At 48.7% G+C, this 72,089-nt stretch overlaps 1 protein-coding gene across 5 annotated transcripts; it reads left to right on the top strand.

The window, feature by feature from the left end:
- The first annotated feature begins 23,200 nt into the window (after positions 1 to 23,200).
- ZYX (zyxin) lies at positions 23,201 to 62,222 on the top strand. 5 transcript variants are annotated; one of them, XM_088479382.1, is made up of 9 exons: positions 23,201 to 23,300; positions 31,096 to 31,347; positions 41,375 to 41,610; positions 43,438 to 44,316; positions 45,727 to 45,844; positions 48,404 to 48,573; positions 56,306 to 56,484; positions 57,124 to 57,244; positions 59,835 to 62,222. In XM_088479382.1, exons 2-9 carry the CDS (start codon positions 31,104 to 31,106, stop codon positions 59,943 to 59,945), a joined length of 2,058 nt encoding a protein of 685 aa, XP_088335508.1. In that variant the 5' UTR covers positions 23,201 to 23,300; positions 31,096 to 31,103; the 3' UTR covers positions 59,946 to 62,222. The 5 variants fall into 5 exon arrangements, with proteins under 5 accessions (XP_088335508.1, XP_088335507.1, XP_088335511.1 ...); XM_088479381.1 differs by having other exon boundaries at positions 23,290 to 23,377; XM_088479385.1 differs by lacking the exon at positions 23,201 to 23,300 and adding an exon at positions 23,430 to 23,543.
- The last annotated feature ends 9,867 nt before the right edge of the window (positions 62,223 to 72,089 follow it).

Below are 72,089 nucleotides of genomic sequence, written 5' to 3'. Positions count from 1 at the left end.
TATGTACTGTATGGGCACATGTATCGCTGCACTTATAGCTGGGCCCTATGTACTGTATGGGCACATGTATCGCTGCACTTATAGCTGGGCCCTATGTACTGTATGAGCACATGTATCGCTGCACTTATAGCTGGGCCCTATGTACTGTATGGGCGCATGTATCGCTGCACTTATAGCTAGGTCCTATGTACTGTATGTGCACATGTATTACTGCACTTATAGCCGGTCCCTATGTACTGTATGGGCACAAGTATCACTGCACTTATAGCTGGTCCCTATGTACTGTATGGGCACATGTATCATTGCACTTATAGCTGGTCCCTATGTACTGTATGGGCACATGTATCGCTGCACTTATAGCCGGGCCCTATGTACTGTATGGGCACATGTATCGCTGCACTTATAGCCTGGCCTTATGTACTGTATGGGCACATGTATCTCTGCACTTATAGCTGGTCCCTATGTACTGTATGGGCACATGTATCACTGCACTTATAGCCGGGCCCTATGTACTGTATGGGTACATGTATCGCTGCACTTATAGCCGGGCCCTATGTACTGTATGGGCACATGTATCGCTGCACTTATAGCCGGGCCCTATGTACTGTATGGGCACATGTATCGCTGGACTTATAGCCGGGCCCTATGTACTGTATGGGCACATGTATCGCTGCACTTATAGCCGGTCCCTATGTACTGTATGGGCACATGTATCGCTGCACTTATAGCCGGGCCCTACGTACTGTATGGGCACATGTAGCGCTGCACTTATAGCCGGGCCCTACGTACTGTATGAGCACATGTATCGCTGCACTTATAGCCGGGCCCTACGTACTGTATGGGCACATGTATCGCTGCACTTATAGCCGGGCCGTACGTACTGTATGGGCACATGTATCGCTGCACTTATAGCCGGGCCCTACGTACTGTATGGGCACATGTATCGCTGCACTTATAGCTGGGCCCTATGTACTGTATGGGCACCTGTATCGCTGCACTTATAGCCGGGCCCTATGTACTGTATGGGCACCTGTATCCCTGCACTTAAAGCCGGGCCCTATGTACTGTATGGGCACCTGTATCCCTGCACTTATAGACGGGCCCTATGTACTGTATGGGCACCTGTATCTCTGCACTTATAGCCGGGCCCTATGTACTGTATGGGCACATGTATCACTGCACTTATAGCCGGGCCCTATGTACTGTATGGGCACATGTATCGCTGCACTTATAGCCGGGCCCTATGTACTGTATGGGCACATGTATCGCTGCACTTATAGCTGGGCCCTATGTACTGTATGGGCACATGTATCGCTGCACTTATAGCTGGGCCCTATGTACTGTATGGGCACATGTATCGCTGCACTTATAGCTGGTCCCTATGTACTGTATGGGCACATGTATCACTACACTTATGGCTGGGTCCTATGTACTGTATGGGCACATGTATCGCTGCACTTATAGCCGGTCCCTATGTACTGTATGGGCACATGTATCGCTGCACTTATAGCTAGGTCCTATGTACTGTAAGGGTACATGTATCGCTGCACTTATAGCTGGGCCCTATGTACTGTATGGGCACATGTATCGCTGCACTTATAGCTAGTCCCTATGTACTGTATGGGCACAAGTATCACTACACTTATGGCTGGGTCCTATGTACTGTATGGGCACATGTATCGCTGCACTTATAGCTAGGTCCTATGTACTGTATGGGCACATGTATCACTGCACTTATAGCCGGGCCCTATGTACTGTATGGGCACATGTATCACTGCACTTATAGCTAGGTCCTATGTACTGTATGGGCACATGTATCACTGTACTTATAGCCGGGCCCTATGTACTGTATGAGCACATGTATCACTGCACTTATAGCCGGGCCCTATGTACTGTATGGGCACATGTATTGCTGCACTTATAGCCGGGCCCTATGTACTGTATGGGCACATGTATCGCTTCCATTATAGCTGGGTCCTATGTACTGTATGGGCACATGTATCGCTGCACTTATAGCCGGGTCCTATGTACTGTATGGGCACATGTATTACTACACTTATAGCCGGGTCCTATGTACTGTATGGTCACATGTATCGCTGCATTTATAGCTAGGTCCTATGTACTGTATGGTCACATGTATCACTGCACTTATAGCCGGACCCTATGTACTGTATGGTCACATGTATCACTGCACTTATAGCCGGACCCTATGTACTGTATGGGCACCTGTATCGCTGCACTTATAGCCGGGCCCTATGTACTGTATGGGCACATGTATCACTGCACTTATAGCCGGGCCCTATGTACTGTATGGGCACCTGTATCCCTGCACTTATAGCTGGACCCTATGTACTGTATGAGCACATGTATTACTGCACTTATAGCTGGGCCTATGTACTGTATGGGCACATGTATCACTGCACTTATAGCTGGGCCCTATGTACTGTATGGGCACATGTATCACTGCACTTATAGCTGGGCCCTATGTACTGTATGGGCACATGTATCGCTGCACTTATAGCTGGGCCCTATGTACTGTATGGGCACATGTATCGCTGCACTTATAGCTGGGCCCTATGTACTGTATGAGCACATGTATCGCTGCACTTATAGCTGGGCCCTATGTACTGTATGGGCGCATGTATCACTGCACTTATAGCTAGGTCCTATGTACTGTAGGTGCACATGTATTACTGCACTTATAGCTGGGCCTATGTACTGTATGGGCACATGTATCACTGCACTTATAGCTGGGCCCTATGTACTGTATGGGCACATGTATCACTGCACTTATAACTGGGCCCTATGTACTGTATGGGCACATGTATCGCTGCACTTATAGCTGGGCCCTATGTACTGTATGGGCACATGTATCGCTGCACTTATAGCTGGGCCCTATGTACTGTATGAGCACATGTATCGCTGCACTTATAGCTGGGCCCTATGTACTGTATGGGCACATGTATCGCTGCACTTATAGCTGGGCCCTATGTACTGTATGAGCACATGTATCGCTGCACTTATAGCCGGGTCCTATGTACTGTATGGGCGCATGTATCACTGCACTTATAGCTAGGTCCTATGTACTGTATGTGCACATGTATCACTGCACTTATAGCTAGGTCCTATGTACTGTATGTGCACATGTATCGCTGCACTTATAGCTAGGTCCTATGTACTGTATGGGCACATGTATTACTGCACTTATAGCTGGGTCCTATGTACTGTATGTGCACATGTATCGCTGCACTTATAGCTGGTCCCTATGTACTGTATGGGCACATGTATCGCTGCACTTATAGCCGGGCCCTATGTACTGTATGGGCACATGTATCGCTGCACTTATAGCCGGTCCCTATGTACTGTATGGGCACATGTATCGCTGCACTTATAGCCGGGCCCTATGTACTGTATGGGCACATGTATCGCTGCACTTATAGCCGGGCCCTATGTACTGTATGGGCACATGTATCTCTGCACTTATAGCCGGTCCCTATGTACTGTATGGGCACATGTATCACTGCACTTATAGCCGGGCCCTATGTACTGTATGGGCACATGTATCTCTGCACTTATAGCTGGTCCCTATGTACTGTATGGGCACATGTATCACTGCACTTATAGCCGGGCCCTATGTACTGTATGGGTACATGTATTGCTGCACTTATAGCCGGGCCCTATGTACTGTATGGGTACATGTATTGCTGCACTTATAGCCGGGCCCTATGTACTGTATGGGCACATGTATCGCTGCACTTATAGCCGGGCCCTATGTACTGTATGGGCACATGTATCGCTGCACTTATAGCCGGTCCCTATGTACTGTATGGGCACATTTATCGCTGCACTTATAGCCGGGCCCTATGTACTGTATGGGCACATTTATCGCTGCACTTATAGCCGGGCCCTACGTACTGTATGGGCACATGTAGCGCTGCACTTATAGCCGGGCCCTACGTACTGTATGGGCACATGTATCGCTGCACTTATAGCCGGGCCCTATGTACTGTATGAGCACATGTATCGCTGCACTTATAGCCGGGCCCTACGTACTGTATGGGCACATGTATCGCTGCACTTATAGCCGGGCCCTATGTACTGTATGGGCACATGTATCGCTGCACTTATAGCCGGGCCCTACGTACTGTATGGGCACATGTATCGCTGCACTTATAGCTGGGCCCTATGTACTGTATGAGCACATGTATCGCTGCACTTATAGCTGGGCCCTATGTACTGTATGGGCGCATGTATCGCTGCACTTATAGCTAGGTCCTATGTACTGTATGTGCACATGTATTACTGCACTTATAGCTGGGTCCTATGTACTGTATGTGCACATGTATTACTGCACTTATAGCCGGTCCCTATGTACTGTATGGGCACATGTATTACTGCACTTATAGCTGGGTCCTATGTACTGTATGTGCACATGTATTACTGCACTTATAGCCGGGCCCTATGTACTGTATGGGCACATGTATCACTGCACTTATAGCCGGGCCCTATGTACTGTATGGGCACCTGTATCCCTGCACTTATAGCTGGACCCTATGTACTGTATGGGCACATGTATTGCTGCACTTATAGCCGGGCCCTATGTACTGTATGGGCACATGTATCGCTTCCATTATAGCTGGGTCCTATGTACTGTATGGGCACATGTATCGCTGCACTTATAGCCGGGTCCTATGTACTGTATGGGCACATGTATTACTACACTTATAGCCGGGTCCTATGTACTGTATGGTCACATGTATCGCTGCATTTATAGCTAGGTCCTATGTACTGTATGGTCACATGTATCACTGCACTTATAGCCGGACCCTATGTACTGTATGGTCACATGTATCACTGCACTTATAGCCGGACCCTATGTACTGTATGGGCACATGTATCACTGCACTTATAGCCGGGCCCTATGTACTGTATGGGCACCTGTATCCCTGCACTTATAGCTGGACCCTATGTACTGTATGAGCACATGTATTACTGCACTTATAGCTGGGCCTATGTACTGTATGGGCACATGTATCACTGCACTTATAGCTGGGCCCTATGTACTGTATGGGCAGATGTATCACTGCACTTATAGCTGGGCCCTATGTACTGTATGGGCACATGTATCGCTGCACTTATAGCTGGGCCCTATGTACTGTATGGGCACATGTATCGCTGCACTTATAGCTGGGCCCTATGTACTGTATGGGCACATGTATCGCTGCACTTATAGCTGGGCCCTATGTACTGTATGGGTGCATGTATCACTGCACTTATAGCTAGGTCCTATGTACTGTATGTGCACATGTATTACTGCACTTATAGCTGGGTCCTATGTACTGTATGGGCACATGTATCGCTGCACTTATAGCTGGTCCCTATGTACTGTATGGGCACATGTATCGCTGCACTTATAGCCGGGCCCTATGTACTGTATGGGCACATGTATCGCTGCACTTATAGCCGGGCCCTATGTACTGTATGGGCACATGTATCGCTGCACTTATAGCCGGGCCCTATGTACTGTATGGGCACATGTATCACTGCACTTATAGCCGGGCCCTATGTACTGTATGGGCACATGTATCTCTGCAATTATAGCTGGTCCCTATGTACTGTATGGGCACATGTATCACTGCACTTATAGCCGGGCCCTATGTACTGTATGGGTACATGTATTGCTGCACTTATAGCCGGGCCCTATGTACTGTATGGGCACATGTATCGCTGCACTTATAGCCGGGCCCTATGTACTGTATGGGCACATGTATCACTGCACTTATAGCCGGGCCCTATGTACTGTATGGGCACATGTATTGCTGCACTTATAGCCGGGCCCTATGTACTGTATGGGCACATGTATCGCTGCACTTATAGCTGGTCCCTATGTACTGTATGGGCACATGTATCACTACACTTATGGCTGGGTCCTATGTACTGTATGGGCACATGTATCGCTGCACTTATAGCTAGGTCCTATGTACTGTATGGGCACATGTATCACTGCACTTATAGCCGGGCCCTATGTACTGTATGGGCACATGTATCACTGCACTTATAGCTAGGTCCTATGTACTGTATGGGCACATGTATCACTGCACTTATAGCCGGACCCTATGTACTGTATGGTCACATGTATCGCTGCATTTATAGCTAGGTCCTATGTACTGTATGGTCACATGTATCACTGCACTTATAGCTGGGCCCTATGTACTGTATGGGCACATGTATCACTGCACTTATAGCTGGGCCCTATGTACTGTATGGGCACATGTATTACTGCACTTATAGCCGGGTCCTATGTACTGTATGGGCACATGTATCTCTGCACTTATAGCTGGGCCCTATGTACTGTATGGGCACATGTATCACTGCACTTATAGCCGGTCCCTATGTACTGTATGGGCACATGTATTACTGCACTTATAGCTGGGTCCTATGTACTGTATGTGCACATGTATTACTGCACTTATAGCCGGGCCCTATGTACTGTATGGGCACCTGTATCACTGCACTTATAGCCGGGCCCTATGTACTGTATGGGCACCTGTATCCCTGCACTTATAGCTGGACCCTATGTACTGTATGAGCACATGTATTACTGCACTTATAGCTGGGCCTATGTACTGTATGGGCACATGTATCACTGCACTTATAGCTGGGCCCTATGTACTGTATGGGCACATGTATCACTGCACTTATAGCTGGGCCCTATGTACTGTATGGGCACATGTATCGCTGCACTTATAGCTGGGCCCTATGTACTGTATGGGCACATGTATCGCTGCACTTATAGCTGGGCCCTATGTACTGTATGAGCACATGTATCGCTGCACTTATAGCTGGGCCCTATGTACTGTATGGGCGCATGTATCACTGCACTTATAGCTAGGTCCTATGTACTGTATGTGCACATGTATTACTGCACTTATAGCTGGGTCCTATGTACTGTATGTGCACATGTATCGCTGCACTTATAGCTGGTCCCTATGTACTGTATGGGCACATGTATCGCTGCACTTATAGCCGGGCCCTATGTACTGTATGGGCACATGTATCGCTGCACTTATAGCCGGTCCCTATGTACTGTATGGGCACATGTATCGCTGCACTTATAGCCGGGCCCTATGTACTGTATGGGCACATGTATCGCTGCACTTATAGCCGGGCCCTATGTACTGTATGGGCACATGTATCTCTGCACTTATAGCCGGTCCCTATGTACTGTATGGGCACATGTATCACTGCACTTATAGCCGGGCCCTATGTACTGTATGGGCACATGTATCTCTGCACTTATAGCTGGTCCCTATGTACTGTATGGGCACATGTATCACTGCACTTATAGCCGGGCCCTATGTACTGTATGGGTACATGTATTGCTGCACTTATAGCCGGGCCCTATGTACTGTATGGGCACATGTATTACTGCACTTATAGCCGGGTCCTATGTACTGTATGGGCACATGTATCACTGCACTTATAGCCGGGCCCTATGTACTGTATGGGCACATGTATCACTGCACTTATAGCGGGGCCCTATGTACTGTATGGGCACATGTATCACTGCACTTATAGCGGGGCCCTATGTACTGTATGGGCACATGTATCACTGCACTTATAGCTGGGCCCTATGTACTGTATGGGCACATGTATCACTGCACTTATAGCTGGGCCCTATGTACTGTATGAGCACATGTATTGCTGCACTTATAGCCGGGCCCTATGTACTGTATGGGCACATGTATCGCTGCACTTATAGCGGGGCCCTATGTACTGTATGGGCACATGTATCGCTGCACTTATAGCGGGCCCTATGTACTGTATGGGCACATGTATCGCTGCACTTATAGCTGGTCCCTATGTACTGTATGGGCACATGTATCACTACACTTATGGCTGGGTCCTATGTACTGTATGGGCACATGTATCGCTGCACTTATAGCCGGTCCCTATGTACTGTATGGGCACATGTATCGCTGCACTTATAGCTAGGTCCTATGTACTGTAAGGGCACATGTATCGCTGCACTTATAGCTGGGCCCTATGTACTGTATGGGCACATGTATCGCTGCACTTATAGCTGGTCCCTATGTACTGTATGGGCACATGTATCACTACACTTATGGCTGGGTCCTATGTACTGTATGGGCACATGTATCGCTGCACTTATAGCTAGGTCCTATGTACTGTATGGGCACATGTATCACTGCACTTATAGCCGGGCCCTATGTACTGTATGGGCACATGTATCACTGCACTTATAGCTAGGTCCTATGTACTGTATGGGCACATGTATCACTGCACTTATAGCCGGGCCCTATGTACTGTATGGGCACATGTATTGCTGCACTTATAGCCGGGCCCTATGTACTGTATGGGCACATATATCGCTTCCTTTATAGCTGGGTCCTATGTACTGTATGGGCACATGTATCCCTGCACTTATAGCTGGGTCCTATGTACTGTATGGGCACATGTATCGCTGCACTTATAGCCGGGTCCTATGTACTGTATGGGCACATGTATCACTACACTTATAGCCGGGTCCTATGTACTGTATGGGCACCTGTATCGCTGCACTTATAGCTGGGCCCTATGTACTGTATGGGCACCTGTATCGCTGCACTTATAGCCGGGCCCTATGTACTGTATGGGCACATGTATCACTGCACTTATAGCCGGGCCCTATGTACTGTATGGGCACCTGTATCCCTGCACTTATAGCTGGACCCTATGTACTGTATGAGCACATTTATTACTGCACTTATAGCTGGGCCTATGTACTGTATGGGCACATGTATCACTGCACTTATAGCTGGGCCCTATGTACTGTATGGGCACATGTATCACTGCACTTATAGCTTGGCCCTATGTACTGTATGGGCACATGTATCACTGCACTTATAGCTGGGCCCTATGTACTGTAAGGGCACATGTATCACTGCACTTATAGCTGGGCCTATGTTCTGTATGGGCACATGTATCACTGCACTTATAGCTGGGTCCTATGTACTGTATGGGCACATGTATTACTGCACTTATAGCTGGTTCCTATGCACTGTATGGGCAGATGTATCATTGCACTTATAGCTGGGCCCTATGTACTGTATGGGTACATGTATCACTGCACTTATAGCTGGGCCCTATGTACTGTATGGGCGCATGTATCACTGCACTTATAGCTAGGACCTATGTACTGTATGTGCACATGTATTACTGCACTTATAGCTGGTCCCTATGTACTGTATGGGCACATGTATCGCTGCACTTATAGCCGGGCCCTATGTACTGTATGGGCACATGTATCGCTGCACTTATAGCCGGGCCCTATGTACTGTATGGGCACATGTATCTCTGCACTTATAGCTGGTCCCTATGTACTGTATGGGCACATGTATCACTGCACTTATAGCCGGGCCCTATGTACTGTATGGGTACATGTATTGCTGCACTTATAGCCGGGCCCTATGTACTGTATGGGCACATGTATCGCTGCACTTATAGCCGGGCCCTATGTACTGTATGGGCACATGTATCGCTGCACTTATAGCCGGGCCCTATGTACTGTATGGGCACATGTATCGCTGCACTTATAGCCGGGCCCTATGTACTGTATGGGCACATTTATCGCTGCACTTATAGCCGGGCCCTACGTACTGTATGGGCACATGTAGCGCTGCACTTATAGCCGGGCCCTACGTACTGTATGAGCACATGTATCGCTGCACTTATAGCCGGGCCCTACGTACTGTATGGGCACATGTAGCGCTGCACTTATAGCCGGGCCCTACGTACTGTATGAGCACATGTATCGCTGCACTTATAGCCGGGCCCTACGTACTGTATGGGCACATGTATCGCTGCACTTATAGCCGGGCCCTATGTACTGTATGGGCACATGTATCGCTGCACTTATAGCTGGGCCCTATGTACTGTATGGGCACATGTATCGCTGCACTTATAGCTGGGCCCTATGTACTGTATGAGCACATGTATCGCTGCACTTATAGCTGGGCCCTATGTACTGTATGGGCGCATGTATCGCTGCACTTATAGCTAGGTCCTATGTACTGTATGTGCACATGTATTACTGCACTTATAGCCGGTCCCTATGTACTGTATGGGCACAAGTATCACTGCACTTATAGCTGGTCCCTATGTACTGTATGGGCACATGTATCATTGCACTTATAGCTGGTCCCTATGTACTGTATGGGCACATGTATCGCTGCACTTATAGCCGGGCCCTATGTACTGTATGGGCACATGTATCGCTGCACTTATAGCCTGGCCTTATGTACTGTATGGGCACATGTATCTCTGCACTTATAGCTGGTCCCTATGTACTGTATGGGCACATGTATCACTGCACTTATAGCCGGGCCCTATGTACTGTATGGGTACATGTATCGCTGCACTTATAGCCGGGCCCTATGTACTGTATGGGCACATGTATCGCTGCACTTATAGCCGGGCCCTATGTACTGTATGGGCACATGTATCGCTGGACTTATAGCCGGGCCCTATGTACTGTATGGGCACATGTATCGCTGCACTTATAGCCGGTCCCTATGTACTGTATGGGCACATGTATCGCTGCACTTATAGCCGGGCCCTACGTACTGTATGGGCACATGTAGCGCTGCACTTATAGCCGGGCCCTACGTACTGTATGAGCACATGTATCGCTGCACTTATAGCCGGGCCCTACGTACTGTATGGGCACATGTATCGCTGCACTTATAGCCGGGCCGTACGTACTGTATGGGCACATGTATCGCTGCACTTATAGCCGGGCCCTACGTACTGTATGGGCACATGTATCGCTGCACTTATAGCTGGGCCCTATGTACTGTATGGGCACCTGTATCGCTGCACTTATAGCCGGGCCCTATGTACTGTATGGGCACCTGTATCCCTGCACTTAAAGCCGGGCCCTATGTACTGTATGGGCACCTGTATCCCTGCACTTATAGACGGGCCCTATGTACTGTATGGGCACCTGTATCTCTGCACTTATAGCCGGGCCCTATGTACTGTATGGGCACATGTATCACTGCACTTATAGCCGGGCCCTATGTACTGTATGGGCACATGTATCGCTGCACTTATAGCCGGGCCCTATGTACTGTATGGGCACATGTATCGCTGCACTTATAGCTGGGCCCTATGTACTGTATGGGCACATGTATCGCTGCACTTATAGCTGGGCCCTATGTACTGTATGGGCACATGTATCGCTGCACTTATAGCTGGTCCCTATGTACTGTATGGGCACATGTATCACTACACTTATGGCTGGGTCCTATGTACTGTATGGGCACATGTATCGCTGCACTTATAGCCGGTCCCTATGTACTGTATGGGCACATGTATCGCTGCACTTATAGCTAGGTCCTATGTACTGTAAGGGTACATGTATCGCTGCACTTATAGCTGGGCCCTATGTACTGTATGGGCACATGTATCGCTGCACTTATAGCTAGTCCCTATGTACTGTATGGGCACAAGTATCACTACACTTATGGCTGGGTCCTATGTACTGTATGGGCACATGTATCGCTGCACTTATAGCTAGGTCCTATGTACTGTATGGGCACATGTATCACTGCACTTATAGCCGGGCCCTATGTACTGTATGGGCACATGTATCACTGCACTTATAGCTAGGTCCTATGTACTGTATGGGCACATGTATCACTGTACTTATAGCCGGGCCCTATGTACTGTATGAGCACATGTATCACTGCACTTATAGCCGGGCCCTATGTACTGTATGGGCACATGTATTGCTGCACTTATAGCCGGGCCCTATGTACTGTATGGGCACATGTATCGCTTCCATTATAGCTGGGTCCTATGTACTGTATGGGCACATGTATCGCTGCACTTATAGCCGGGTCCTATGTACTGTATGGGCACATGTATTACTACACTTATAGCCGGGTCCTATGTACTGTATGGTCACATGTATCGCTGCATTTATAGCTAGGTCCTATGTACTGTATGGTCACATGTATCACTGCACTTATAGCCGGACCCTATGTACTGTATGGTCACATGTATCACTGCACTTATAGCCGGACCCTATGTACTGTATGGGCACCTGTATCGCTGCACTTATAGCCGGGCCCTATGTACTGTATGGGCACATGTATCACTGCACTTATAGCCGGGCCCTATGTACTGTATGGGCACCTGTATCCCTGCACTTATAGCTGGACCCTATGTACTGTATGAGCACATGTATTACTGCACTTATAGCTGGGCCTATGTACTGTATGGGCACATGTATCACTGCACTTATAGCTGGGCCCTATGTACTGTATGGGCACATGTATCACTGCACTTATAGCTGGGCCCTATGTACTGTATGGGCACATGTATCGCTGCACTTATAGCTGGGCCCTATGTACTGTATGGGCACATGTATCGCTGCACTTATAGCTGGGCCCTATGTACTGTATGAGCACATGTATCGCTGCACTTATAGCTGGGCCCTATGTACTGTATGGGCGCATGTATCACTGCACTTATAGCTAGGTCCTATGTACTGTAGGTGCACATGTATTACTGCACTTATAGCTGGGCCTATGTACTGTATGGGCACATGTATCACTGCACTTATAGCTGGGCCCTATGTACTGTATGGGCACATGTATCACTGCACTTATAACTGGGCCCTATGTACTGTATGGGCACATGTATCGCTGCACTTATAGCTGGGCCCTATGTACTGTATGGGCACATGTATCGCTGCACTTATAGCTGGGCCCTATGTACTGTATGAGCACATGTATCGCTGCACTTATAGCTGGGCCCTATGTACTGTATGGGCACATGTATCGCTGCACTTATAGCTGGGCCCTATGTACTGTATGAGCACATGTATCGCTGCACTTATAGCCGGGTCCTATGTACTGTATGGGCGCATGTATCACTGCACTTATAGCTAGGTCCTATGTACTGTATGTGCACATGTATCACTGCACTTATAGCTAGGTCCTATGTACTGTATGTGCACATGTATCGCTGCACTTATAGCTAGGTCCTATGTACTGTATGGGCACATGTATTACTGCACTTATAGCTGGGTCCTATGTACTGTATGTGCACATGTATCGCTGCACTTATAGCTGGTCCCTATGTACTGTATGGGCACATGTATCGCTGCACTTATAGCCGGGCCCTATGTACTGTATGGGCACATGTATCGCTGCACTTATAGCCGGTCCCTATGTACTGTATGGGCACATGTATCGCTGCACTTATAGCCGGGCCCTATGTACTGTATGGGCACATGTATCGCTGCACTTATAGCCGGGCCCTATGTACTGTATGGGCACATGTATCTCTGCACTTATAGCCGGTCCCTATGTACTGTATGGGCACATGTATCACTGCACTTATAGCCGGGCCCTATGTACTGTATGGGCACATGTATCTCTGCACTTATAGCTGGTCCCTATGTACTGTATGGGCACATGTATCACTGCACTTATAGCCGGGCCCTATGTACTGTATGGGTACATGTATTGCTGCACTTATAGCCGGGCCCTATGTACTGTATGGGTACATGTATTGCTGCACTTATAGCCGGGCCCTATGTACTGTATGGGCACATGTATCGCTGCACTTATAGCCGGGCCCTATGTACTGTATGGGCACATGTATCGCTGCACTTATAGCCGGTCCCTATGTACTGTATGGGCACATTTATCGCTGCACTTATAGCCGGGCCCTATGTACTGTATGGGCACATTTATCGCTGCACTTATAGCCGGGCCCTACGTACTGTATGGGCACATGTAGCGCTGCACTTATAGCCGGGCCCTACGTACTGTATGGGCACATGTATCGCTGCACTTATAGCCGGGCCCTATGTACTGTATGAGCACATGTATCGCTGCACTTATAGCCGGGCCCTACGTACTGTATGGGCACATGTATCGCTGCACTTATAGCCGGGCCCTATGTACTGTATGGGCACATGTATCGCTGCACTTATAGCCGGGCCCTACGTACTGTATGGGCACATGTATCGCTGCACTTATAGCTGGGCCCTATGTACTGTATGAGCACATGTATCGCTGCACTTATAGCTGGGCCCTATGTACTGTATGGGCGCATGTATCGCTGCACTTATAGCTAGGTCCTATGTACTGTATGTGCACATGTATTACTGCACTTATAGCTGGGTCCTATGTACTGTATGTGCACATGTATTACTGCACTTATAGCCGGTCCCTATGTACTGTATGGGCACATGTATTACTGCACTTATAGCTGGGTCCTATGTACTGTATGTGCACATGTATTACTGCACTTATAGCCGGGCCCTATGTACTGTATGGGCACATGTATCACTGCACTTATAGCCGGGCCCTATGTACTGTATGGGCACCTGTATCCCTGCACTTATAGCTGGACCCTATGTACTGTATGGGCACATGTATTGCTGCACTTATAGCCGGGCCCTATGTACTGTATGGGCACATGTATCGCTTCCATTATAGCTGGGTCCTATGTACTGTATGGGCACATGTATCGCTGCACTTATAGCCGGGTCCTATGTACTGTATGGGCACATGTATTACTACACTTATAGCCGGGTCCTATGTACTGTATGGTCACATGTATCGCTGCATTTATAGCTAGGTCCTATGTACTGTATGGTCACATGTATCACTGCACTTATAGCCGGACCCTATGTACTGTATGGTCACATGTATCACTGCACTTATAGCCGGACCCTATGTACTGTATGGGCACATGTATCACTGCACTTATAGCCGGGCCCTATGTACTGTATGGGCACCTGTATCCCTGCACTTATAGCTGGACCCTATGTACTGTATGAGCACATGTATTACTGCACTTATAGCTGGGCCTATGTACTGTATGGGCACATGTATCACTGCACTTATAGCTGGGCCCTATGTACTGTATGGGCAGATGTATCACTGCACTTATAGCTGGGCCCTATGTACTGTATGGGCACATGTATCGCTGCACTTATAGCTGGGCCCTATGTACTGTATGGGCACATGTATCGCTGCACTTATAGCTGGGCCCTATGTACTGTATGGGCACATGTATCGCTGCACTTATAGCTGGGCCCTATGTACTGTATGGGTGCATGTATCACTGCACTTATAGCTAGGTCCTATGTACTGTATGTGCACATGTATTACTGCACTTATAGCTGGGTCCTATGTACTGTATGGGCACATGTATCGCTGCACTTATAGCTGGTCCCTATGTACTGTATGGGCACATGTATCGCTGCACTTATAGCCGGGCCCTATGTACTGTATGGGCACATGTATCGCTGCACTTATAGCCGGGCCCTATGTACTGTATGGGCACATGTATCGCTGCACTTATAGCCGGGCCCTATGTACTGTATGGGCACATGTATCACTGCACTTATAGCCGGGCCCTATGTACTGTATGGGCACATGTATCTCTGCAATTATAGCTGGTCCCTATGTACTGTATGGGCACATGTATCACTGCACTTATAGCCGGGCCCTATGTACTGTATGGGTACATGTATTGCTGCACTTATAGCCGGGCCCTATGTACTGTATGGGCACATGTATCGCTGCACTTATAGCCGGGCCCTATGTACTGTATGGGCACATGTATCACTGCACTTATAGCCGGGCCCTATGTACTGTATGGGCACATGTATTGCTGCACTTATAGCCGGGCCCTATGTACTGTATGGGCACATGTATCGCTGCACTTATAGCTGGTCCCTATGTACTGTATGGGCACATGTATCACTACACTTATGGCTGGGTCCTATGTACTGTATGGGCACATGTATCGCTGCACTTATAGCTAGGTCCTATGTACTGTATGGGCACATGTATCACTGCACTTATAGCCGGGCCCTATGTACTGTATGGGCACATGTATCACTGCACTTATAGCTAGGTCCTATGTACTGTATGGGCACATGTATCACTGCACTTATAGCCGGACCCTATGTACTGTATGGTCACATGTATCGCTGCATTTATAGCTAGGTCCTATGTACTGTATGGTCACATGTATCACTGCACTTATAGCTGGGCCCTATGTACTGTATGGGCACATGTATCACTGCACTTATAGCTGGGCCCTATGTACTGTATGGGCACATGTATTACTGCACTTATAGCCGGGTCCTATGTACTGTATGGGCACATGTATCTCTGCACTTATAGCTGGGCCCTATGTACTGTATGGGCACATGTATCACTGCACTTATAGCCGGTCCCTATGTACTGTATGGGCACATGTATTACTGCACTTATAGCTGGGTCCTATGTACTGTATGTGCACATGTATTACTGCACTTATAGCCGGGCCCTATGTACTGTATGGGCACCTGTATCACTGCACTTATAGCCGGGCCCTATGTACTGTATGGGCACCTGTATCCCTGCACTTATAGCTGGACCCTATGTACTGTATGAGCACATGTATTACTGCACTTATAGCTGGGCCTATGTACTGTATGGGCACATGTATCACTGCACTTATAGCTGGGCCCTATGTACTGTATGGGCACATGTATCACTGCACTTATAGCTGGGCCCTATGTACTGTATGGGCACATGTATCGCTGCACTTATAGCTGGGCCCTATGTACTGTATGGGCACATGTATCGCTGCACTTATAGCTGGGCCCTATGTACTGTATGAGCACATGTATCGCTGCACTTATAGCTGGGCCCTATGTACTGTATGGGCGCATGTATCACTGCACTTATAGCTAGGTCCTATGTACTGTATGTGCACATGTATTACTGCACTTATAGCTGGGTCCTATGTACTGTATGTGCACATGTATCGCTGCACTTATAGCTGGTCCCTATGTACTGTATGGGCACATGTATCGCTGCACTTATAGCCGGGCCCTATGTACTGTATGGGCACATGTATCGCTGCACTTATAGCCGGTCCCTATGTACTGTATGGGCACATGTATCGCTGCACTTATAGCCGGGCCCTATGTACTGTATGGGCACATGTATCGCTGCACTTATAGCCGGGCCCTATGTACTGTATGGGCACATGTATCTCTGCACTTATAGCCGGTCCCTATGTACTGTATGGGCACATGTATCACTGCACTTATAGCCGGGCCCTATGTACTGTATGGGCACATGTATCTCTGCACTTATAGCTGGTCCCTATGTACTGTATGGGCACATGTATCACTGCACTTATAGCCGGGCCCTATGTACTGTATGGGTACATGTATTGCTGCACTTATAGCCGGGCCCTATGTACTGTATGGGCACATGTATCACTGCACTTATAGCCGGGCCCTATGTACTGTATGGGCACATGTATTGCTGCACTTATAGCTGGGCCCTATGTACTGTATGGGCACATGTATCGCTGCACTTATAGCCGGGCCCTATGTACTGTATGGGCACATGTATCACTGCACTTATAGCCGGGCCCTATGTACTGTATGGGCACATGTATTGCTGCACTTATAGCCGGGCCCTATGTACTGTATGGGCACATGTATCGCTTCCTTTATAGCTGGGTCCTATGTACTGTATGGGCACATGTATCGCTGCACTTATAGCCGGGTCCTATGTACTGTATGGGCACATGTATTACTACACTTATAGCCGGGTCCTATGTACTGTATGGTCACATGTATCGCTGCATTTATAGCTAGGTCCTATGTACTGTATGGTCACATGTATCACTGCACTTATAGCCGGACCCTATGTACTGTATGGGCACATGTATCACTGCACTTATAGCCGGACCCTATGTACTGTATGGTCACATGTATCGCTGCATTTATAGCTAGGTCCTATGTACTGTATGGTCACATGTATCACTGCACTTATAGCTGGGCCCTATGTACTGTATGGGCACATGTATCACTGCACTTATAGCTGGGCCCTATGTACTGTATGGGCACATGTATTACTGCACTTATAGCCGGGTCCTATGTACTGTATGGGCACATGTATCTCTGCACTTATAGCTGGGCCCTATGTACTGTATGGGCACATGTATCACTGCACTTATAGCCGGTCCCTATGTACTGTATGGGCACATGTATCGCTGCACTTATAGCTAGGTCCTATGTACTGTATGGGCACATGTATCGCTGCACTTATAGCCGGGCCCTATGTACTGTATGGGCACATGTATCACTGCACTTATAGCTGGGCCCTATGTACTGTATGGGCACATGTATCGATGCACTTACAGCTGGGCCCTATGTACTGTATGGGCACATGTATCGCTGCACTTATAGCTGGGCCCTATGTACTGTATGGGCACATGTATCACTACACTTATGGCTGGTCCTATGTACTGTAAGGGCACATGTATCGCTGCACTTATAGCTGGGCCCTATGTACTGTATGGGCACATGTATCGCTGCACTTATAGCTGGTCCCTATGTACTGTATGGGCACATGTATCACTACACTTATGGCTGGGTCCTATGTACTGTATGGGCACATGTATCGCTGCACTTATAGCTAGGTCCTATGTACTGTATGGGCACATGTATCACTGCACTTATAGCCGGGCCCTATGTACTGTATGGGCACATGTATCACTGCACTTATAGCCGGGCCCTATGTACTGTATGGGCACATGTATCGCTTCCTTTATAGCTGGGTCCTATGTACTGTATGGGCACATGTATCGCTGCACTTATAGCCGGGTCCTATGTACTGTATGGGCACATGTATTACTACACTTATAGCCGGGTCCTATGTACTGTATGGTCACATGTATCGCTGCATTTATAGCTAGGTCCTATGTACTGTATGGTCACATGTATCACTGCACTTATAGCCGGACCCTATGTACTGTATGGGCACATGTATCACTGCACTTATAGCCGGACCCTATGTACTGTATGGTCACATGTATCGCTGCATTTATAGCTAGGTCCTATGTACTGTATGGTCACATGTATCACTGCACTTATAGCTGGGCCCTATGTACTGTATGGGCACATGTATCACTGCACTTATAGCTGGGCCCTATGTACTGTATGGGCACATGTATTACTGCACTTATAGCCGGGTCCTATGTACTGTATGGGCACATGTATCTCTGCACTTATAGCTGGGCCCTATGTACTGTATGGGCACATGTATCACTGCACTTATAGCCGGGCCCTATGTACTGTATGGGCACATGTATCACTGCACTTATAGCTGGGCCCTATGTACTGTATGGGCACATGTATCGCTGCACTTATAGCTGGGCCCTATGTACTGTATGGGCACATGTATCACTACACTTATGGCTGGACCCTATGTACTGTATGGGCACATGTATCGCTGCACTTATAGCCGGTCCCTATGTACTGTATGGGCACATGTATCGCTGCACTTATAGCTAGGTCCTATGTACTGTAAGGGCACATGTATCGCTGCACTTATAGCTGGGCCCTATGTACTGTATGGGCACATGTATCGCTGCACTTATAGCTGGTCCCTATGTACTGTATGGGCACATGTATCACTACACTTATGGCTGGGTCCTATGTACTGTATGGGCACATGTATCGCTGCACTTATAGCTAGGTCCTATGTACTGTATGGGCACATGTATCACTGCACTTATAGCCGGGCCCTATGTACTGTATGGGCACATGTATCACTGCACTTATAGCTAGGTCCTATGTACTGTATGGGCACATGTATTACTGCACTTATAGCCGGGCCCTATGTACTGTATGGGCACATGTATTGCTGCACTTATAGCCGGGCCCTATGTACTGTATGGGCACATGTATCGCTTCCTTTATAGCTGGGTCCTATGTACTGTATGGGCACATGTATCGCTGCACTTATAGCCGGGTCCTATGTACTGTATGGGCACATGTATCACTACACTTATAGCTGGGCCCTATGTACTGTATGGGCACATGTATTACTGCACTTATAGCCGGGTCCTATGTACTGTATGGGCACATGTATCTCTGCACTTATAGCTGGGCCCTATGTACTGTATGGGCACATGTATCCCAGCACTTATAGCTGGGCCCTATGTACTGTATGGGCACATGTATCTCTGCACTTATAGCTGGGCCCTATGTACTGTATGGGCACATGTATCCCTGCACTTATAGCTGGGCCCTATGTACTGTATGGGCACATGTATCACTGCACTTATAGCTGGGCCCTATGTACTGTATGGGCACATGTATCACTGCACTTATAGCTGGGCCCTATGTACTGTATGGGCACATGTATCGCTGCACTTATAGCTGGGCCCTATGTACTGTATGGGCACATGTATCCCTGCACTTATAGCTGGTCCCTATGTACTGTATGGGCACATGTATCACTGCACTTATAGCTGGACCCTATGTACTGTATGGGCACCTGTATCACTGCACTTATAGCTGGACCCTATGTACTGTATGGGCACCTGTATCACTGCACTTATAGCTGGGTCCTATGTACTGTATGGGCACCTGTATCCCTGCACTTATAGCTGGGCCCTATGTACTGTATGGGCACATGTATCCCTGCACTTATAGCTGGACCCTATGTACTGTATGGGCACATGTATCGCTGCACTTATAGCCGGTTCCTATGTACTGTATGGGCACATGTATCGCTGCACTTATAGCCGGTTCCTATGTACTGTATGGGCACATGTATCGCTGCACTTATAGCTGGGCCCTATGTACTGTATGGGCACATGTATCGCTGCACTTATAGCTGGGCCCTATGTACTGTATGGGCACATGTATCGCTGCACTTATAGCTGGGCCCTATGTACTGTATGGGCACATGTATCACTGCACTTATAGCTGGGTCCTATGTACTGTATGGGCACATGTATCGCTGCACTTATAGCCGGTCCCTATGTACTGTATGGGCACATGTATCGCTGCACTTATAGCTAGGTCCTATGTACTGTAAGGGCACATGTATCGCTGCACTTATAGCTGGGCCCTATGTACTGTATGGGCACATGTATCACTACACTTATGGCTGGGTCCTATGTACTGTATGGGCACATGTATCGCTGCACTTATAGCTAGGTCCTATGTACTGTATGGGCACATGTATCACTGCACTTATAGCCGGGCCCTATGTACTGTATGGGCACATGTATCACTGCACTTATAGCTGGGCCCTATGTACTGTATGGGCACATGTATCGCTGCACTTATAGCTGGGCCCTATGTACTGTATGGGCACATGTATCGCTGCACTTATAGCTGGGCCCTATGTACTGTATGGGCACATGTATCACTACACTTATGGCTGGGTCCTATGTACTGTATGGGCACATGTATCGCTGCACTTATAGCCGGTCCCTATGTACTGTATGGGCACATGTATCGCTGCACTTATAGCTAGGTCCTATGTACTGTAAGGGCACATGTATCGCTGCACTTATAGCTGGGCCCTATGTACTGTATGGGCACATGTATCGCTGCACTTATAGCTGGTCCCTATGTACTGTATGGGCACATGTATCACTACACTTATGGCTGGGTCCTATGTACTGTATGGGCACATGTATCGCTGCACTTATAGCTAGGTCCTATGTACTGTATGGGCACATGTATCACTGCACTTATAGCCGGGCCCTATGTACTGTATGGGCACATGTATCACTGCACTTATAGCTAGGTCCTATGTACTGTATGGGCACATGTATTACTGCACTTATAGCCGGGCCCTATGTACTGTATGGGCACATGTATTGCTGCACTTATAGCCGGGCCCTATGTACTGTATGGGCACATGTATCGCTTCCTTTATAGCTGGGTCCTATGTACTGTATGGGCACATGTATCGCTGCACTTATAGCCGGGTCCTATGTACTGTATGGGCACATGTATCACTACACTTATAGCTGGGCCCTATGTACTGTATGGGCACATGTATCACTGCACTTATAGCGGGGCCCTATGTATTGTATGGGCACATGTACCCCTGCACTTATAGCGGGGCCCTATGTATTGTATGGGCACATGTATCACTGCACTTATAGCTGGGCCCTATGTACTGTATGGGCACATGTATCACTGCACTTATAGCTGGACCCTATGTACTGTATGGGCACATGTATCGCTTCCTTTATAGCTGGGTCCTATGTACTGTATGGGCACATGTATCGCTGCACTTATAGCCGGGTCCTATGTACTGTATGGGCACATGTATCACTACACTTATAGCTGGGCCCTATGTACTGTATGGGCACATGTATTACTGCACTTATAGCCGGGTCCTATGTACTGTATGGGCACATGTATCTCTGCACTTATAGTTGGGCCCTATGTACTGTATGGGCACATGTATCCCTGCACTTATAGCTGGGCCCTATGTACTGTATGGGCACATGTATCCCTGCACTTATAGCCGGGCCCTATGTACTGTATGGGCACATGTATCCCTGCACTTATAGCTGGGCCCTATGTACTGTATGGGCACATGTATCCCTGCACTTATAGCTGGGCCTATGTACTGTATGGGCACATGTATCCCTGCACTTATAGCTGGGCCCTATGTACTGTATGGGCACATGTATCTCTGCACTTATAGCCGGGTCCTATGAACTGTATGGGCACATGTATCTCTGCACTTATAGCTGGGCCCTATGTACTGTATGGGCACATGTATCTCTGCACTTATAGCTGGGCCCTATGAACTGTATGGGCACATGTATCTCTGCACTTATAGCTGGGCCCTATGAACTGTATGGGCACATGTATCTCTGCACTTATAGCTGGGCCCTATGAACTGTATGGGCACATGTATCTCTGCACTTATAGCTGGACCCTATGTACTGTATCACTGCACACATATAATATACACAATGTTTTGTTCTTGTGCTACAAAATAAGCAGCAGAGACAAAGGAGCTCACACTCTATATTAAATAGACTTTCCCAGACAACAATGCATAGAGACACACAGACTCCAGCAGACAGTCTAATGTAATCATATCACAGGGAAAGTAAATTAGACAGCAAAGATCACTACATCGATGAAAGGAAAGTCTGAGAGATAACCGCACAGTCTAATGGAGAGAGACAGACACTTCGAACAGCCATGCACTGACATTCATTAGGAGACAGCATCAGACAGGTACTCGATCAGTTAGACAGCTATGAGAGAGACAGATTAGAGTGCACCCACACCTAGTAGTGAGTGACCACAGTGCACATACCGATAGAGTGACACACTCCCTGCTAGCCTCGCCCTCTCCACTCCCCCTGGGCTGTCTCAGGCAGTCTCTCAGCCTCTGCTGCTGGCAGTCAGTCTCTGCTACTCAGAGGTAAGAGGCACTCACTGTCTGTCTCTGTGTTTCCTGTGTGTGAATGTCTCTGGGAGGAGAAGGCACAGTGATAGCAGGTAGAGGGGCAGCTCCTGGGGTTAGTGGGTGTGCTGGGGGTCCCTCTCTCCTGCCCCAGTGCAGGGCAGGTTTCTCAGCAGCTCCCCTGTCTTCCTGTAGCCTCTGTCTTATCCTGATGTCTCTGCCACCACTGGAACTCTCTTCTGCTGCCCAGATGTGACAGCAGTATGTCGCTAACACTCTTTTGTTTGCTATATCTCTTACCACCTATCATGTTGCCCTGCATGTCTCTCTCTAGCAATCTAATGTTAGGCTCTGCTGCTGTCTCTTTGTTACAATGCAAGTATATTGATCTTTATGACTGGCTGTCTCTTTCCTCCCTCTCCACACATTACTGCCTGTCTCTTTCCTCCCTCTGCACACATGACTGCCTGTCTCTTTCCTCCCTCTGCACACATGACTGCCTGTCTCTTTCCTCCCTCTGCACACATGACTGCCTGTCTCTTTCCTCCCTCTGCACACATGACTGCCTGTCTCTTTCCTCCCTCTGCACACATGACTGCCTGTCTCTTTCCTCTCTTTCCATTCCTCCTGCTGATGCACAGTGATTGCTGTGGAGGGTAAGGGGTTGTATTTGCTCCATGATGCACACTGCACTGTGTGTCTTTGCTGTCCCCTGTTGCATATTGCAGATGGCTGTCTATTGTATATATGCATATTGTGGGGGACTGTCTCTTTCCTCCATGTTATGTGTGGATGTCTCTGTTACCCCCAGCTCAGTCCTGTAATGTTAGTTAATGACTCCCAGCTGGGGAAGGGGAGGGGGTCAGCCTTACTCCTCCTCCCCCCCCCCTGCAATCCTAAGACATTGCTCACTCACCTCTTCTCCTTCCACATCCTGAGAGAACAAGGAGACCTCCCCCACAGTTACCTCATTCCTGCCCTGCGGCCCAGGCCCTGCTGGTTACCTCATCCTGACCTGCAGGCCACAAACTTTCTGTCCTCTCATCACTCACAGCTGTACAGGGTATTGCTGCACTCTGCCCAGCTCCAGCATGTCTGTGTGGGGGGCTGCACTCTGCCCAGCTCCAGCACGTCTGTGTGGGGGGCTGCACTCTGCCCAGCTCCAGCATGTCTGTGTGGGGGGCTGCACTCTGCCCAGCTCCAGCACGTCTGTGTGGGGGGCTGCACTCTGCCCAGCTCCAGCACGTCTGTGTGGGGGGCTGCACTCTGCCCAGCTCCAGCATGTCTGTGTGGGGGGCTGCACTCTGCCCAGCTCCAGCACGTCTGTGTGGGGGGCTGCAGTCTGCCCAGCTCCAGCACGTCTGTGTGGGGGGGCTGCACTCTGCCCAGCTCCAGCACGTCTGTGTGGGGGGGCTGCACTCTGCCCAGCTCCAGCACGTCTGTGTGGGGGGCTGCACTCTGCCCAGCTCCAGCACGTCTGTGTGGGGGGCTGCACTCTGCCTAGCTCCAGCACGTCTGTGTGGGGGGCTGCACTCTGCCCAGCTCCAGCACGTCTGTGTGGGGGGCTGCACTCTGCCCAGCTCCAGCATGTCTGTGTGGGGGGCTGCACTCTGCCCAGCTCCAGCACGTCTGTGTGGGGGGCTGCAGTCTGCCCAGCTCCAGCACGTCTGTGTGGGGGGGCTGCACTCTGCCCAGCTCCAGCACGTCTGTGTGGGGGGGCTGCACTCTGCCCAGCTCCAGCACGTCTGTGTGGGGGGCTGCACTCTGCCCAGCTCCAGCACGTCTGTGTGGGGGGCTGCACTCTGCCCAGCTCCAGCACGTCTGTGTGGGGGGCTGCACTCTGCCCAGCTCCAGCACGTCTGTGTGGGGGGCTGCACTCTGCCCAGCTCCAGCACGTCTGTGTGGGGGGCTGCACTCTGCCCAGCTCCAGCACGTCTGTGTGGGGGGCTGCACTCTGCCCAGCTCCAGCACGTCTGTGGGGGGGCTGCACCCTGCCCAACTCCAGCACGTCTGTGGGGGGGCTGCACCCTGCCCAGCTCCAGCACATCTGTGGGGGGCTGCACTCTCTGCCCAGCTCCAGCACGTCTGGGGGGGCTGCACTCTCTGCCCAGCTCCAGCACGTCTGGGGGGGCTGCACTCTCTGCCCAGCTCCAGCACGTCTGTGGGGGCTGCACTCTCTGCCCAGCTCCAGCACGTCTGTGGGGGAGGCTGCACCCTGCTCAGGTCCAGCACGTCTGTGGGGGGCTACACTCTGCCCAGCTCCAGCACGTCTGCTCAGATACATTCCTGCTCTAACATATCCAGGCTGCGCTATATTATTGCTTCCCAAAGGTTTATACAGCCATGGCCAAAAGTTGTGAGAATGACACAAGTCACAAAGTTTGCTGCTTCAGTGTTTTTAGACCTTTGTGTCAGATGTTACAATGGTATACTGAAGTAACATTACAGTATTACATAAGTGTCAGATGTTACTATGGTATACTGAGGTAACATTACAGCATTACATAAGTGTCAGATGTTACTATGGTATACTGAGGTAACATTACAGCATTTCATAAGTGTCAAAGGCTTTTATTCACAATTACATTAAGTTTATGCAAAGAGACAATATTTGCAGTGTTTACCCTTCTTTTTCAAGACCTCTGCAATTCGCCCTGGCATGCTGTCACTCACCTTCTGGGCCACATATTGACTGATGGCCGCCCATTCTTGCCTAATCAATGCTTGGAGTTTGTCAGAATCTGTGGGTTTATGTTTGTCCTCCCACCTCGTGAGGACTGACCACACATTCTCTATTGGATTAAGGTCTGGGGAGTTTCCTGGCCATGGGCTCAAAATGTTGATGTTTTGTTCCCCGAGCCACTTATCACTTTTGCCTTATGGCAAGGTGCTCCATCATGCTGGAGAAGGCATTGTTCCTCACCAAACTGTTCTTGGATGGTTGATAGAAGTTGCTCTTGGAGGAGGTTTTGGTACCATTCTTTATTCATGGCTGTGTTCTTAGGCAAAATTGTGAGTAATTCCACTCCCTTGGCTGAGAAGCAACAACACACATGAATGGTCTCAGGATGCTTTACTGTTGGCATGACACAGTACAAAGGCTTTTGGAGGATGGTCTGGTGTCAAGAAGGGCAGCAAAGAAGCCACTTCTCTCCACGAAAAACAGCAGGTACAGACTGATATTCTGCAAAAGGTACAGGGATTGGACTGCAGAGGACTGGGGTAAAGTCATTTTCTCTGATGAATCCTCTTTCAGATTGTTTGGAGCATCTGGAAAAACGCTTGTCCGGAGAAGGAGAGCGCTACCATCAGTCCTGTGTCATGCCAACAGTAAAGCATCCTGAGACCATTCATGTGTGTTGTTGCTTCTCAGCCAAGGGCGTGGGATCACTCACAATTTTGCAAGAACACAGCCATGAATAAAGAATGGTACCAAAACCTTCTCCCAACCATCCAAGAACAGTTTGGTGAGGAACAATGCCTTCTCCAGCATGATGGAGCACCTTGCCAGAAGGCAAAAGTGATAACTAAGTGGCTCGGGGAACAAAACATCGAAATTTTGAGCCCATGGCCAGGAAACTCCCCAGACCTTATTCCCATTGAGAACTTGTAGTCAATCCTCAAGAGGCAGGTGGACAAACAAATACCCACAAATTTTGACAAACTCCAAGCATTGATTAGGTAAGGCCATCAGTCAGTATGTGGCCCAGAAGTTGATTGACAGCATGCCAGGGTGAATTGCAGAGGTCTTGAAAAAGAAGGGTCAACACTGCAAATATTGAATCTTGCATAAACTTAGGGCTTGATCCAATTAGGTGCGATGTACTCACGTGTACGAGTCATCGCGACAGTGGTTGTGCTTGACGGCCTCCCGGATTCGCCAGAAAGTGCTCGCTACCCCATAGGGCAGCAAGCAAATTCAGGCGAATTCAGTGGCGAGTCGGGCTGCGAAGGGTGCGATGTTCCGGGCCGTTGCCAGCGTTTTAACGCCGTTGCCACGGGACATCGCACCTAATTGGATCGAGCCCTTAATGTAATTGTCAATAAAAGCCTTTGACACTTATGAAATGCTTGTAATGTTACCTCAGTATACCATAGTAACATCTCACAAAAAGGTCTAAAAACACTGAAGCAGCAAACTTTGTGAAAACCAATACTTGTGTCATTCTCATAACTTTTGGCCATGGCTGTAACCCACCTGTGCATTCTCCTACAGTACCAGCGGTCTATGGAGCTGCCTCTACGCACTGCGTGTACTCGCAGTACGCATGCCCCCAGAAGCAATAGTACGAAGGTACAAGCTGCGCATAGGTGTACATATTTCTGTCGCATCTCCACTGGTGACAGAAAGGGCATAACTGGACTGTGAGGGGGGATCCCGCGTAGGTCAGGTACATAGAATGTGTGTTGATGGAATTTCCGGCTATGCAAGTTGGTTGGAAGCATAAATACTCCTGTTTCCAGATGTATTATTAGAACCAAGTGTAGACTGGTGTACGTGCGCCCTGAGGGAGGTGACTGCTATCAAACAAAGTGTGCGATTTATGGGTGGTCCGAGTACAACTCTGCGCGTGGTTAATATATGTAACGCGGGAGCCATTAAGGCCGACTTGCATATAACTGCATCAGCCACTGAATTTGAATACATCTAAATCTTGCAGAACCCTCTAATCTCACTGTACAGTACGTCACTGCTTCCTCTGATCTCACTGTACAGTACGTCACTGCTTCCTCTAATCTCACTGTACGGTATGTCACTGCTCCCTCTCTAATCTCACTGTGCGGCGTGTCACTGCTCCCTCTCTAATCTCGCTGTGCGGCGTGTCACTGCTCCCTCTCTAATCTCGCTGTGCGGCGTGTCACTGCTCCCTCTCTAATCTCGCTGTGCGGCGTGTCACTGCTCCCTCTCTAATCTCGCTGTGCGGCGTGTCACTGCTCCCTCTCTAATCTCGCTGTGCGGCGTGTCACTGCGCCCACATTTCTTGCTGTATGATTGTGCTCTCACATCCTTCAGCTCCCCCTATAGTCACTGTAAAGTCCTGCACCCACATCCTGCAGCAGCTTCTAATCTCACTGTGTGTGTATTTATTCTTACTTCTATGTTTCTGCTCCCTCATCTACAGTAACCCCCGTTCTCACTTCTACAGCTGGCTGTGTCCTCATACATCTATCCTCCTAACGCCACGTGGCGCAACATGGCTGGTGAGAGTCGCCAGATCCTGTGCTGCTACTCTAGCGCTGGGCGTCCTTTTTTCCCCCAGAATATGCGATGCAACTAGGACGCACCAGGAGACTGCGCTGATTAATGTGATGCCTGTATATCTGTGTGCGACTGAGTCTATAAACGGAACTTGGCGTGGGGATAAAAGCCGCGGCATCCTGGCGCTTCGCATGCTGATTCATGCACTCAGTCGCACACAGGTATACGAGTGTCGCACATCTAATTAATCAGTCAGTCTCCTGGTGCTATTACATTGTATTATGTCGTATTTTAGGCAAAAAAGACTAACTGTGCTAGAGGGACTGTTTGGCACAACTGTGTCAAAGATGTACGAGGACGCGTCTCTATTTCTCTGTAACTACATATGGCAGCATATACTATTATCCTGGAGATGTCACTGCACCCACATGCTACAGTATCCCATATTCTTATTATTCATCTGCCAGATCACCTCCTACACCTCTCTGTGATCGGCATCCTAATCATCCAGCATCCTCTTCTCACATTACTGTTACTGAGCAATTCTATCCTGCAGCGCCCCCTACTGCCAATTCTCTGTCACTGCACCTACCTCCTGCTCAGTTGTCAGTGTATCCTCATCCTACATGACCCCCTGCTCAGTGCTGTCAGTGCATCCTCATCCTACATGACCCCCTGCTCAGTGCTGTCAGTGTATCCTCATCCTACATGACCCCCTGCTCAGTGCTGTCAGTGCATCCTCATCCTACATGACCTCCTGCTCAGTGCTGTCAGTGCATCCTCATCCTACTTGACCCCCTGCTCAGTGCTGTCAGTGCATGCTCATCCTACATGACCCCCTGCTCAGTGCTGTCAGTGCATCATCATCCTACATGACCCCCTGCTCAGTGCTGTCAGTGCATCCTCGTCCTGCATGACCCCCTGCTCAGTGCTGTCAGTGTATCCTCGTCCTACATGACCCCCTGCTCAGTGCTGTCAGTGTATCCTCATCCTACATGACCCCCTGCTCAGTGCTGTCAGTGTATCCTCATCCTACATGACCCCCTGCTCAGTGCTGTCAGTGCATCCTCATCCTACATGACCCCCTGCTCAGTGCTGTCAGTGCATCCTCCTCCTACATGACCTCTTGCGCAGTGCTGTCAGTGCATCCTCATACTACATGACCCCTTGCTCAGTGCTGTCAGTGCATCCTCCTCCTACATGACCCCCTGCTCAGTGCTGTCAGTGCATCCTCCTCCTACATGACCCCCTGCTCAGTGCTGTCAGTGTATCCTCTTTCTACATGACCACCTGCTCAGTGCTGTCAGTGCATCCTCCTCCTACATGTCCCCCTGCTCAGTGCTGTCAGTGCATCCTCCTCCTACATGACCCCCTGCTCAGTGCTGTCAGTGCATCCTCCTCCTACATGACCCCCTGCTCAGTGCTGTCAGTGTATTCTCCTTCTACATGACCCCCTGCTCAGTGCTGTCAGTGCATCATCATCCTACATGACCCCCTGCTCAGTGCTGTCAGTGCATCATCATCCTACATGACCCCCTGCTCAGTGCTGTCAGTGCATCCTCGTCCTACATGACCCCCTGCTCAGTTGTCAGTGCATCCTCCTCCTACATGTCCCCCTGCTCAGTGCTGTCAGTGCACTCAATGTGTAAGAGCACCTATGCAGTGCTATACCTGAGCGCACACATTAAAGTGCTGCATATCATATCTAACCTACCTCCCTTTACTCACAACAACCTACCTCCACGACACCTACCTCTCCCATTCACAGCTGACTCGGCGCCTACCTCTCCCATTCACAGCTGACTCGGCGCCTACCTCTCCCATTCACAGCTGACTCGGCGCCTACCTCTCCCATTCACAGCTGACTCGGCGCCTACCTCTCCCATTCACAGCTGACTCGGCGCCTACCTCTCCCATTCACAGTGCCTTTGTTTTTCAGCACCTCATGATGGAAGTTGTATTACTCATCTGAAACAATTTATTTTAAGGCCGCAGAGATCCTCCTAATAAAATCTACTTAGAACGTGCTCCGTGTGAGGCCGCAGAAACGTCCCTGCATTCGGGGCCTTTAGCCTTGTCCTAGCAGCCTGTGTTAGGGGACGTTTGCTGTGCTGCTACTACAACCACTGCAGGGCCAGGGCCAGAGCTCTCTCCTCTCTCCAGCCCCCCACCATCAGCCCGTGATAGGAGGCTGCCATGGTGTAAATGCTGAGCTGGGCAGGAACCCTCGGGAGTATTTCCATGGAAACAAAGAGAGACAGACGCAGGGAGAGACGGGCGGAGGATGGCGTTCAACCTTGAGCCGGCAGGGAGCTGTTCTGCAGCATTTCATCATAGTGAGAGTTAAATTACACTTAACTGCTCCGTATTTTAACCCTTCTAATGCCCCTGTAGTTTGCTCCGCTGCAGCGCGCCTGTCACTAGCGGCTGTACTCAGGGAGGCCATTGTGCAAATCCTGTTGTGTTGTATCCTGTGTGTAATAAACAGTCACATCTGATGACTTACCCGGACGTGCTGGTGATTTTATGTGTCTGTAATATATATTATAGTTTTCATATTTTCAATTAACATATTTACCTTTTTTTTTTTTTCCGTTTTATTTTTTTTTAAAGACCCCAAGATGGACCCAGCGACTCCGGCCACCCGGATGACCTCCTCTTTCACTATCAACATATCCACTCCATCTTTTTACAACCAGCCCAAAAAATTTGCTCCGGTGGTGCCCCCCAAGCCCAAAGTGAACCCGTTTAAAGCAGCAGAAGATGCGGGACCTCAGGAAATCACCTCGGCCCCCGGCATCCGGGCGTTCTTGGGGAGAGTAGGAGAGTTTCCCCCCCTGGAACCATCCAGTAGCGAGCCGGAGGGTAATAACATCTGATACTTTGTGTCTTATTGGGCCTGTCCTTGGCACGTTGTATAGCAAGTAGCAGGATAATATTAGGTTGTCTTTATTGCTTGGGTACCTCTGTTCCATCGGCTTTCTCCTGTTTCGCTATAAACGCCAAAGATAGCGACGCTGTAAGTAGCACCTGTCTCACTTGGGGGGGGGGGGGGGTCCGTTTGGTGAAGCTCCGGCATCTTGCTATGTTGGAAGTCAGAAAATTCCCCTCATGTCAGTAGATGAGGTGGGGGCTTAGGACACCTGCGACCATTCTGCTGTTGTTGGATCACAACCCCCAGCATTCTCCGGCCACTGATGGGATTATTGTGTAGATTGCTGACGGATGAATAGTGTGTAACCTATAGTTTGTACAGCTGATGGTGTAACGTTCCTAACAGTGGTTATAAACTTGCAGATAGCAGTTTCCCAAGAAGGTTCCCCTCTGTGCAGCACTTCCCAGGTAACCTCCTCAGTACCTGCAGCCAGGAGCCATTCCTCACTGCGGCTCTCGGTGCTGGTGAGCGTAGACCGTCTTTCCCTCGCACTGTAGTGATCTATGGTGGTGCCTCTGGTGTCCGTACAGCTATAGATCATGAATAAGACAGTAAATTTCCTTGCAGATAATGTGCAGGTTTGCTGTACAGAGGGGTCCCAAACCCAACAGCATTTCGTCAATATCACAGGTAAGGAAAATGTCCAGCACACATTGAGACCATGGTGCAAATATTGCACAATGTAAATAATAAATGAGTAATATATCCCCCCTCCTTTTAGAGCTGGTAAATGCATGCAGGGGGCTGCCGTAGTCCTCTGGTTTAAGTGACTGTCCACAAATCTGGGCTTGTGGCAAGGACGTGTTCTGCTTGTAGCGACCCCTGTAAGCCGGCACTGGCGTGACGATGCCACTGGTGATGATCTAATACGAATGACATAATGATTGCGCATAATTGGGCATGGGACGTAACTGCAGCGGGAAGGTGACCGTGTCTACAGGCGTCTTTCAGCTCAGTAGCAGGCCTCCGTGTGTCTGGATGCGGCCTTGGCACAGAGCAGCCCTGTTTCGTCACTGCTGATAGCGGCCAGAAGGTGACAGTGACGGTCTCCTCGGTACTCCGGGCTCATGGCTGGGTAGAGCTGGGGGCATTTGACCTTCAGACGACTATTTAGGATCTCACAGAATTTGTCTACAACAATTGGGTTAATTGAGCTATAATTGTAGGAGCCTTCCTCTACCAGTCTCAGAGATGAGTAATTATTATATCCGTTACGTCTTTATTTTGTAACTATAATTACTATAATTTTTTTCAAAAAACATTGGCTGTATCAGATGTTTATTATTATTATTATTATTATTACAAAGTGTGTGTGTAAAATATATATATATCTCTATCTATCTATATCATCTGGAAAGTATTCACAACGCTTCACTTTTTCCACAGTTTGTTACGTTACAACCTTATTCCAAAATGGAATAAATTTATTTTTGTCCTCAAAATTCTACACACAATACCCCATAATGACAACGTGAAAAATTTTTTTTTGCAAATTTATAAAATAAAAACCCCTAAGAAATCACATGTACATAAGTAGTCACAGCCTTTGCTCAATACTTTGTTGATGCACCTTTGGCAGCAATTACAGCCTCAAGTCTTTTTGAATATGATGCCACAAGCTTGGCACACCTATCTTTGGGCAGTTTCGCCCATTCCTCTTTGCAGCACCTCTGAAGCTCCATCAGGTTGGATGGGAAGCGTCGGTGCACAGACATTTTCAGATCTCTCCAGAGATGTTCAATCGGATTCAAGTCTGGGCTCTGGCTGGGCCACTCAAGGACATTCACAGAGTTGTCCTGAAGCCACTCCTTTGATATCTTGGCTGTGTGCTTAGGGTCATTGTCCTGCTGAAAGATGAACCGTCGCCCCATTCTGAGGTGAAGAGCGCTCTGGAGCAGGTTTTCATCCAGGATGTCTCTGTACATTGCTGCATTCATCTTTCCCTCTATCCTGACTAGTCTCCCAGTTCCTGCCGCTGAAAAACATCCCCACAGCATGATGCTGCCACCACCATGCTTCACTGTAGGGATGGTATTTGCCTGGTGATGAGTGGTGCCTGGTTTCCTCCAAACATAACGCCTGGCATTCACGCCAAAGAGTTCAATCTTTTGTTTCTCTTGGTCTGAGAGTCCTTCAGGTGCATTTTGGCAAACTCCATGCGGGCTGCCATGTGCTTTTTACTAGGAGTGGCTTCCGTCTGGCCACTAATATACAGGCCTGATTGCTGCAGAGATGGTTGTCCTTCTGGAAGGTTCTCCTCTCTCCACAGAGGAATGCTGTAGCTCTGACAGAGTGACTATTGAGTTCTTGGTCACCTCCCTGACTAGGGCCCTTCTCCCCTGATCACTCAGTTTAGACAGCCGGACAACTCTAGGAAGACTCCTAGTGGTTCGGAACTTCTTCCATTTATGGATGATGGAGGCCATTGGGACCTTCAAAGCAGCAGATATTTTTCTGTACCCTTCCCCAGATTTGTGCCTCGAGCCAATCCTGTCTCGGAGGTTTACAGACAATTCCTTGAACTTCATGCTCTGTTTGTGCTCTGAGACCTTATATAGACAGGTGTATGCCTTTCAAAATCATGTCCAAGCAACTGAATTTACCACAGGTGGGCTACAATTAAGCTGTAGGAACATCTCAAGGATGATCAGTGGAAACAGGATGCACCTGAGCTCAATTTTGAGCTTCATGACAAAGGTCGTGAATACTTATGTACATATGATTTCTTAGTGTGTTGTGTTTTTTTGTTTTTTTTAATTAAATTTGCAAAAATCTCAAACGTTTTACACGTTGTCATTATGGGGTATTGTGTGTAGAATTTTGAGGACAAAAATGAATTTATTCCATTTTGGAATAAGGCTGTAACATAACAAAATGTGGAAAAAGTGAAGCATTGTTAATACTTTCCAGATGCGCTGTGTGTGTGTGTATGTGTATATATCTATCATACATACATACATACATACACACATAGTGGGGTGTGAGATAGCAGTCAGTCTTGTTAAACAATAGCGTGGTGCAGGGTTCCTAAAAAATTAATAAATGCACTCTCCTAATCCCGAAAGAAAAGGTAGAACCAGCACTCACTGAAATCATAGCTGTAGAAACTTTTATTCACCAGTGTACTGTACATGGTATAGCGATGTACAGGGGTTGTAGTCACCAGTGTACTGTACATGGTATAGAGATGTAAAGGGGTTGTAGTCACCAGTGTACTGTACATGGTATAGAGATGTAAAGGGGTTGTAGTCACCAGTGTACTGTACATGGTATAGAGATGTACAGGGGTTGTAGTCACCAGGGCACTGTACATGGTATAGAGATGTACAGGGGTTGTAGTCACCAGTGTACTGTACATGGTATAGAGATGTAAAGGGGTTGTAGTCACCAGTGTACTGTACATGGTATAGAGATGTACAAGGGTTGTAGTCACCAGGGTACTGTACATGGTATAGAGATGTACAGGGGTTGTAGTCACCAGGGTACTGTACATGGTATAGATGTACAGGGGCTGTAGTCACCAGTGTACTGTACATGGTATAGAGATGTACAGGGGTTGTAGTCACCAGTGTACTGTACAGGGGTTGTAGTCACCAGTGTACTGTACATGATATAGAGATGTACAGGGGTTGTAGTCACCAGTGTACTGTACATGGTATAGAGATGTACAGGGGTTGCAGTTACCAGGGTACTGTACATGGTATAGAGATGTACAGGGGTTGTAGTTACCAGGGCACTGTACATGGTATAGATGTACAGGGGTTGTAGTCACCAGTGTACTGTACATGGCATAGAGATGTACAGGGGTTGTAGTCACCAGTGTACTGTACATGGTATAGAGATGTACAGGGGTTGTAGTTACCAAGGTACTGTACATGGTATAGAGATGTACAGGGGTTGTAGTTACCAGGGCACTGTACATGGTGTAGAGATGTACAGGGGTTGTAGTTACCAGGGCACTGTACATGGTGTAGAGATGTACAGGGGTTGTAGTCACCAGTGTACTGTACATGGTGTAGAGATGTACAGGGGTTGTAGTCACCAGGGCACTGTACATGGTATAGAGATGTACAGGGGTTGTAGTCACCAGTGTACTGTACATGGTATAGAGATGTACAAGGGTTGTAGTCACCAGGGCACTGTACATGGTATAGATGTACAGGGGTTGTAGTCACCAGTGTACTGTACATGACATAGAGATGTACAGGGGTTGTAGTCACCAGTGTACTGTACATGGTATAGAGATGTAAAGGGGTTGTAGTCACCAGTGTACTGTACATGGTATAGAGATGTAAAGGGGTTGTAGTCACCAGTGTACTGTACATGGTATAGAGATGTACAGGGGTTGTAGTCACCAGGGCACTGTACATGGTATAGAGATGTACAGGGGTTGTAGTCACCAGTGTACTGTACATGGTATAGAGATGTAAAGGGGTTGTAGTTACCAAGGTACTGTACATGGTATAGAGATGTACAAGGGTTGTAGTCACCAGGGCACTGTACATGGTATAGATGTACAGGGGTTGTAGTCACCAGTGTACTGTACATGACATAGAGATGTACAGGGGTTGTAGTCACCAGTGTACTGTACATGGTATAGAGATGTACAGGGGTTGTAGTCACCAGTGTACTGTACATGGTATAGAGATGTACAGGGGTTGTAGTCACCAGTGTACTGTACATGGTATAGAGATGTACAGGGGTTGTAGTCACCAGGGTACTGTACATGGTATAGATGTACAGGGGCTGTAGTCACCAGTGTACTGTACATGGTATAGAGATGTACAGGGGTTGTAGTCACCAGTGTACTGTACAGGGGTTGTAGTCACCAGTGTACTGTACATGGTATAGAGATGTACAGGGGTTGTAGTCACCAGTGTACTGTACATGGTATAGAGATGTACAGGGGTTGCAGTTACCAGGGTACTGTACATGGTATAGAGATGTACAGGGGTTGTAGTTACCAGGGCACTGTACATGGTATAGATGTACAGGGGTTGTAGTCACCAGTGTACTGTACATGGCATAGAGATGTACAGGGGTTGTAGTCACCAGTGTACTGTACATGGTATAGAGATGTACAGGGGTTGTAGTTACCAAGGTACTGTACATGGTATAGAGATGTACAGGGGTTGTAGTTACCAGGGCACTGTACATGGTGTAGAGATGTACAGGGGTTGTAGTTACCAGGGCACTGTACATGGTGTAGAGATGTACAGGGGTTGTAGTCACCAGTGTACTGTACATGGTGTAGAGATGTACAGGGGTTGTAGTCACCAGGGCACTGTACATGGTATAGAGATGTACAGGGGTTGTAGTCACCAGTGTACTGTACATGGTATAGAGATGTAAAGGGGTTGTAGTCACCAGTGTACTGTACATGGTATAGAGATGTACAAGGTTTGTAGTCACCAGGGTACTGTACATGGTATAGAGATGTACAAGGGTTGTAGTCATCAGGGTACTGTACATGGTATAGAGATGTACAAGGGTTGTAGTCACCAGGGTACTGTACATGGTATAGAGATGTACAAGGGTTGTAGTCACCAGGGTACTGTACATGGTATAGATGTACAGGGGCTGTAGTCACCAGTGTACTGTACATGGTATAGAGATGTACAGGGGTTGTAGTCACCAGTGTATTGTACATGGTATAGAGATGTACAAGGGTTGTAGTCACCAGGGTACTGTACATCGTATAGAGATGTACAAGGGTTGTAGTCACCAGGGTACTGTACATGGTATAGATGTACAGGGGCTGTAGTCACCAGTGTACTGTACATGGTATAGAGATGTACAGGGGTTGTAGTCACCAGTGTACTGTACATGGTATAGATGTACAGGGGTTGTAGTCACCAGTGTACTGTACATGGTATAGAGATGTACAGGGGTTGTAGTCACCAGTGTACTGTACATGGCATAGAGATGTACAGGGGTTGTAGTCACCAGTGTACTGTACATGGTATAGAGATGTACAGGGGTTGTAGTTACCAGGGTACTGTACATGGTATAGAGATGTACAGGGGTTGTAGTTACCAGGGCACTGTACATGGTGTAGAGATGTACAGGGGTTGTAGTCACCAGTGTACTGTACATGGTATAGAGATGTACAGGGGTTGTTGGCAGTGGCTACACGTGTAAATCCTGGCCATGCCGTGTATTGTTGGCAGTTGGCTACACGTGTAAATCCTGCCCATGCCATGTGTTTCGTGCAATTTGACGGCATTATTGCAATCAGACACTTGGTGACCTGTACGATGAGATCATTAAGAGTTATTGTCTTACTGAATACATTTAAAATTAATTAAATTAAAAGTTCTACTAAACCGGAAATGTATGTATGTTATGGAAATGACATCACGTCACCTTTATACATGTGTACATGTTACAGTACTCATACTATACTCTATACTGTGTACTTTATAACAGTAACATGTACAGTATGAATGCCATAAGTGACCGGCATGATGGTGGTGCATGCACAGACGCTATGTAATGACTGTAGGGAGCACCCTCTTTATATCCTGGGATCTGGTACCGGCAGGTCCTCAGGGACACGCTCCTCTCTGGTCTAAGGCTGCTGTCAGACATGGCGGCTTTGTTGGTCTCTTCCCCTTTGAATGTCTTATCTACCTGAATGGGAGACTCATGGAGGACGGGCATCTGCCTGGTCTGCTGACTGCCGGAGCCCTGGATGGACTCGCTGGAGAGCTGGATCCCCAGGTAAGTACAGCTGTGCACTGCAGCAGAGCTTTATAGCAACAGGCACAGCGCCTGATTCAGAGCCGGACGCTATTTGCGCTCGCTCGTTCAGAAAAAGGGGCCGGCTATTTAAATTTAGCGCTCGCTCTTTGCGGTCTGTTGACGCCTCTAAGTCTGAGCGAACGAAACATGCGCTCGCTATTTTGTAAAGACGCCCCCTGGCCGCTCGCATCCTACGTCATCTCCGCTATTTATTTGATTAATCGAGTACATCAAAAGGCATCTGAACTGCTCGCAGTGCTTGTGGTTGGATTTCCTACCGCAATCATGCGAACAGTTCAGGCTAAGAGACAACGAAGTGACGTGGTCGATGACGCTGCTTTGTTAATTATGCACACCCTTAAAACGCCTGTTTTGACCGTTTGGCACGCCTGTGTTCGGATCACCACTCCCCGTTTTCAAGCACCTTCTCGTTACCACCCGCAAATGCCTCATCCTGTCACTCAAATTAGCAGGCCCTCGCTGTTTTGTGAACACACGATTTCCGACCGCACTGACTGGTTGGCGCATGCGCATTACGACCCATACGCATGCGCAGATGTGTGAACATCGCTCTGAGCGAACGAGCGGCCGCTTACGAGTGGCTCTGAATCAGGCCCGGAGATACCGATTCCGTGTATCCAGCTTAGACTTATTACACCATGCTTATTGCCCAGTCTGAATGTGATCTGATGGGTGGGATGTTCACCAGACTGGACAGTGAAACTGGACATACACTCAGCAATGCTCATTCACATCAGCTGATGGAACGTCTGTCCTGAATGTTTATCGTTCACTGTATAGACCCTGAACGATAACTGTTCACAGCGTGAGATTGGCTAAAAGCAAATGGTCTCGGTCGTTTGGTTATCAGTCCTGTGTGTTCCTCCCGACCGTCATTCATCCAACTCAGGCGGTCAGTGGAGGTCGCCTCCGTACGTATTGCAGTGTTTGGAGGCTCTCTCCGATTATAGGCCGGTCGCTCCTCCCCTCGCCAGTCTGTCTGTTGTCTAAAAACCACGCCGACCTTTCTGTGTTGGCTTCGGTAACCTAAAACCTAAAACATTGCGCCAAATGTGACGCATTGATTCATTTATCCTGACACTATTTGGACACAGGTCCGTGTATAAAGCCATCGTGCCAGGTGACCTCAGTGTTTGTGGCCTATCCAAACTCCAATGTGCCTCTGTTTAGCAGTCCAACAGATGGGTCAGCGTGTAGAAAGCGGACTTGGGGGGGGCTTTCTGTACGGACTTGGGGGGGGCTTTCTGTACGGACTTGGGGGGGGGGCTTTCTGTACGGGGCTTTCTGTACGGACTTGGGGGGGGCTTTCTGTACGGACTTGGGGGGGGGGGGCTTTCTGTACGGACTTGGGGGGGGCTTTCTGTACGGACTTGGGGGGGGGGGCTTTCTGTACGGACTTGGGGGGGGGGGGCTTTCTGTACGGACTTGGGGGGGGGGCTTTCTGTACGGACTTGGGGGGGGGGGGGGGGGGGCTTTCTGTACGGACTTGGGGGGGGGGGGGGCTTTCTGTACGGACTTGGGGGGGGGGGGGGGGCTTTCTGTACGGACTTGGGGGGGGGGGGCTTTCTGTACGGACTTGGGGGGGGGGGGGGTGCTTTCTGTACGGACTTGGGGGGGGGGGGGGGTGCTTTCTGTACGGACTTGGGGGGGGGGGGGGTGCTTTCTGTACGGACTTGGGGGGGGGGGGGGGGGTGCTTTCTGTACGGACTTGGGGGGGGGGGGGTGCTTTCTGTACGGACTTGGGGGGGGGGGGGGCTTTCTGTACGGACTTGGGGGGGGGGGGGGGGGGTCTTTCTGTACGGACGGCTTTTCTGTGTGGAAACCATTCCATGTCTTCTAATTTCAGTGAGATGTGTTTCCAAACCTTCCATAATGCATAATTATCTGCCCACCCTAAATAAACTTGCTGGGTCCTCGGCGGGGAAGGAGAGATGAACCACGTCGCTACTTAAATACTTTGATAAAAGGACACACAACATCGGCACAAGTGAGCTGTACTGTCTCTGTTCTTCCATCCATGTACTAAGCACAGAATTGTCCCAATATCCCATCGCTGTCATGTAAAAAATCGGGACCTAAACGGCGTAAATTAATATTGGCGCGGTTTGATGTTATCACCATGAGATACAACGCAGATCCGCGACGCTACCTGCCCTGCTTACCACTCTGTCTACAGAGCAGCTTCACGTCACCCCAGGACAGCGGTGACAAACACCTGAGCATGATGATATAAAGGCGGGATTGTAAAGCACTGATGTGAGCTGGAAAGGAAAGAGAAACAATTAGGGACATCATTAAAAACTGATTGACAGGTAAATTGTAAAAGGGAAAATTAGATGATGATCCCCATGTTAACTAGTGACTGTCTGCAGTGTAGAGACTGCAAACATATATCTGATTGCTTGCTATATAACGCTAATGGACGGCTGTGTAGTGTTTGTATGTGCCTCCCAAGGGACCGGGGTAAGAAACGCAGTTTTCTAGTAAAACACTGTGTATAGGAATCTCATTATTTAATTCCGCAGAGACATCCTGATCGGAGCTGTTACAGGGCGCAGTATGACCGACAATATCAGTCCATGTGTGACTTGTAATGTCTGAAATTGGCTTATCTATATAATATAAATGAAAACAAAAAAAAAACCTTTTTATAATTTAAGGAGCATCAAATATTTTCCTTGTTGTAAATGTATGTTTAGAGATTCAGGTTGTTCTCAGATATTCTGGACAATTGCATTGATTTGAAATATAGTGTATTATATAAAAGTTTGTTACATAGGACCTGGTGACATCACTGGAGCACGAGGGCCTGACGCAGTGGCAGGGCTGTAAGTGTGGTCAGTATGGGGCCCGGAGGTGAGGTGTGGGCCTGGCACTGCCATGTTCCCTGTGCTCCCTGAGGCCCTGCATCGGACAGCTGTATGCGTAGTGGGTACATGCATCCGGCACACAGCCTACGTCTGTTCCTCTTAGCGGAGAGCGGGTGGTATGAGAGCATACAGCGGCATCGCTGCGCTATAACAAAGTGATATCTCGCCCCCGGCCTCCTGCTCAGCCATGTCAGCAGTTCCTAATGGATTGTTCCTGCCCAGAAAATATCTGCCACCGCTGCACGCACGGTACAAATAAATAGGATATTTTGGTCCTGATGTCTAATAGTATTTTCATGTATCTTTTTTGTTTTGTTTTTAGAATTCATCCTGCCGCCTCCCCCACCCAGCGATGACTCCGTCATGAGTCCGACCATATCTTTCCCCCCACCGCCCCCCTCTTTTGGGGACGATATCCTTGGTTCCCCCACCTCCAGTTTTCCTCCTCCACCACCACCGGAATTTGCAGAGCCGTTTCCACCTCCTGTAGAAGAGACCTTCCCATCGCCTCCACCGCTGGAGGAAACCAGCAGTGTGACCGGAACAGGAGTCCTCCAGGTAAGTGGCCTAGGACATACGCTGTAGAGTGGTTCTTACCGCTAAGGTTCTATATCAGAGGTTCAAATTTAAAGGGCACTGTCGCGAAATAAAGAAAAGAAACGTAACTTTCCGTATGTAACAGGACTAGCCGTCGCGTTCCTACATCTGCAGGATGCTTCCAGTGCAAAAATCCATTTATTGAAATATTAATTGGTTGCATCGTTCCGCATGACAGCTGCTCATTCATCTCCCTGCCCCCCCTTGTCATATTAGGGCTGCTGTAAAACCATTAGAACAAGATCTTCATGTTTGCCATAGTTCAGTGGTTCCCGAACTCGATCCTCCAAAGCATCCTAACATTCCAGATTTTAAGGCTATCCATGGTTTAGCACAGGTGGTTAAATCAAATTGACTGGAGTACTAATTAAATTACCACTAATTAAATTACCTGAGCTCAAGCCTGGATATCCTTAAAACCTGCATTGTTAGGGTGCCTTGAGGACCGAGTATCAGATCCTCTGCCGTACATGAAAGCTGGGTCACAGCTGTAAGTGGGGAACACGATAAAGTTGAGACGAGCGACGTAGAAAAGCTATAACCCATAAACTGCCTCGGCAGCGCTCTGGTTTGTCTCCATCCTGCCTGTCCGGTTGCTGTTTGGGGAACACCACATGTTGTGCATGCTGGAACTTGTAGTTCTACAATAACAGGGTCTCCTCTTTTGTAGACAGTGCGGTCTGGTTGCCCTTCGTGCTTGTTGTGTGCTTATATTTCATTTATATCTTTATGGGAAACGACTAAGAGAGGACATCGCTGCGCTGACCGCACTGCTTGTCCCCCTGTTAGGGAGCCGTGTGTTATGCCTAGCTATAGAATCTGTAGGGGGCACACTAAATAGCACCAATGAACAGCATAGCCCCCTGCGTGCAGCCTGCCCCACAGCTAGAGACCCGAATAACCAGAAAAAACAGATTTGTTCTGATATTCGCCTTTGCACAAAGGTGATTGGTTTTATGTGACCCCCCCCCCAACGCCCCCCGTCCATTATACCGAACAATAAATAAATAATAGACACGCACCCATTCCACAAATACAGATGCCGTTCCCCATTTCTTTGTGACTTAGATCAGCAATGGTTAGAGAAAGAGGAGAGAGCAGGAAGCATTGTATGGGGCTGGACATGTCTGTCTCCTGCTGTTGTGGAACTGTCTAGGCATGCTGGAGTTTGTAGTTCTAGAACAATAGAAGAGCCACAGGTTGCCCAACTGCTCTCTGCAATATTTCTAGGGCATCCCGTGGCTCTCTGGCAAGTCCCAGCACTGCTGGGGGGGGCAACAGCTGCCAGCTTCACCTTCCCGCAGAGCAGCGGGTGTGGGCAGCCGACAGGCACCGCTCACATTCTAAGTGTCTCAGTGACAGGAAGAGCAGGGCACAGTGTCCCATATATAGATCCTGCAATGTGTCATTTATCTCTATAAATACTATAAAGCGATAGTGTCCGTTATATCTAGCCCTCGCCCGTTTAAAGTCGCCCAAAGAATCTCTCCAGAATATATTCTCATTTTCACAGTATACGGTTTATACACTTCATGCAGTATTTGTTTAGTTTTACATGACTTTATATAGTACAAATGATATATGATGTCGAGTTCGCCAGATAGTGTGAGATGCTACAGATCTTTCATGCTGTAGATTTAATCTGGAATTCTCACCAAATAAAGACTGGCATGTAACTGCGATGCCCTGTACGTTGGGCGACATTGTGTTATGACCATTGTCTGTATATTTGAGAGTGTGGGGGGTTACATTATGAGGGGGTCTCACTAACTTTGTGTCTTTTCACAGGTCAGTCCACCTCCAGCTCCACCACCACCACCACCACCACCACCTCCAGCTCCACCCGTTTGTGCTCCAAAACCCGCTCCTCCATCTACTGTTCTTCCTAAACCTATTCCCCCTTCAACATTTACACCTAAAACACCACCATCTGCATTTAGCCCTAAGCCCGCGGCCCCTTCTACATTTAGCCCTAAGCCCGCTGCCCCTTCTACATTTAGCCCTAAGCCTGCTGCCCCTGCTACAATTACCCCAAAGCCTGTAGCCCCAGCTGCAGTTTCTCCAAAACCTACTGCATTTGTTCCAAAGGCTCCAACCCCCTACACGTCCTCCCCTACACCGTCCTCCTCTAACCCCCCACCTGTGCAAAGCTTTTCTTCTAATCCGGTGAGTGCACCAACATTTTCTCCAAAACCTGTTCCCTCTCAGACGTTCACCCCTAAATCTTCTGCTCCGCACACATTCTCCCCCAAACACATAGATCCTGTGACCGAGCCTGCCCATCCACAGCAGAAGTTTCCGATACCCCAGTCTACTGGCAGAGGGCCTCCGGCCATTTCAGGGGAGCTCCCTGCTTCCTCTGTGCCGTCATCTACACGGTCACCAGGATTTAATTTTGCACAGCAACGCGAGAGACCTCAAGTGCTTGAGAAAGCCAGGCCTGAAATTGAAGGGTCGCAGAGAGAGAACGGCAGGACCTTGGGACCCCAGACCGAGAACAACAAGAATTTGGGGTCACAGACGGAGACGGCTAGGAGCCAGGGAATAAAATTCAATGGAACACAAGTGCCAAAGTCGCAACCAGAAAGTTTTGCGACTAAGAAGCCACAATTTGACGGAGTGCAGACGAAAGGGCCTCAGCCAAACTTGCAACGACCTTCCGAGCCTGTAAGTGATGTTAATAGCAAATACCTCAGTGTAATAGATCAGATAGAGGTGTTGCAAAGTCTCCAGTATCCTGCTGGGACCAGAAGAACACCCGTGCCTCTACAGGGCCCCTTTGGTCTGGCTTCATAATATTTTATCCAGAAGAAGACCTCATTGAGAGAAGGAAGAACGTATATACCATTCCGTAGAGTGTTTAGATACAGAAGTTCTTGAATCTTCCTAGTGGCTCTTCCTTCTGCTCATTGAACAATTGTAGACAGATAGGATTCCAACTAACCCTCTGCCACCATGTACTCTCCCTTCTCCTACATCTTCCAGATAGAACTAATAGCTTCAGTAGCGCAGTGACTGTCAATCAATGTAAGAAGGGAGCGGTTGTGCTGTATTGCTCAGGGATAAGGCTGATATTGCTGTGAGCCGGCTGGTTTTACCAGTAGAAGTTAAAAGATCAGCATCCCCATTAACATATTTGCTATTCGGGCCTTTTTAATTAATTTTTTCCGACTTCAAACAAGTTTACATTATTGGTACGCGCAAAGTTCCCCCATCCGGCTTTTGTTAGCTCTTTACTTTAATTCTGTGCTTCTCAGTCATGCCTTTGAATCTTCAGGCTGTCCCTGGATACAATTTTATTAAATACGAGGCCATCCAAAGCTGTGTGGTGTCCCAGGGCGATAAAGCAAATCTCCCTGATGATGTAAATGGATTTCTGAGAAGCACAAAGAGAAGGCAGGAGGACAGGAAAGCCTTTGTAACTAATCGGCCTCCTCCCTTTAGTTTTAATGTAATCAAGAAACTTGGCACAACTTAATGAGTTAAGGCCCGCTCTTGGCATAATGTTTAGTTCTAGAACTCTGTGCCAGATTTTTTTTTTTCTTGGGCCCCTTTTTCCAGGTGTCGGGCGCGCCTCGGAATGTTTTAGGCCGCGTTGCTGCTTGTGTGTAAACCCAACCAACCATCTATCCCGATCAACATCTGATGTCATCAACGGTTGATCAAGACCCCCCAGTCTTCACAACGCCACTAAGCGCCAGCTCCAACCTATAGACACCCAGATTCCACCAGCAGTTAGAATTGGTCATTGATGGGAATACAGAAGAATAAATGATAGGTCAATCCGCCACCCCAGGCTCATCCTACACATAGGTTTCCACAAATCCCGGACAGCGTGTGGCTCAGTCACTTAGGGTCCTAGTTGGACAACAGCCACTTATTGCCCAGACCGCATCATCCATATCTTCATGTGTTGGCGCTTAGTTTCTTACTGATGTTTTGGGTAAACGTCCATCTGGTCTATATACATAAATGGGTAGACTTGCTTGCTATAGAATGTAGGCCATGGGGGATCTCCTGACGTAGGCTGACAAAGTGCCCGACTTGTTGTCTTCACATATGTTATTTCTCTCTCAGGATCAGCCGGCTGGTCCCCACGGACTTAACATGAAGGAAGTGGAAGAGCTAGAAATGCTGACGCAACAGCTGATGCGGGATATGGACAAGCAGCCCACAGCAGAGGCACATACCATGGGTACATTCATTCTTTCTCTGATTCATTCACATTCATTCATTCTCTGATTCAGTCATTCATTCTCTGATTCAGTCATTCATTCTCTGATTCAGTCATTCATTCTCTGATTCAGTCATTCTTTCATTCTCTGATTCAGTCATTCTTTCATTCTCTGATTCAGTCATTCTTTCATTCTCTGATTCAGTCATTCTTTCATTCTCTGATTCAGTCATTCTTTCATTCTCTGATTCAGTCATTCTTTCATTCTCTGATTCAGTCATTCTTTCATTCTCTGATTCAGTCATTCTTTCATTCTCTGATTCAGTCATTCTTTCATTCTCTGATTCAGTCATTCTTTCATTCTCTGATTCAGTCATTCTTTCATTCTCTGATTCAGTCATTCTTTCATTCTCTGATTCAGTCATTCTTTCATTCTCTGATTCAGTCATTCTTTCATTCTCTGATTCAGTCATTCTTTCATTCTCTGATTCAGTCATTCTTTCATTCTCTGATTCAGTCATTCTTTCATTCTCTGATTCAGTCATTCTTTCATTCTCTGATTCAGTCATTCTTTCATTCTCTGATTCAGTCATTCTTTCATTCTCTGATTCAGTCATTCTTTCATTCTCTGATTCAGTCATTCTCTCATTCTCTGATTCTCTGATTCATTCTCTGATTCTCTCATTCTTTCATTCTCTGATTCATTCTCTGATTCAGTCTTTCATTCTGATTCATTCTCTGATTCAGTCTTTCATTCATTCTCATTCATTCATTCATTCTCATTCATTCATTCTCTCATTCATTCATTCATAAATTTTCTCATTCCTTCGCTCATGCAATCTCTCATTCACATATCACTAATTTTCTGTCTCATTCATTCTCCCTCTCTTGCTTTCATTCTTTCGCATTCATTTTCTTTTACTTCAGTAACAGTTGCAGCATACAGTATATCTTCTAAAATGAGCCTAACAGCAATTGAACTGTAGTTATTAATAATGTACATCTTCTTGTACTTGAGCCCATTATTAGTGTTAGAATAATAGTATGGTATTGCCAAAATCAGGGGTTCTTCAAATGGCGTCAGACTAGAGGCCCAGGGGCTATACTGGGCTGATCGTCAGTTCTTTTGCCCACACGGCACTGACTGATTCCCCAGTGGTGCTGCCTGTGGGTACCCGGTGCCTCAGTGAGGTTTCCATGACTAACACAGAGACAGCTGGAAAGATTCACTGGTCCCTATAATTTCTATATGGATACAATTACATGTACCTGGCATATGCGGGGTCCCCTCATCCAAAAGTTTGTTTAGATTATTCAAAGCTTATCCCCTACCTAGTGTATGGGCGGATAATCTCCTGCGTATTGACTTTATTGCAGGTAGTTATGGCTTTGTTCCCCCGTGACTCGCTACACGCTGCTGGCGATACTTAGGCGCAGTGACATGAGGTGAATGGCTGGGGAGGCACATATGTATAAAAGCACAGTCTTTATATCACAACTATGGGGTATGAGAGGGGAGGGGGTATGACTGGTGGGAGTATGAGAGGGGAGGCGCTGCCTCTCCTACCTCCCCTGATTGCACGTCCCTGCTTAGACGACCAGTTAGAAGTTATACCATTATGCTCTGTGACTGTAATCATTACCCCTATTATCATTATATAAATAGCTGCCTGCAGACTCCGCGCTTACTCCCTTGGCGCTGTGCTGTAAACTCTGCGGTCTTCCCCTCTGTTCTGCCCCAACTGTGATTGAATGTGAAGTTCAGAAATAAGTAAATTAGAGTCCTTTGTGCTTTCCCTACACATTCATTTTTAGTTTTGCATTTAAGTGTTGGTGCAGCTGGTGAGCAGAATGAGAGTACAAGCCGTTGTATAAGACACAGTATCCTCTGAGTGACCAATATTTATACATCTGTTCTTTGATCCATCCTCTCTCTCATTGTCCCCCCCCCGTCCCCCCCCCCTTACCCAGACGTAGTTCTCAACCCCCCCCCCCCCCCTTACTTTCCCTCAGCCGGTGAGGACTGTATCCCCCCAACTATCCCCTCCTCAGCCCAGCCGAAGTAAGTTGATGAACGTTTTTACAGTTTTTCCCGATCTTGCACAGGTTAGCTGCTGTAATAATGACTTGTATAAGTAAATAAGCCTAGCAAAATATACCAGCTGCCCATCTACAGTTATGTAGTGGGAGGAGCAGGGTCCCCAGCAGCATAGAGTATATCAGGAGATGAGTGATGTGTTAGTGAGGACAGGGCTGCATGTGACAGGGGCAGTGACATGATGTGAGGAGGGGAATGGGGGCAGCAGGAAGCCACAGACTGAGAGTTATATAGTGGGAGGAACAGGGTCCCCAGCAGCACAGAGTATATCAGGAGATGAGTGATGTGTTGGTGAGGACAGGATTGTAAATGTAATGATGTGAGGTGGGGAGTCCATGCACTGATCGTTATATAGTGGATGGAATACAAGTTGTGTAAGTAGATGATGGCGTGTTGCATTGTGACCAGTTTGTGGGATTGGCGATCATATAGATACAAGAAGAGGATAATGTATAGAACCTTTTATTTTCTGCTTTCCTTAGATCGCTGTAAACTATGTGGCCAAGGACTGTCTAGGACAGAGACTGTGGTGAGAGCCGGCGAGCACTTATATCACGTGCACTGCTTCACATGTACCAAGTGCGACCAGCAGCTACAGGGGCAGCAGTACTACGAGTCTGAGGGGCGTCCGCTCTGTGAGGATTGTTACCAGGTGAGGTTATGTATCCGCGTTTCCCCTGAGGAAAACCAACTAGAGATAGATAGATATATATATTAGGGGTGTGCACCGGCCACTTTTCGTGTTTTGGTTTTGGATCTGGATCTTTCTTCGTGTTTTGGATCTGGATTGGTTTTGCCAAAACCACCCTTCCGTGTTTTGGGTTCTGGGTTTTGTGTTTTGGATCTGTATTTTTTTTTAAAAAAGCATAAAAACAGCTAAAATCACAGAATTTGTAGGTTTTTCTGCTCCTATGCTATTATTAACCTCAATAACCTTAATTTCCACTCATTTCCAGTCTATTCTGAACACCTCACACCTCACAATAGTGTTTTTATGTCCAAAACGTTGCACCGAGGTAGCTGGATGACTATGCTAAGCGACACGAGTGGGCGGCACAAACACGTGACCCATCTAGGAGTGACACTGCAGTGGCAGACAGGATGGCAGTTTGAAAAACTAGGCCCCAAACTGTACATAATGCAAAGAAAAAAAAGAGGTGCAAGATGGAATTGTCCTTGGGCCCTCCCACCCACCCTTATGTTGTATAAACAGGACATGCACACTTTAACAAACCAATCATTTCAGCGCCAGGGTCTGCCACACAACTGTGGCTGAAATGATTGGTTCGTTTGGGCCCCCACAAAACAAGCTGGCAATTAATGTGTCCCTGCACAAACTGGCTCTATGGAGGCAAGATGTCATCCTCATCCTCCTCATCCACCGATTCCTCACCCTCTTCAGTGTGTACATCCTCATCCTCACAAAGTATTAACTCGTCCCCACTTGAATCCACCACCACAGGTCCCTCTGTACCTTCTGGAGGCTGGTCTCCCTGGAAGAGCTGATAATTCATTTTGATGAACATCATCTTCTCCACATTCTGTGGAAGCAACCTCCTACGCCTTTCGCTGACAAGGTTCCCGGCTGCACTAAACACTCTTTCGGAGTACACACTGGAGGGGGGGCAACTCAGGTAAAATAGAGCCAGTTTGTACAGGGGCCTCCAAATTGCCTCTTTTTCCTGCCAGTACAGGTATGGACTGTCTGCCATGCCTACTTGGATGCTGTCACCGATGTAATCCTCCACCATTCTGTCAATGGTGACAGTATCATATGCAGTGACAGTAGACATGTCAGAAATTGTTGCCAGGTCCTTCAGTCCGGACCAGATGTCCAAACTTGGTCCTGCCTGCCCTGCATCACCGCCAGCGGGTTGCTTAGGATACCTAAGTTTTTTCCTGGCAGCCCCAGTTGCAGGAGAAAATGAAGAAGGAGCCGTTGACGTGTCACGTTCCGCTTCAGCTGACAGTGTGTTCACCAGCAGGTCTTTGCACCTCTGCAGGCTTGTGTCGGCCGGAAAGAGAGACACCACATAGGCTTTAAACCTAGGATCGAGCACGGTGGCCAAAACGTAGTGGTCTGATTTCAACAGATTGACCACCCTGGAATCCTGGCAAAGCGAATGAAGGGCTTCATCCACAAGTCCCACATGCCGAGCGGAATCGCTCCGTCTTAGCTCCTCCTTCACTTTCTCCAGCTGCTTCTGCAAAAGCCTGATGAGGGGAATGACCTGACTCAAGCTGGCAGTGTCTGAACTGACTTCACGTGTGGCAAGTTCGAAGGGCTGGAGAACCTTGCACAACACGGAAATCATTCTCCACTGCGCTTGAGTCAGGTGCATACCCCCTCCTTTGCCTATGTCATAGGTGGATGTATAGGCTTGTATGGCCTTTTGCTGCTCCTCCATCCTCTGAAGCATATAGAGGGTTGAGTTCCACCGCGTCACAACCTCTTGCTTCAGGTGATGGCGGGGCAGGTTCAAGAGTGTTTGCTGGCGCTCCAGTCTTCGGCACGCAGTCGCTGAATGGCGAAAGTGGCCAGAAATTTTTCGGGCCACCCAAAGCGTCTCCTGCACGCCCCTGTCGCTTTTCAGAAAATTCTGCACCACCAAGTTTATTGTGTGAGCAAAACATGGGACGTGCTGGAATTTGCCCAGATGTAATGCCCGCACAATATTGGTGGCGTTGTCAGATATCACAAATCCCCAGGAGAGTCTAAGTGGGGTAAGCCACTGGGCGATGATTTCCCTCAGTTTCTCTAAGAGGTTGTCGGCGGTGTGCCTCTTACTGAAACCGGTGATACACAGCGTAGCCTGCCTTGTAACGAGCTGGCATTTCTGAGATGCTGCTACTGGTGACGCTGCTGCTGTTGCTGCGTAAGGTGATACATCTACCCAGTGGGCTGTCACAGTCATATAGTCCTTAGTCTGCCCTGTTCCACTTGTCCACATGTCCGTGGTTAAGTGGACATTGTGTACAACGGCATTTTTCAGGACACTGAGGACACTTTTTCTGACGTTTCTGTACAGTCTCGGTATCGCCTGCCTAGTGAAGTGGAATCTAGACGGGATTTGGAACCGGGGACACACTACCTCCATCAATTGTCTAAATCCCACTGCACTAATGGCGGATACCGGACGCACGTCTAACACCAACATAGCAGTCAAGGCCTCAGTTATACGTTTTGCTTCAGGATGACTGCTGTCGTACTTCATCCTCCTCGCTAAGGACTGTTGGAGGGTCAATTGTTTAGTAAAAGTAGTGGTGTTCCTACTTCCTCTCTGGGATGATGAACGACTCCCAGCAGCAGCAACAGCAGCAGCGGCAGCAGTAGGCGTAGCAATGCAGGATCCTCCGGAGGAATCCCGGATAGGAGAGTCAGTCATGCCAGTGACATGGCCTGCAGGACTACTTCCGATCCTAACTAAGGAGGAAATTGACGAGGAGGGAGTTGACGGTGTGGTTTGCAGGCGCTTGGATACAACAGGACAACGGGATTTAGGTGTCCCTGGACTGCTTACGGTCTTAGCCAAAGTTTCTGAACTTGACAGTAACTTTTTATGAACGCGCTGCAGGTGCCGTATAAGGGAGGATGTTCCTAGGTGGTTGACGTCCCTACCCCTACTTATTTCACCTTTACATATGGTACATATGGCAAGACAGTTGTTGTCCGGATTTGGATAGAAATATTGCCAGACCAAAGAGGTGGAATGTTTGGTCTTCTGCCCAGGCATGACCGTGATGGGCTTTTTCATCCCACGGACAACAACTGTCTCCCCCGGAGCCTGATTTAAACAAACCACATCACCATCAGAATCCTCCTCGCCAACTTCCTCCTCAGCGCCAGCTACACCAGTATCCTCATCCTGTTGTACTTCAACAGTGACATCTTCAATTTGCATATCAGCAAGTGGACTGTGGGTGCTCCTTTCAGCACTTGCAGGGGGCGTGCAAATGGTGGAAAGAGCCACCTCTTCCCGTCCAGTGCTGGGAAGGTCAGGCATCGCAACCACCACCACACTTGGACTCTCCTTGGGGATTTGTGATATCTTCTTAGAAAGCACAGTTCTTCGCTGTGCTTTTGCCAGCTTAACTCTTTTGATTTTTTTAGTGGGAGGAGTGCTTCCATCGTCATGTGAAGCTGAACCACTAGTCATGAACATACTAGGGATCGACCTTAGCCGTTCCTTGCCACTCCGTGTCGTAAATGGCATATTGGCAAGTTTACGTTTCTCTTCAGCTGATTTAAATGTCTTTTTCAAGGTCATTTTCCTGAACTTTGCCATTTGGGATTGTATGTGCCCTCTACTATGACATTGGGCATCGGCCTTGGCAGACGACGTTGATGGCATGTTATCGTCTATGTCATGACTAGTGGCAGCAGCTTCAGCACTAGGAGGAAGTGGTTCTTGATCTTTCTCTATTTTATTTTTATCGGAGAAAGTTTGGTCCTCCATTTATGTTATATCGATTTGATATATACGTGCGGCTAAACACAGAAAATAATTTTTTTTTGGGTTTGGACTGGAGTGTACTTTCGGGGGTTACAGCACCCTTAACGGTCAAGCCAGCCGGCCCTTTACTTATGACACAGGCGCACGCTTGGCACTACTTTGTTGATGCACGTGCGGCTACTGCGCACACAATTCACAAACACAGAAAATAATTTTTTTTTGGTTTGGACTGGAGTGTACTTTCGGGGGTTACAGCACCCTTTAACGGTCAAGCCAGCAGGCCCTTTACTTATGACACAGGCGCACGCTTGGCACTACTTTGTTGATGCACGTGCGGCTACTGCGCACACAATTCACAAACACAGAAAATAATTTTGTTTTTGGTTTGGACTGGAGTGTACTTTGGGGGTTACAGCACCCTTTAACGGTCAAGCCAGCCGGCCCTTTACTTATGACACAGGCGCACGCTTGGCACTACTTTGTTGATGCACGTGCGGCTACTGCGCACACAATTCACAAACACAGAAAATAATTTTTTTTTTGGTTTGGACTGGAGTGTACTTTCGGGGGTTACAGCACCCTTAATGGTCAAGCCAGCCGGCCCTTTACTTATGACACAGGTGCACGCTTGGCACTACTTTGTTGATGCACATGCGGCTACTGCGCACACAATTCACAAACACAGAAAATAATTTTTTTTTTGGTTTGGACTGGAGTGTACTTTCGGGGGTTACAGCACCCTTAACGGTCAAGCCAGCCGGCCCTTTACTTATGACACAGGCGCACGCTTGGCACTACTTTGTTGATGCACGTGCGGCTACTGCGCACACAATTCACAAACACAGAAAATAATTTTTTTTTTGGTTTGGACTGGAGTGTACTTTCGGGGGTTACAGCACCCTTAACGGTCAAGCCAGCCGGCCCTTTACTTATGACACAGGTGCACGCTTGGCACTACTTTGTTGATGCACGTGCGGCTACTGCGCACACAATTCACAAACACAGAAAATATATTATTTTTTTAGCACTTGGGGGGAGCACCCCTGATGGACAGAGCACCCCCTGGACAACACTACAGCACTCCTTTAGGACTGGGACACTGCACAGGACTTTGGAGTGGACACAGCCCCTATGGAGAACTGACTGCACAACACAGTCCAGCCAGCCCCTATGGACTTTGAAGTAGTGGACACAGCCCCTATTAACAACAGCAGCACAGCACAACACAGCCAGCCCCTATGGACTTTGAAGTAGTGGACAACAGCAGCACTACACTACACTACACAGCCCTAACTCCCACCCTCCCTCTTCACTGTCCACAGCCGAGTGAGAAAATGGCGCCGACGCGGGTACCTTATATAGGATCCAAAACCCGCGAGACTCGGAAGGCGGGATGATGACGTTTTGCCTCGATTTCAGATCCGAGTCAGGCGGGAAAAGTCGAGCCTGACTCGGATCGGACTCGGATCGGGGGGGCTCGGGGGGTTCGGATTTCAGAAATCCGAACCCGCTCACCCCTAATATATATATATATATATATATCTATCTATCTATATCTAATATTTATTAGTAAAGTAGCCCAGCTCTCCCTGGAAGATGGCAAATACAGACTGGGTGCCCGCACAAAGGGACAATGCAGGAATAGAAATGGTACAGCGCTCCAGGTAAATGAACTCACGCCAACGTTTCAGTGCTTTAATATATAGATCAGCACTTTCCTCAGGACTAAAACATATACAATACCACCAAGTGCTCACCATACCCCAGAAGCGGGACTCCGTTCCCAGCTCGCGACGGCAAAAGATGACATCATCACGCATGGAAAATAACAGCACTAAATATATGGGGGTAAAGTTATACATAACTAACGGAAATTATGCAAACCCAGGTGGTCATTAAGGCCCTTGGGCGCAAGGGTACCTAATCGATGGATCCACCTTGTTTCAGTTTGGGTCCCCTATCACCACCCCTAATTGATCTGGGCAAATGGTCAATCATTCTATAGCGCTCGCTCTCCCCTGTGGCCGCCTGGCTGGGCTCGGCTAGTGGGTGAGAGAGTTGGCAAAAATGTCTCGCAACGGGCTGTTCACTATTGCCCATATTAATGGCGGCTCTGATGGCAGAGTGATGGTGAGTGTATTATATATGTCTTTTTTTATTTGTAATAGTCTTACACTGTGACAATGATGCGGTTTGCGGTAATAAATGGCCATGTATTAAGTACATACATATGAGAATCATGTCTATGATGGCGCCCTCTGCTGGCCGGTCAGTTGCAGTGCCTGTGGAGCTTTATGCAGATGAGGGGGAGGAGACCATGCTAAGTAGACCTTTGCTTAGAATTTAACAAAACCTAATAAACTAGTGGTTGCGGTTTATTGTCTCACAACAAGATTTGCGCTGCTGCACACTAGACCCAGAGGGGCTTATTCTCAATTCCTGCAGATTGGGGCACAATGTGCGCTCAGTTACAGCAAACATTCGGCATCTTAGTGTAAGTTAGAGAGTGAATGATTTAGTGCACATTTTGCACCTAAATCAGTATTATTAATGAAAGGCTGGTTGTGATGCTACTGTAGGTGGCTGGTCTGTGCTGTGGGTGGCTGGCCTGTGCTGGCCTGTGCTGTGGGTGGCTGGCCTGTGCTGTGGGTGGCTGGCCTGTGCTGTGGGTGGCTGGCCTGTGCTGTGGGTGGCTGGCCTGTGCTGTGGGTGGCTGGCCTGTGCTGTGGGTGGCTGGCCTGTGCTGTGGCTGGCTGGCCTGTGCTGTGGCTGGCTGGCCTGTGCTGTGGCTGGCTGGCCTGTGCTGTGGCTGGCTGGCTGGCCTGTGCTGTGGCTGGCTGGCTGGCCTGTGCTGTGGCTGGCTGGCTGGCCTGTGCTGTGGCTGGCTGGCTGGCCTGTGCTGTGGCTGGCTGGCTGGCCTGTGCTGTGGCTGGCTGGCTGGCCTGTGCTGTGGCTGGCTGGCTGGCCTGTGCTGTGGCTGGCTGGCTGGCCTGTGCTGTGGCTGGCTGGCTGGCTTGTGCTGTGGCTGGCTGGCTTGTGCTGTGGCTGGCTGGCTTGTGCTGTGGCTGGCTGGCTGGCCTGTGCTGTGGCTGGCTGGCTGGCCTGTGCTGTGGCTGGCTGGCCTGTGCTGTGGCTGGCTGGCCTGTGCTGTGGCTGGCTGGCCTGTGCTGTGGCTGGCTGGCCTGTGCTGTGGCTGGCTGGCCTGTGCTGTGGCTGGCTGGCCTGTGCTGTGGCTGGCTGGCTGGCTGGCTGGCCTGTGATGTGGCTGGCTGGCTGGCTGGCTGGCCTGTGCTGTGGCTGGCTGGCTGGCCTGTGCTGTGGCTGGCTGGCCTGTGCTGTGGCTGGCTGGCTGGCTGGCCTGTGCTGTGGCTGGCTGGCTGGCTGGCTGGCTGGCTGGCCTGTGCTGTGGCTGGCTGGCTGGCCTGTGCTGTGGCTGGCTGGCTGGCTGGTGCTGTGGCTGGCTGGCTGGCCTGTGCTGTGGCTGGCTGGCTGGCTGGCCTGTGCTGTGGCTGGCTGGCTGGCCTGTGCTGTGGGTGGCTGGCTGGCCTGGGCTGTGGGTGGCTGGCTGGCCTGGGCTGCGGGTGGCTGGCCTGTGCTGGCCTGGGCTGTGGGTGGCTGGCTGGCCTGGGCTGCGGGTGGCTGGCTGGCCTGGGCTGTGGGTGGCTGGCCTGGGCTGTAGGTGGCTGGCCTGGGCTGTAGGTGGCTGGCCTGGGCTGTAGGTGGCTGGCCTGGGCTGTGGGTGGCTGGTCTGTGCTGTTTCTCCTCTCCACAAACCTACAGTAGGTGCTCTTATAGATTGTGGATGTTCCTTCAGACACTGGGCAGCCCCTCTTCCGCAAAATACATTTAGAGTGCTGTGTGTAACAATGCGGTCTCTCTCTTCCAGGAGACATTAGAGTGCTGTGTGTGATTATAGTCTCTCTCTTCCAGGACACATTAGAGTGCTGTGCAGTGTGTGAGAAGAGGATTACAGAACGCTTGCTGAAGGCTATGGGCAAAGCATACCACCCGGACTGTTTCACCTGTGCCATTTGCCACCGAGCTCTCCAGGGGGAACCTTTTATTGTGGACCAGAATAACCAGCCACATTGTGTCGCAGACTACCACAAGTTAGTTTTGCTCTTCCACTGGCTGATTCCATTCCTCAACTGTGCCAGTCCCAACTCTGTGGCTGCCTGGCTGGGCTCTCTACCCCCATGACTGCCTGGCTTGGGCTTTCTTTCACCTGTGGCCGCCTGGCTGGGCGCTCTCTCTCTCCCCTGTGGCCGCCTGGCTGGGCTCGCTCGCTCTCCCCTGTGGCCGCCTGGCTGGGCTCGCTCGCTCTCCCCTGTGGCCGCCTGGCTGGGCTCGCTCGCGCTCTCTCCCCCCTGTGGCCGCCTGGCTGGGCTCGCTCGCGCTCTCTCTCTCCCCCCTGTGGCCGCCTGGCTGGGCTCTCTCTCTCTCCCCCCCCCTCTCTCCCCCCCCTCTCTCTATCCTCTCTCCCCCCCTCTCTCTCCCCCCCTCTCTCTCCCCCCCCTCTCTCTCCCCCCCCTCTCTCTCCCCCCCTCTCTCTCCCCCCCTCTCTCTCCCCCCCCTCTCTCTCCCCCCCTCTCTCTCCCCCCCTCTCTCCCCCCCCCTCTCTCTCTCTCCCCCCTCTCTCTCTCTCCCTCCCCCCTGTGGCTGCCTGGCTGGGCTCTCACTCCCCCCGTGGGCTATCCAGCTATGTGTACCAGCTTTTCTTCTTACTTTAATATCTGCCTCTTTTTTAGGCGGTACGCCCCTCGCTGCTCAGTTTGTGGAGATCCTATAGCCCCTGAACCTGGACGAGATGAGACTGTGAGAGTGGTGGCTCTGGAGAAAAACTTCCATATGATGTGTTACAAGTGCGAGGTGAGACGCTGACCACGTTTCTCTCTCCATTTCCCTGGCCGTGTCCTGTTCCTTTTGTCACTGCGTTCTGTCTAACTTTGATGAATATGACCCTAAAAATTTTTGCAAGTATGATGAAAAGAAAAGCTGTCATTTTTGGCCCATGCAGATCACAGGATGCAAATGCTGTTCCGCTTACTGCCTCGGCTCCCAGAGAACGTTGTGCAGGATGTTGGTTACTGCCCCGGCTCCCAGAGAACGTTGTGCAGGATGTTGGTTACTGCCCCGGCTCCCAGAGAACGTTGTAGCGTTGTGCAGGATGTTGGTTACTGTCCCGTCTCCCAGAGAACGTTGTAGCGTTGTGCAGGATGTTGGTTACTGTCCCGTCTCCCAGAGAACGTTGTAGCGTTGTGCAGGATGTTGGTTACTGCCCCGGCTCCCATGGAACGTTGTAGCGTTGTGCAGGATGTTGGTTACTGCCCCGGCTCCCAGAGAACGTTGTAGCGTTGTGCAGGATGTTGGTTACTGCCCCATCTCCCATGGAACGTTGTAGCGTTGTGCAGGATGTTGGTTACTGTCCTGGCTCCCAGAGAACGTTGTAGCGTTGTGCAGGATGTTGGTTACTGCCCCATCTCCCATGGAACGTTGTAGCGTTGTGCAGGATGTTGGTTACTGCCCTGACTCACAGAGAACGTTGTAGCGTTGTGCAGGATGTTAGTTACTGCCCCGTCTCCCAGAGAACGTTGTAGCGTTGTGCAGGATGTTAGTTACTGCCCCGTCTCCCATGGAACGTTGTAGCGTTGTGCAGGATGTTAGTTACTGCCTTGGCTCCCAGAGAACGTTGTAGCGTTGTGCAGGATGTTGGTTACTGTCCCGTCTCCCAGAGAACGTTGTAGCGATGTGCAGGATGTTGGTTACTGCCCCGTCTCCCATGGAACGTTGTAGCGTTGTGCAGGATGTTGGTTACTGCCCTGGCTCCCAGAGAGCATTGTAGCGTTGTGCAGGATGTTGGTTACTGCCCCGTCTCCCATGGAACGTTGTAGCGTTGTGCAGGATGTTGGTTACTGCCCCGGCTCCCAGAGAACGTTGTAGCGTTGTGCAGGATGTTGGTTACTGCCCTGGCTCCCATGGAATGTTGTAGCGTTGTGCAGGATGTTGGTTACTGCCCCGGCTCCCAGAGAACGTTGTAGCGTTGTGCAGGATGTTGGTTACTGCCCTGGCTCCCATGGAATGTTGTAGCGTTGTGCAGGATGTTGGTTTCTTCATGATAAAGATTCTGGCCTCAACCCAAATGGTGAAAAACAAATTTACACATGTAACCTCTTAGCCAATATTGTCATCCACACACACACGTGATCGCCACGTGTCCAGCTAAGAAACATGTTCAACACATACTGTATGTTCCTCCCCCAAACATGGTGGACACTCCTGTAATCTGGAGACCCCTCTGTCCTAGATAACACATCCTGTACCTCATTAGTACAATTTATTTTTATTCTTTTACATCTGACCCATCCATGTGTTTCCCATCAGGGTCTGTCAGGGGGCCATACTGGATGCGCTATAGCAGGTAGTCAGTCTATACATTTGTGTATATCCCATTTTAACCATATTCAAGAACACCTGAGCTTCGCCACCACCGAGAGGCCCTTTTGACGATTTGTCGCTTTGCCCTACGGCTATGAGAGCGGCCGCTCTGGAGTGTTGCCGCTGGCAGGAGACTGGCTCTGATTGGAAGGTGTGAGGCTTCAGCAATGACGAACCCCCACCTTATGCTATAATAAAATGTAGCCAAACTTATAAATATGATCATAACTAACAGGAGTCATTAGATACCGTAATTAAACACATACTGAGCCTATCTGAGTAACCTGAGATAAACATTCGGTCCAGTGAACCCCAGTACTGGAGGGCAGAGGTCATCTGGGTCTCTGTACATTCGAAGCCCACTTTAGGGGGCCGGAATACCTTTAACAAAGAACCTGACCCTTTCATATTGATTGTGGGCACTGGCGTTCAGGCCACAGATGAGGCACACCGTAAATGGGTTATAGCGCTCATTTTATAATAGATTAGACCATAGGGGGTCATTCAGACCCGCTCGCGAGCGCAGGACGCTCGCAAGCGGGTCGATGTTCCCCCTACTGCGCATGCGCACGACGGAGGGAGCTCCGTCGTGTGCATGTGCGAGACCTGGCTAGCGACGGGCTCTCAATCGCTCCGGGTCTCGCACCAAAGGGGGCGTGCTGTCTGTTGATTGACAGCACGCCCCCTTTGATGGGCGTGCCGGGGGCGTGCCTGCCAGACGGAGGCGTTCCCATGGGAACACCTACCGTCTGAAGCCGGCCCCACTGACATCACTAGTGATGTCAGTGGGAGTGATTTTGGCTCTGAATCAGGCCCATAGTCCGCTATAGGTTTTATGTCATACCTACATGAACTACCGATGGGGAATGAATATATTCGCAATGGCGCATCACTAGCGCGTGTTCATGAGTCACCTGGGATCACAGTCGCATTTTATTGTCCCTACCACGTTCTCCGCATTTGTTTGTCCGTCAGCCCAGCCAGTAAGCCTACGGACATCTCTCACTGTTTGTCCTCCCTCTAGGACTGCGGCTGCCCTCTTTCTATCGAGGCGGACGATTCTGGGTGCTTCCCGTTGGATGGCCATATCCTGTGCAAGAAATGCCACACTGTGCGTGCCCGGGCTGCCCTGTGATGCCATCGCTGCAGGTCACTCGTCACCACTACAAGATCCAGCCGCGTCCAGCAAAGACTCCTGGAGCGTCCGAGCTCTCCCGTCCACTCAGCTGCTTCCAATGTAGTCCAGTGTTTAAGGTTATTAACCAGTTTACAGCTGCTGCGGAGACGGCCGTCATTAAAGCTGCTAACCACTAGTTAGTACGTTTTGCTTACCTGCCAGAAAACCTCTCCTCCATCTTAGTGCCAATATGTTTTCTGATGTTTGTTTTTGTTTTTTATTTTGTTTTTGTTTTTTACAATTCTGAGCTCTCGTTTTTTATCTCACGACTGGAGCGAAATCCTCTCTGGACTAGAACCCAGAACCTTGTGTACAATCGGCCAGAAACGATAATTTTACTCATAAATTCTACAATGTAGATTCCAAGTTGCTAGTAATGGGGTAATGGTGGTATCTGTTACTACCTCCGGTCATTTTATAGTTGGTTATTTCCGGCTCTGAACGGCGCCTGTCTCCGCTATTTGCACTTTGGCTTTTCCTACCAAATGTAGAACAAAAACAAACGTATCCATAAACAGTTAACGGGCAAATTGAGAACAAAAAGGAGTTTCAAGAAAGTGGGTATAACATCAAATGAACTCCGTCAAGTCTGCAAAGCCGCGCTGAGGGGAACCGCAGATCCGAACACAATTTCATTTTCATTTCTTAAGTCTGAATATTTTTTTATTTTTGCTAAAGCAGGGGGGAAATAAAGGCGCATTGGGTCCTTGTCATTTCAGGCTCCACCGATAAGCAAGATGGCCGCAGTGACTTAGAGTAGAACTTGCACCTTTTGTGGCAATTGGAAGAACTCTGTACAGGATATTGTGATACAAGTTTTTTTTTTATTTTTTATTGCTGTATCTGTGTTCTCGTCACTGCCGAGGGACATCCAGATGACGTGCGATGCGCTCCATCTGAGCGGTACAGAAGTGACCTGATCTGACCATTTTACCTGAGCTAGCGGAAGTGTCTGGTATGTTCATATTAAAGCTGGCTCCTGCCCGCCATATTGGAATGAAACCTTGTAGCGCAGTTGTAGACTGGGACCTTGCATGTGGGTAGTGGGGTAAACTCCTTCTTCAGGGGGTGTGATGTGAATTACTCTGCATCCCACATTCTGGGCCCAGCTCCTGCCCAATTATCTATATTAAACCCTCCTCAGTCCTAGTTTTGTTATTAGTTTTGTAACACATGTAAGAATATGCCAATACAATATGCAAAAGTTTATTATGAGCCAGGAGAATTATACTTACCATTTTGTCAGACACTTTCCCCTTTTCCATTCTAGCTATGGCTTCTGCTTTTCCAGCTTAATTTAGGTTTTTAGCAATGTATGTAATGTGGCACTATAAAGGTGCGTACACACTAGACGATATGCTCCCTGCGCGATATCGTGTAGTGTGTCCCCGGCAGGCTGTGCTCAATGTCGTTCATGACATTGAGCACAGCCGCTGAACGATATCATTAACGATATCGTTCAGCGCCGGGCTCTCTCCCCCATTCCCTGACATGCAGCAACCTGATGACATCGTGATGACACCTGCATGTCAGCCCGATGAACGATGATGTTGAACGACCCGCGGGAACGTGCGTCGTCGTTATCGTTCAACTTTTTGGGCTTAAAAATGGACGATAAAGTGGACGACTGAACGATAACGATATAGTTATCGTTCAGTCGTCCACTTTATCGCCCAGTGTGTATGCACCTTAAGTCATTTTTAGCTTCATACATCGCGTCTCAATAGATTTACAGAAACAACGTGTATTGTTAGCTGGTAACTCTTGCCTACCGTTGTGCCGTTAAAACATTTCCCGGTACGTAATGGTGGTGAGAAAATAAAAATTTCCCATTCCGAAATGAACACTGTAATCGAGCTGCGCGAATATAGCTGAAATCTCCCTGGCAGGGACCCGTCTATCACAACTGTCTGTAGCCTTAATCTATGCACAAGCGCTCTCAGAGGGGCGAGATAGGGAGCATTCGTATGTCATTGTCATAGAGATGTAAAACGTTCCTGTCATCTGCACAATGTGGGTTCAGCCTCCGGCTTGTAGGGAACAGATACTGTAACGTCTTAATGTTGCAAAAACAGAAATTGTATTATATTCAGCGTTTATAACTTTGCGAATCTCTGGTTACTATGAGTTCCTCTGTTTTTGCTGGATACACAATGTTGCTAAATAGGTTTTTACGTTGTTTTTTGTATGGCACAGAGTGGGCTTAAAATAAAAACTATTCTGATGAGGACCAGATCATTTGTACCCCTGGTTTCACTGCTGGAGAGTACCAAAGAGGTGGACAATGGGGACGGTCATTTCAGGTCCACCCGGCGAGTGTTCCAAACATAATTGTGTGTCTACGGTGGGGGGGGGGTTGTGATTTTTAATGTCTGGGTGGGTGGGATTACAAATAGCCAATAAAACTTTTTTTTTTTATAAAGAATTCTTTTGTCTGGAGAATTTTTCCCCCCCCTGATAATGTGCGATGTTTGTGGCTGTACACGCCAGGAGCAAACGGTCCTTTGGCGCACTCCCCATTTGGAGGAACAGATGATACAACTGTCGCATGTTTGTAGAGCCGCCGAGACCTAAAGTCGGGGCCCAGGTGCCAAAGAAGATGTAGGCAAACATGGCGGTGTGACCATACCAATTTATCAATGCTAGTACTGGCCCAAACCCCCTTGGGCCCCTCAGAGATGCCAGGGGGTTATCATTACCTGCCCCCACCACCCTCTCGGCACCCATGGCCATTTGCAAGATGTTATCTTACTCCTTGGTTAGCCCCTTATATGGGGCAATATACCGCACATTACCTAAGGCCTGGAGGTGAGAACCCCTGAAACAGGGAATAGAGTTATAAATCTATTTATTTTTACTGTTTTGGAAAAATGAAACCATCAGCCGAGCTTGGTAAATCCCATATTATACATAGCGCCAGAAGGAAGAATATTAGCAAACGCTGAACATTAGTAATATAGAGACTTTCTGATGAGAGTGGTGATAGGTTTAAGACAGGCCAATTTGCTAAAGGGAGCGCTGTTCAGAGACTGTATGTATGTGGCGCCTGCAGTGCGATCCAGAACTATATCAGTCATGTGATTGTTACCGCCGCAACATTGTGAGCGAATCCAATTATACTGTGTATTAATCAATGGATTCAGTATGATCCCGACTGGTGAGTATTTTTTCTATTTACTAACCTACCCTCCCTTAGGGGTGCCTAACTCCCCCAACCCTAAGTCTCCCGGGGGTGCCTAACCCAAACCTCCCCCCGGGGGTGCCTAAACCCCCCTGGGAGCCTCTAACCTAACCCTCAAACCCCCCCTGTGGCTGTCCGCGCCAGGCTTACCTTCGATCGGTAGGCCGGGTGTCGGGCTCCTGGTGTAGGTCTAATGACAGGCGTCGGGATTTGCCGGGATTAGATAGTTGGGATGTCGACGGTCGGCATTTACACCGTCGGCATCCCTAATGAATACCTGTGTCGGGCTCACACTATGAGGTTATTTTATGTAGGTACATGACAATCTGTTGAACACTGGAGAACTTCTGAGGATGTATTTGTGGCACCTGAGGGAACAGAAGTTCCTGGACCCAATATTAAACTCTTAAAAGTTGTGTACTCCCATCTATGTGCAGACCATGGACGCTATCCACCATGGGACATTCCACCACTCTAGTATGCCATTGGTGGTCCACGAGCAATGGCAACACTATGTAAAATTGTCAAACCATAAATGGTTGTTAACCATGGTCCGTGTCGGGCTGGAGCAGGAAGGGCCCACAAGGGAATGCAGTGGTAGGAGCCCATGGTTACGGGGTGTGGCCATCCACCAGAGGGGGTGTGGCCAACCAACAGATGGAGTTGGCCAGACATAGACAACATGCAAAGAACAGGAACCCTTTATAAGGGTGGGGATAGGGGGTGTCAGGACCACCCATTTCGATAGGCTGGAGGGCTAATCTTGGTAGAGACAAATTAAGCATCCAAGTTTATCCATCATCCTGCTCTACAAAGTTATACTTCTGTTGCACCAAAGTTCCGGGTCTGACCCGGGGGTTGGAACACAGTTCCAATCTGGATCAGACCCGGAACGAACCTCTTTCATACCGCGGTGCCGACCCGGGGTATTCTCGAGACTGCACAGTTCAAGGGGTCTGCAGTGACCCAGCTCTTCCGGCGTTGCAGTGGACACTTGGAGATGACATCTCCAAGCACCATTGAAGCCGGCCAAGCGGGCGGCATGCGGCACAACCTGGGTCATCGTAACTCGGATCGCACTGTTTACACTGCCGGTTTCACAGGTTGTTCCCGTGTTAAACTCTGCAAGTTACCTAGGTCGGCATCTGGAAAATGTTGACATGGACACAATGTTAACATGGTATGTCGACAGTGATGGTGCTACCCCCTGGGCCTTGTGCATTGGGTGTGGCGACACCATTCACCCACCCCAAGTTACAGCACTGCAGCCTCTGTGCTGCTGCCCCCTAGTGGATCTTGTACGCTGGACACAAGTGTAACAGTTCGGTGCTTAAGTCCCTGTGGCTAAAAGTTGCCTATCTCAGGCTATTGTCATGTCACAAAGGGAGACAGTGGAGACCTCTCGCCCAATTCTTGGTGGTAATTCCCCTCCGTAGATCCTTTCAGAGCTCAGTGGTTTTAAAAGCCTTTTAAGGACTTCTTGGGGTTGTCACGATTGTACTTCTATTCCCTGGTTGCCAGCGGATTTGGGAAAGGAAGGCGGGTGCTGGTCAGTTCCAATTGGAACTCTTCAGGATTTAGATTAACAATGGCACAACACCATCGATGGTGGAAACCAAATTGAGTGGAAAAACATAGAACTTGGAGCCCCTGATAACTGATGTTTGCCAGTCACCATTGTACTGTCTGATGCCCATCTCATAGGTAGAATATGTTTGACTATGCATTAATATTATGCCGCACTGTACTATTTCCCAGCATGTTGAATGATCCCCTCTGATCTGACATTTCCTTTCACAAGGTTCATGCGATAGCACACATCCAGCGCACACGTCCTTGGGCACAGATCCTGTGTATGTAATGCAGCACGTGTCCCCTGTATGTAATGCAGCACGTATCCCCTGTATGTAATGCAGCACGTATCCCCTGTATGTAATGCAGCACGTATCCCCTGTATGTAATGCAGCACGTGTCCCCTGTATGTAATGCAGCACGTGTCCCCTGTATGTAATGCAGCACGTGTCCCCTGTATGTAATGTAGCACATATCCCCTGTATGTAATGTAGCACACATCCCCTGTATGTAATGTAGCACATATCCCCTGTATGTAATGCAGCACTGTATCCCCTGTATGTAATGTAGCACTGTATCCCCTGTATGTAATGTAGCACTGTATCCCCTGTATGTAATGTAGCACTGTATCCCCTGTATGTAATGTAGCACACATCCCCTGTATGTAATGCAGCACTGTATCCCCTGTATGTAATGTAGCACTGTATCCCCTGTATGTAATGCAGCACTGTATCCCCTGTATGTAATGCAGCACTGTATCCCCTGTATGTAATGCAGCACGTGTCCCCTGTATGTAATGCAGCACTGTATCCCCTGTATGTAATGCAGCACTGTATCCCCTGTATGTAACGTAGCACTGTATCCCCTGTATGTAACGTAGCACTGTATCCCCTCTATGTAACGCAGCACGTATCCCCTCTATGTAATGCAGCACTGTATCCCCTGTATGTAATGCAGCACATCGCCCCTGTAATGTAGCACATACCACTAGAATATGGATGCAGTTGGTCATCATTCCAGGGGCCCAATCTTCATGTTCTGCGTTGCTTTAGCGGTCTACGTAATACCAGTCTGCACTGTACACATTCTCCTGTCGTGGTATGATCGGATCTGGGGCGATGACTGTCAGTTATTACACATTCTCCTGTCGTGGTATGATCTGATCTGGGGCGATTATTACACATTCTCTTGTCGTGGTATGATCGGATCTGGGGCGATGACTGTCAGTTATTACACATTCTCCTGTCGTGGTATGATCGGATCTGGGGCGATGATTGTCCGTTATTACACCTCTCCTGTCGTGGTATGATCGGATCTGGGGCGATGACTGTCACTTATTACACATTCTCCTGTCGTGGTATGATCGGATCTGGGGCGATGATTGTCAGTTATTACACATTCTCCTGTCGTGGTATGATCTGATCTGGGGCGATTATTACACATTCTCTTGTTGTGGTATGATCGGATCTGGGGCGATGACTGTCAGTTATTACACATTCTCCTGTCGTGGTATGATCGGATCTGGGGCGATGACTGTCGGTTATTACACATTCTCCTCTCGTGGTATGATCGGATCTGGGGCGATGACTGTCGGTTATTACACCTCTCCTGTCGTGGTATGATCGGATCTGGGGCGATGACTGTCGGTTATTACACATTCTCCTCTCGTGGTATGATCGGATCTGGGGCGATTATTACACATTCTCTTGTCGTGGTATGATCGGATCTGGGGCGATGACTGTCAGTTATTACACATTCTCCTGTCGTGGTATGATCGGATCTGGGGCGATGACTGTCGGTTATTACACATTCTCCTCTCGTGGTATGATCGGATCTGGGGCGATGACTGTCGGTTATTACACCTCTCCTGTCGTGGTATGATCGGATCTGGGGCGATGACTGTCGGTTATTACACATTCTCCTCTCGTGGTATGATCGGATCTGGGGCGATTATTACACATTCTCTTGTCGTGGTATGATCGGATCTGGGGCGATGATTGTCAGTTATTACACATTCTCCTGTCGTGGTATGATCGGATCTGGGGCGATGATTGTCAGTTATTACACATTCTCCTGTCGTGGTATGATCTGAGCTGGGGCGATGACTGTCGGTTATTACACATTCTCCTCTCGTGGTATGATCAGATCTGGGGCGATGACTGTCGGTTATTACACATTCTCATGTCGTGGTATGATCGGATCTGGGGCGATGATTGTCAGTTATTGCTCCTGTATGGCGGTATTGGATAGGACTGGGAACACTTAAGGCCAAAATCCAGGTGCGGAGTAAGGCAAATATCTCCCTTCTGCCCTAGATCGGGGCTATACAGCACATGGTATCACAAAACATCCACTAATACTTTGGTTGAGAATAATTTATTGCATTTAAAATAATATTTAACAATAACAATTATGACAGAGTAGAGAGAGATTAACAAACTGCTGGGCAAGAAGTAATTACAATGTTATAGGACCTAGGAAACATAACATACTCTCCAAAAGTCCTACTTATCATTGGACAGTCCTGATTTCTGATGACTAAAAGATAGACAGAAATATGACATAATAACTAACAGGATGTCATAACAAATAGCAATAACTGAATGACTTCACATTACAGAGCGTTACAGAATGTGACTGCATTACAGAGCGTTACAGAATGTGACTGCGCATTGCAGAGCGTTACAGAATGTGACTGCGCATTGCAGAGCGTTACAGAATGTGACTGCGCATTGCAGAGCGTTACAGAATGTGACTGCGCATTGCAGAGCATTACAGAATGTGACTGCGCATTTCAGAACGTTACAGAATGTGACTACGCATTGCAGAGCATTACAGAATGTGACTGCGCATTGCAGAGCGTTACAGAGCAATAACCAGAAACAAGTCTTTGGCACGGTCACCGTGTTCCTGCTCTGTGGATCTTGCGGTAGGTTTGGTCCTCGATGATTAGCAATTACTGATCAGCTGTCCAAGCGGCATATACAATTAGGCGCAAGTTTTAACACGTAGGGAAATCTCTGGGTTTAACGCCTGGAGCGATTCAATTATTTATCCTTTCCCCCACGTGGTAATTCCTCTGGATACACTGTGTGTAAAATGCGTAATCTAATGGCTTTCTCCGTGCGTTAATTACCAGAGGTGCGTTTTTATGCAGACCCTCCCTCCAAGCTGAGGCTATAGTAAGTGCCCCCTCTGGTAAATAACGCGCAGGGTATCAGCTGCTATTTGAATGGGTCAACGCCAACTATTAGCATCAAATATGCCCACAAATGGCTAATGCTGGCCACGGTCTGTTCTTGTGCGCCTGCGTTCTGCGTATACGCTAGTTTACGGTTTATGGTTTCTTACGAATGGTTCAAAGCCAATGATAACCGTTGGCAAAGTCGACAATGGTCGACCCTATCTTGGGGTGGTCTGCAGAATAAAATGGTGGATCTAGCGGCACAGGCCAGCCCCAGGACTCATAGCCGCATTGAGGGGTGAGTGTGGCACTATGTCTCCATCCGCGCTATGCTGAGCTGGTTCATGCTCACCGTAGCCCAGCTCAGAGGGGGAGAGAGACGGGTACAGGACAATGGCACCTAATAGCACTGCTGTACTGTGTGTAGGGTATATCCTGTATCTGCTGGGAACACCACAATATTGCACACACTACACAACATCAGGAAAAGTCGTCTTCCATATAGACCTGATATCATGTCCGGGCCTGGCTGATCTCCGGCATCGCATTGTGCCCACAGGGACTGAGATTGTTCTGCCCTGTGTAATACATCCAGCTCTGATACGTGAGCCCCAGCAATAAGTGATGGGAAGTCAGACACAGAGGCCGCGCTACGTTACTGGCACTGTAATAGCAACATGACTATGATTATAAACACACAGATGGGAGACAGTCTCACACAGTGTGTGCTGTGCGCAGGGAAAGATGTGGCAGCGTGTAGTGTATATGTTTAGACCATTATTTCTAATTGGAAAAAGAGGATGGTAGAAACACACGTAAAGCTTTTCTGTCCAACCATCCAACTAGTTGGTTGTTTGGAATGAAAATCTGGTAAGATATGGGAGTAACTGATGATCAGCAATTTGCTCCTAAATGCCAGAAAACAGATGAAAATGGCGTCAGACAAGTTTGTTAAATGTTTGATCTAAACAATTTGTACAAACAACAGTTTTTGTCCATTTTCCGGCGTTTGGGAGCAGATTGCTGACTGTCATTTGCTTTCATCCCTTACCAGATTTTCATCCCAACCAATCAGCTAGTAGGCAGGTAGGACAGATAATCTTTACGTGTGTACCCAGCCTAAGGGGGACATGTAATAGTCTGCGACTTTCAGGCAACAGCATGAATCCGGCCAGTCTGCCTGATGTTATAAATTGGCAATCGGTAAAAGATCGCCACTTAAGAACATCGGGGAGACTCTCTGGAATCACGACGCTGCCTGAAGGTCGCAGGTTATTCCATTTCCCTTCTAAGAAATAAGTGAACAAAGATCAGAGAGCCAGGTGTATGAGTCCTGTACTACAGGAGGTAGGAGGCACTATTATATGGAAAGACAGCGTATCGCGTATACTGTACACTACAGTCATACATTATATTACTTACCACCATGATGTGGCCTGTATATAGGACAACCCCCTTATAGTGAGTCCCCTCCACTCCTTTACCTCACCATAATGTGGTCCCCCAGAAATGGGGAAGTCCACACATGTCCAGCCAAAGCTCCTACACAGGGTGAGGGGGGTTCTAAGGTGGACAACCGAAAAATAAACGTTAACTTGTAGAGAATGCACGTGTCCTGGGACTGTATTATCAGGGAAACGCGTGTCCTGGGACTGTATTATCAGGGAAACGCGTGTCCTGGGACTGTGTTATCAGGGTAACGCGTGTCCTGGGACTGTGTTATCAGGGAAACGCGTGTCCTGGGACTGTGTTATCAGGGAAACGCGTGTCCTGGGACTGTGTTATCAGGGAAAAGCGTGTCCTGGGACTGTATTATCAGGGAAACGCGTGTCCTGGGACTGTATTATCAGGGAAACGCGTGTCCTGGGACTGTATTATCAGGGAAACGCGTGTCCTGGGACTGTATTATCAGGGAAACGCGTGTCCTGGGACTGTATTATCAGGGAAACGTGTGTCCTGGGACTGTATTTTCAGGGAAAACGCGTGTCCTGGGACTATTATCAGGGAAACGCGTGTCCTGGGACTGTATTATCAGGGAAACGCGTGTCCTGGGACTGTATTATCAGGGAAACGCGTGTCCTGGGACTGTATTATCAGGGAAACGCGTGTCCTGGGACTGTATTTTCAGGGAAAACGTGTGTCCTGGGACTGTATTATCAGGGAAAACGTGTGTCCTGGGACTGTATTTTCAGGGAAAACGCGTGTCCTGGGACTGTCTACATGAAACTCAACAACTCTGGTGAAAAAATAAAGTAACATATGATCTCAAGACTGCCAAAGATTCAGCGATTGTTATAATTGGTGATGAAATATACATAATTATTTTAAATTGATTGATAATATGTTCGCCTAGCTTATTTTTTCTCTCTTCTATTTTACGACAATAATGATTATTTTTTGAATATATTTAGATGTATTTTTGTGTATTTTGCTCATCTTTTTAGAAGATATATTAAAAGTTATGTTTTATGGCAACTAGATTAGCCAATTATTGTAAACCTATAAGTGAGTCCTTATTTTTTTATCTTGTGCTCAGATACTAGTATAAATTGACTCTGGGGACAGTGGGGAGCACCACAGACTCACCAATAATTAAGTCATACGACTTTATGGGGACATGGTAAAGATGTCATACAGTAATAGCAATTGGTCAATAGAAGGTTACATTTATACTATTCATGGTATGTAGGCAGAATATCATCCAGTGCGGAATTCCTTAAAAAGGTTTTAACAGTTTTTTTTTTCCAAACCAAAGGTGTCACCGCTGTGCCTGGGAGAGGTACAGAGAGATGTACACAGCGCGTGGGGCGGGATGAATGTATTACACGCTGTGCCTGGGAGAGGTACAGAGAGATGTACACAGCGCGTGGGGCGGGATGAATGTATTACACGCTGTGCCTGGGAGAGGTACAGAGAGATGTACACAGCGCGTGGGGCGGGATGAATGTATTACACGCTGTGCCTGGGAGAGGTACAGAGAGATGTACGCAGCGCGTGGGGCGGGATGAATGTATTACACGCTGTGCCTGGTAGAGGTACAGAGAGATGTACGCAGCGCGTAGGGCGGGATGAATGTATTACACGCTGTGCCTGATAGAGGTACAGAGAGATGTACGCAGCGTGTGGGGCGGGATGAATGTATTACACGCTGTGCCTGGGAGAGGTACAGAGAGATGTACACAGCGCGTGGGGCGGGATGAATGTATTACACGCTGTGCCTGGGAGAGGTACAGAGAGATGTACGCAGCGCGTGGGGCGGGATGAATGTATTACACGCTGTGCCTGGGAGAGGTACAGAGAGATGTACGCAGCGCGTGGGGCGGGATGAATGTATTACACGCTGTGCCTGGTAGAGGTACAGAGAGATGTACGCAGCGCGTAGGGCGGGATGAATGTATTACACGCTGTGCCTGATAGAGGTACAGAGAGATGTACGCAGCGTGTGGGGCGGGATGAATGTATTACACGCTGTGCCTGGGAGAGGTACAGAGAGATGTACACAGCGTGTGGGGTGGGATGAATGTATTACGCGCTGTGCCTGGGAGAGGTACAGAGAGATGTACACAGCGCGTGGGGCGGGATGAATGTATTACACGCTGTGCCTGGGAGAGGTACAGAGAGATGTACACAGCGCGTGGGGCGGGATGAATGTATTACACGCTGTGCCTGGGAGAGGTACAGAGAGATGTACGCAGCGCGTGGGGCGGGATGAATGTATTACACGCTGTGCCTGGTAGAGGTACAGAGAGATGTACGCAGCGCGTAGGGCGGGATGAATGTATTACACGCTGTGCCTGATAGAGGTACAGAGAGATGTACGCAGCGTGTGGGGCGGGATGAATGTATTACACGCTGTGCCTGGGAGAGGTACAGAGAGATGTACACAGCGTGTGGGGTGGGATGAATGTATTACGCGCTGTGCCTGGGAGAGGTACAGAGAGATGTACACAGCGCGTGGGGCGGGATGAATGTATTACACGCTGTGCCTGGTAGAGGTACAGAGAGATGTACACAGCGCGTGGGGCGGGATGAATGTATTACACGCTGTGCCTGGGAGAGGTACAGAGAGATGTACGCAGCGCGTGGGGCGGGATGAATGTATTACACGCTGTGCCTGGTAGAGGTACAGAGAGATGTACGCAGCGCGTAGGGCGGGATGAATGTA

Source organism: Taudactylus pleione, unplaced genomic scaffold (assembly GCF_031769625.1).
Source record: "Taudactylus pleione unplaced genomic scaffold, aTauple2 ptg000231l, whole genome shotgun sequence".
In the NCBI taxonomy this organism is placed as follows: Eukaryota; Metazoa; Chordata; class Amphibia; order Anura; family Myobatrachidae; genus Taudactylus; species Taudactylus pleione.
The sequence above is the reverse complement of the archived record's forward strand: the minus strand, read 5'-3'. Positions and strand labels throughout refer to the sequence as shown.

Bases quoted from the DNA above. Each gene is read 5' to 3' on its own strand.
- ZYX (XM_088479381.1), top strand. From the start codon at position 23,344: ATGTCTCTGGGAGGAGAAGGCACAGTGATAGCAG. The intron at 23,378-31,095 runs GTAGAGGGGCAG...TTTTTTTTAAAG, and splicing joins AGAAGGCACAGTGATAGCAG to ACCCCAAGATGGACCCAGCG. The intron at 48,574-56,305 runs GTGAGGTTATGT...TCTCTCTTCCAG, and splicing joins TCTGTGAGGATTGTTACCAG to GACACATTAGAGTGCTGTGC.